The sequence below is a fragment of the Ylistrum balloti genome, unplaced genomic scaffold (genome assembly GCF_031769215.1).
Source record: "Ylistrum balloti isolate Yb309-2 unplaced genomic scaffold, AGI_CSIRO_Ybal_v1 Utg371066, whole genome shotgun sequence".
Lineage (NCBI taxonomy): Eukaryota > Metazoa > Mollusca > Bivalvia > Pectinida > Pectinidae > Ylistrum > Ylistrum balloti.
The window spans coordinates 62,979-135,067 of NW_026782589.1; the positions used below are offsets into that span (position 1 = coordinate 62,979).

Genomic DNA, 72,089 nt, shown 5'->3' on the forward strand with positions numbered 1-72,089 from the left:
ACGAGTAATAGATGTTGTAGATCGTTCGTTACACGGCGATGAGACGAGTAATAGATGTTGTAGATCGTTCGTTACACGGCGATGAGACGAGTAAAAGATGTTGTAGATCGTTCGTTACACGGCGATGATACGAGTAAAAGATGTTGTAGATCGTTCGTTACACGGCGATGAGACGAGTAATAGATGTCTGTACACGGCGATGAGACGAGTAATAGATGTTGTAGATCGTTCGTTACACGGCGATGAGACGAGTAATAGATGTTGTAGATCGTTCTGTACACGGCGATGAGACGAGTAATAGATGTTGTAGATCGTTCGTTACACGGCGATGAGACGAGTAATAGATGTTGTAGATCGTTCGTTACACGGCGATGAGACGAGTAATAGATGTTGTAGATCGTTCGTTACACGGCGATGAGACGAGTAATAGAGGCTGTAGATCGTTCGTTACACGGCGATGAGACGAGTAATAGAGGTTGTAGATCGTTCGTTACACGGCGATGAGACGAGTAATAGATGTTGTAGATCGTTCGTTACACGGCGATGAGACGAGTAATAGATGTTGTAGATCGTTCGTTACACGGCGATGAGACGAGTAATAGATGTTGTAGATCGTTCGTTACACGGCGATGAGACGAGTAATAGATGTTGTAGATCGTTTGTTACACGGCGATGAGACGAGTAATAGATGTTGTAGATCGTTCGTTACACGGCGATGAGACGAGTAATAGATGTTGTAGATCGTTCGTTACACGGCGATGAGACGAGTAATAGATGTTGTAGATCGTTCGTTACACGGCGATGAGACGAGTAATAGATGTTGTAGATCGTTCGTTACACGGCGATGAGACGAGTAATAGATGTTGTAGATCGTTCGTTACACGGCGATGAGACGAGTAATAGAGGCTGTAGATCGTTCGTTACACGGCGATGAGACGAGTAATAGATGTTGTAGATCGTTCGTTACACGGCGATGAGACGAGTAATAGATGTTGTAGATCGTTCGTTACACGGCGATGAGACGAGTAATAGATGTTGTAGATCGTTCGTTACACGGCGATGAGACGAGTAATAGATGTTGTAGATCGTTCGTTACACGGCGATGAGACGAGTAATAGATCGTTCGTTACACGGCGATGTAGATTGTTCGTTACACGGCGATGATACGAGTAATAGAGGTTGTAGATCGTTCGTTACACGGCGATGAGACGAGTAATAGATGTTGTAGATCGTTCGTTACACGGCGATGAGACGAGTAATAGATGTTGTAGATCGTTCGTTACACGGCGATGAGACGAGTAATAGATGCTGTAGATCGTTCGTTACACGGCGATGAGACGAGTAATAGATGTTGTAGATCGTTCGTTACACGGCGATGAGACGAGTAATAGATGTTGTAGATTGTTCGTTACACGGCGATGAGACGAGTAATAGATGTTGTAGATCGTTCGTTACACGGCGATGAGACGAGTAATTACACGGCGATGAGACGAGTAATAGATGTTGTAGATCGTTCGTTACACGGCGATGAGACGAGTAATAGAGGCTATAGATCGTTCGTTACACGGCGATGAGACGAGTAATAGAGGTTGTAGATCGTTCGTTACACGGCGATGAGACGAGTAATAGATGCTGTAGATCGTTCGTTACACGGCGATGAGACGAGTAATAGATGTTGTAGATCGTTCGTTACACGGCGATGAGACGAGTAATAGATGTTGTAGATCGTTCGTTACACGGCGATGAGACGAGTAATAGATGTTGTAGATCGTTCGTTACACGGCGATGAGACGAGTAATAGATGTTGTAGATCGTTCGTTACACGGCGATGAGACGAGTAATAGATGTTGTAGATCGTTCGTTACACGGCGATGAGACGAGTAATAGATGTTGTAGATCGTTCGTTACACGGCGATAAGACGAGTAATAGATGTTGTAGATTGTTCGTTACACGGCGATGAGACGAGTAATAGATGTTGTAGATCGTTCGTTACACGGCGATGAGACGAGTAATAGATGTTGTAGATCGTTCGTTACACGGCGATGAGACGAGTAATAGATGTTGTAGATCGTTCGTTACACGGCGATGAGACGAGTAATAGATGTTGTAGATCGTTCGTTACACGGCGATGAGACGAGTAATAGATGTTGTAGATCGTTCGTTACACGGCGATGAGACGAGTAATAGAGGCTATAGATCGTTCGTTACACGGCGATGAGACGAGTAATAGATGTTGTAGATCGTTCGTTACACGGCGATGAGACGAGTAATAGATGTTGTAGATCGTTCGTTACACGGCGTTGAGACGAGTAATAGATGTTGTAGATCGTTCGTTACACGGCGTTGAGACGAGTAATAGATGTTGTAGATCGTTCGTTACACGGCGATGAGACGAGTAATAGATGTTGTAGATCGTTCGTTACACGGCGATGAGACGAGTAATAGATGTTGTAGATCGTTCGTTACACGGCGATGAGACGAGTAATAGATGTTGTAGATCGTTCGTTACACGGCGATGAGACGAGTAATAGATGTTGTAGATCGTTCGTTACACGGCGATGAGACGAGTAATAGATGTTGTAGATCGTTCGTTACACGGCGATGAGACGAGTAATAGATGTTGTAGATCGTTCGTTACACGGCGATGAGACGAGTAATAGAGGTTGTAGATCGTTCGTTACACGGCGATGAGACGAGTAATAGATGTTGTAGATCGTTCTGTACACGGCGATGAGACGAGTAATAGATGCTGTAGATCGTTCGTTACACGGCGATGAGAGTAATAGATGTTGTAGATCGTTCGTTACACGGCGATGAGACGAGTAATAGATGTTGTAGATCGTTCGTTACACGGCGATGAGACGAGTAATAGAGGCTGTAGATCGTTCGTTACACGGCGATGAGACGAGTAATAGAGGCTATAGATCGTTCGTTACACGGCGATGAGACGAGTAATAGATGTTGTAGATCGTTCGTTACACGGCGATGAGACGAGTAATAGATGTTGTAGATCGTTCGTTACACGGCGATGAGACGAGTAATAGATGTTGTAGATCGTTTGTTACACGGCGATCGTTTGTTACACGGCGATGAGACGAGTAATAGAGGCTGTAGATCGTTCGTTACACGGCGATGAGACGAGTAATAGATGTTGTAGATCGTTCGTTACACGGCGATGAGACGAGTAATAGATGTTGTAGATCGTTCGTTACACGGCGATGAGACGAGTAATAGATGTTGTAGATCGTTCGTTACACGGCGATGAGACGAGTAATAGATGTTGTAGATCGTTCGTTACACGGCGATGAGACGAGTAATAGATGTTGTAGATCGTTCTGTGCACGGCGATGAGACGAGTAATAGATGTTGTAGATCGTTCGTTACACGGCGATGAGACGAGTAATGTTGTAGATGTTGTAGATCGTTCGTTACACGGCGATGAGACGAGTAATAGATGTTGTAGATCGTTCGTTACACGGCGATGAGACGAGTAATAGATGTTGTAGATCGTTCGTTACACGGCGATGAGACGAGTAATAGATGTTGTAGATCGTTCTGTTACACGGCGATGAGACGAGTAATAGATGTTGTAGTTACATCGTTTCGTTACACGGCGATGAGACGAGTAATAGATGTTGTAGATCGTTCGTTACACGGCGATGAGACGAGTAATAGATGTTGTAGATCGTTCGGTTCACGGCGATGAGACGAGTAATAGAGGTTGTAGATCGTTCGTTACACGGCGATGAGACGAGTAATAGATGTTGTAGATCGTTCGTTACACGGCGATGAGACGAGTAATAGATGTTGTAGATCGTTCGTTACACGGCGATGAGACGAGTAATAGATGTTGTAGATCGTTCGTTACACGGCGATGAGACGAGTAATAGATGTTGTAGATCGTTCGTTACACGGCGATGAGACGAGTAATAGATGTTGTAGATCGTTCGTTACACGGCGATGAGACGAGTAATAGATGTTGTAGATCGTTCGTTACACGGCGATGAGACGAGTAATAGATGTTGTAGATCGTTCGTTACACGGCGATGAGACGAGTAATAGATGTTGTAGATCGTTCGTTACACGGCGATGAGACGAGTAATAGATGTTGTAGATCGTTCGTTACACGGCGATGAGACGAGTAATAGATGTTGTAGATCGTTCGTTACACGGCGATGAGACGAGTAATAGATGTTGTAGATCGTTTGTTACACGGCGATGAGACGAGTAATAGATGTTGTAGATCGTTCGTTACACGGCGATGATGTTTCGTTCGTATAACACGGCTGGTATGATAATGTATATGGTAATAGATGTTGTAGATCGTTGTGTTACACGGCGATGAGACGAGTAATAGAGCTGATGTAGATCATTCGTACTGTATGTTACTACGATAATAGATGTTGTAGATTGTTCGTTACACGGCGAAACTGTAGATATGTATAGTTTGTTACACGGCGATGAGACGAGTAATTTTTATGTACATGTAATACCAGTGTAATGTTCGTTACACGTGAGACGAGTAATGAATGTAGATGTTGTTACAAACATTGAGTAATAGATTTGTAGAATTTCTTTATCCTGTTACTACATGTAGATATAAAACGATGAGGATGTAGATCATACGTACACGGCGATGTAATGTCAAACATGGTAGATTGTTTGTACACGGCGATGATATACACATGTCAATGACATGGGATTGTTATAGATCGTTTACACATGTAATGTCAATGACATGGGATTGTGTAGATGAAACACATGTGTAATCGTTGACATGGGATACACAAATGAAGAGTACACGTTCATGTACACATGTAATGTCAATGACATGGGATTGTGTAGTGATCACTGTACACATGTAATGTCAATGACATGGGATTGTGTAGAGATCACTGTACACATGTAATGTCAATGACATGGGATTGTGTAGAGATCACTGTACACATGAGATACTGTCAATACATGTAGATCGTTGTCAATGATATGGGATTGTGTAGAGATCACTGTACACATGTAATGTCAATGACATGGGATTGTGTAGAGATCACTGTACACATGTAATGTCAATGATATGGGATTGTGTAGAGATCAATGTACCCATGTAATGTCAATGACATGGGATTGTGTAGTGATCACTGTACCCATGTAATGTCAATGACATGGGATTGTGTAGAGATCACTGTACCAGTGTAATGTCAATGACATGGGATTGTGTAGAGATCAATGTACACATGTAATGTCAATGACATGGGATTGTGTAGAAATCAATGTACACATGTAATATCAATGACATGGGATTGTGTAGAGATACCTTCACTGTACCCATGTAATGTCAATGACATGGGATTGTGTAGAGATCACTGTACACATGTAATGTCAATGACATGGGATTGTGTAGAGATCACTGTACACATGTAATGTCAATGACATGGGATTGTGTAGAGATCACTGTACACATGTAATGTCAATGACATGGGATTGTGTAGAGATGATCACTGTACCCATGTAATGTCAATGACATGGGATTGTAGAGATCACTGTACACATGTAATGTCAATGACATGGGATTGTGTAGAGATCACTGTACACATGTAATGTCAATGACATGGTTGATTGTGTAGTGATCATGTACACATGTAATGTCAATGACATGGGATTGTGTAGAGATCCCTTCACTGTACCCATGTAATGTCAATGACATGGGATTGTGTAGTGATCACTGTACACATGTAATGTCAATGACATGGGATTGTGTAGAGATCACTGTACACATGTAATGTCAATGACATGGGATTGTGTAGAGATCACTGTACACATGTAATGTCAATGACATGGGATTGTGTAGTGATCACTGTACCCATGTAATGTCAATGACATGGGATTGTGTAGTGATTACTGTACACATGTAATGTCAATGACATGGGATTGTGTAGTGATCACTGTACACATGTAATGTCAATGACATGGGATTGTGTAGAGATCACTGTACCCATGTAATGTCAATGACATGGGATTGTGTAGAGATCACTGTACCAGTGTAATGTCAATGACATGGGATTGTGTAGAGATCACTCTACCAGTGTAATGTCAATGACATGGGATTGTGTAGAGATCAATGTACACATGTAATGTCAATGACATGGGATTGTGTAGAGATCAATGTACACATGTAATGTCAATGACATGGGATTGTGTAGTGATCACTGTACCCATGTAATGTCAATGACATGGGATTGTGTAGAGATCAATGTACACATGTAATGTCAATGACATGGGATTGTGTAGAGATCACTCTACCAGTGTAATGTCAATGACATGGGATTGTGTAGAGATCAATGTACACATGTAATGTCAATGACATGGGATTGTGTAGGAATACATTCACTGTACCATGTAATGTCAATGACATGGGATTGTGTAGGAATACATTCACTGTACCATGTAATGTCAATGACATGGGATTGTGTAGTGATCACTGTACACATGTAACGTCAATGACATGGGGTTGTGTAGAGATCACTGTACCCGTGTAATGTCAATGACATGGGATTGTGTAGAGATCAATGTACCCATGTAATGTCAATGACATGGGATTGTGTAGAGATCACTGTACACATGTAATGTCAATGACATGGGATTGTGTAGAGATCACTGTACACATGTAATGTCAATGACATGGGATTGTGTAGAGATCACTGTACACATGTAATGTCAATGACATGGGATTGTGTAGATCAATGTACACATGTAATGTCAATGACATGGGATTGTGTAGAGATCACTGTACCATGAAATGTCAATGACATGGGATTGTGTAGAGATCACTGTACCATGTAATGTCAATGACATGGGATTGTGTAGGAATACATTCACTGTACCCATGTAATGTCAATGACATGGGATTGTGTAGTGATCACTGTACACATGTAATGTCAATGACATGGGATTGTGTAGAGATCACTGTACCCATGTAATGTCAATGACATGGGATTGTGTAGAGATCACTGTACACATGTAATGTCAATGACATGGGATTGTGTAGAGATCACTGTACACATGTAACGTCAATGACATGGGGTTGTGTAGAGATCACTGTACCCGTGTAATGTCAATGACATGGGATTGTGTAGAGATTACTGTACACATGTAATGTCAATGACATGGGATTGTGTAGAGATCACTGTACACATGTAACGTCAATGACATGGGATTGTGTAGAGATCAATGTACACATGTAATGTCAATGACATGGGATTGTGTAGAGATTACTATACCAGTGTAATGTCAATGACATGAGATTGTTTAGAGATCACTGTACCCATGTAATGTCAATGACATGGGATTATGTAGTGATCACTGTACAGATGTAATGTCAATGACATGGGATTGAGTAGAGATCAATGTACACATGTAATGTCAATGACATGGGATTGTGTAGAGATCACTGTACCCATGTAATGTCAATGACATGGGATTGTGTAGTGATCACTGTACACATGTAACGTCAATGACATGGGATTGTGTAGTGATCACTGTACCCATGTAATGTCAATGACATGGGATTGTGTAGTAATCACTGTACACATGTAATGTCAATGACATGGGATTGTGTAGTGATCACTGTACACATGTAATGTCAATGACATGGGATTGTGTAGAGATCACTGTACCCATGTAATGTCAATGACATGGGATTGTGTAGAGATCACTGTACCCATGTAATGTCAATGACATGGGATTGTGTAGAGATCACTGTACACATGTAATGTCAATGACATGGGATTGTGTAGAGATCACTGTACACATGTAATGTCAATGACATGGGATTGTGTAGTGATCACTGTACCCATGTAATGTCAATGACATGGGATTGTGTAGAGATCACTGTACCCATGTAATGTCAATGACATGGGATTGTGTAGAGATCACTGTACCCATGTAATGTCAATGACATGGGATTGTGTAGAGATCACTGTACACATGTAATGTCAATGACATAGGATTGTGTAGTAATCACTGTACCATGTAATGTCAATGACATGGGATTGTGTAGTGATCACTGTACCATGTAATGTCAATGACATGGGATTGTGTAGGAATACATTCACTGTACCCATGTAATGTCAATGACATGGGATTGTGTAGAGATCACTGTACACATGTAATGTCAATGACATGGGATTGTGTAGAGATCACTGTACCCATGTAATGTCAATGACATGGGATTGTGTAGAGATCACTGTACACATGTAACGTCAATGACATGGGATTGTGTAGAGATCACTGTACACATGTAATGTCAATGACATGGGATTGTGTAGAGATCACTGTACACATGTAATGTCAATGACATGAGATTGTGTAGAGATCACTGTACCCATGTAATGTCAATGACATGGGATTGTGTAGAGATCACTGTACAAATGTAATGTCAATGACATGGGATTGTGTAGTGATCACTGTACACATGTAATGTCAATGACATGGGATTGTGTAGTGATCACTGTACCCATGTAATGTCAATGACATGGGATTGTGTAGGAATACATTCACTGTACCCATGTAATGTCAATGACATGGGATTGTGTAGTGATCACTGTACCCATGTAATGTCAATGACATGAGATTGTGTAGAGATCACTGTACACATGTAACGTCAATGACATGGGATTGTGTAGTGATCACTGTACCCATGTAATGTCAATGACATGGGATTGTGTAGAGATCACTGTACACATGTAATGTCAATGACATGGGATTGTGTAGAGATCACTGTACACATGTAATGTCAATGACATGGGATTGTGTAGAGATCACTGTACCATGTAATGTCAATGACATGGGATTGTGTAGAGATCACTGTACACATGTAACGTCAATGACATGGGATTGTGTAGAGATCACTGTACACATGTAACGTCAATGACATGGGATTGTGTAGAGATCACTGTACACATGTAATGTCAATGACATGGGATTGTGTAGAGATCACTGTACACATGTAATGTCAATGACATGGGATTGTGTAGAGATCACTGTACCAGTGTAATGTCAATGACATGGGATTGTGTAGAGATCACTGTACACATGTAATGTCAATGACATGGGATTGTGTAGAGATCACTGTACACATGTAATGTCAATGACATGGGATTGTGTAGAGATCACTGTACACATGTAATGTCAATGACATGGGATTGTGTAGAGATTACTGTACACATGTAATGTCAATGACATTGGATTGTGTAGAGATTACTGTACCCATGTAATGTCAATGACATGTTATTGTGTAGAGATCACTGTACACATGTAACGTCAATGACATGGGATTATGTAGAGATCACTGTACACATGTAACGTCAATGACATGGGATTATGTAGAGATCACTGTACACATGTAACGTCAATGACATGTTATTGTGTAGAGATTACTGTACACATGTAACGTCAATGACATGGGATTGTGTAGAGATCACTGTACACATGTAACGTCAATGACATGGGATTATGTAGAGATCACTGTACCCATGTAATGTCAATTGTTTTCTCTCTTTGACTGAACAGTTAACAAAATTTAGGTCACAAGATCTGCTGACTAACAGAAAGCACCATTGATGAAATCTCAATGTCTGATACCAGCTAACAGAAAACACCCTTGATGAACTCTCAATGTCTGATACCAGCTGACTAACAGAAAGCACATTTGATGAACTCTCAATGTCTGATACCAGCTGACTGACTAACAGAAAACACCCTTGATGAACTCTCAATGTCTGATACCAGCTGACTGACTAACAGAAAACACCCTTGATGAACACTCAATGTCTGATACCAGCTGACTGACTAACAGAAAACACCCTTGATGAACTCTCCATGTCTGATACCAGCTGACTGACTAACAGAAAACACCCTTGATGAACTCTCCATGTCTGATACCAGCTGACTGACTAACAGAAAACACCCTTGATGAACTCTCCATGTCTGATACCAGCTGACTGACTAACAGAAAACACCCTTGATGAACTCTCAATGTCTGATACCAGCTGACTGACTAACAGAAAACACCCTTGATGAACTCTCAATGTCTGATACCAGCTGACTGACTAACAGAAAACACCCTTGATGAACTCTCAATGTCTGATACCAGCTGACTGACTAACAGAAAACACCCTTGATGAACTCTCAATGTCTGATACCAGCTGACTGACTAACAGAAAATACCCTTGATGAACTCTCAATGTCTAATACCAGCTGACTGACTAACAGAAAACACCCTTGATGAACTCTCAATGTCTGATACCAGCTGACTGACTAACAGAAAACACCCTTGATGAACTCTCAATGTCTGATACCAGCTGACTGACTAACAGAAAACACCCTTGATGAACACTCATTGTCTGATACCAGCTGACTGACTAACAGAAAACACCCTTGATGAACTCTCCATGTCTGATACCAGCTGACTGACTAACAGAAAACACCCTTGATGAACTCTCCATGTCTGATACCAGCTGACTGACTAACAGAAAACACCCTTGATGAACTCTCAATGTCTGATACCAGCTGACTGACTAACAGAAAACACCCTTGATGAACTCTCCATGTCTGATACCAGCTGACTGACTAACAGAAAACACCCTTGATGAACTCTCAATGTCTGATACCAGCTGACTGACTAACAGAAAACACCCTTGATGAACTCTCAATGTCTGATACCAGCTGACTGACTAACAGAAAACACCCTTGATGAACTCTCAATGTCTGATACCAGCTGACTGACTAACAGAAAACACCCTTGATGAACTCTCAATGTCTGATACCAGCTGACTGACTAACAGAAAACACCCTTGATGAACTCTCAATGTCTGATACCAGCTGACTGACTAACAGAAAACACCCTTGATGAACTCTCAATGTCTGATACCAGCTGACTGACTAACAGAAAATACCCTTGATGAACTCTCAATATCTAACCAAATGGGCAAGTTCCGGAAAAAGATATGAAAAATGAAATGAAATACATCAACATTAAACTGAATTCAGAAAATTTTTCAATGCAACATAATATGCCTCCCTTTTTAAACAGGTGAATCGCATCCTCCCTTAACTTACATATTGTTAGATATAGCTTCTAGATCATTGATTTTAGCCAAACACTACACGTTATTGCATGCATTTTCTTGTAATGTAGAAGAATATTACTGCAGGTGTGAATAAGTGATATGATCAGACAGCAATACTGTTTCTATATTTCAAAAAAGGATTTATAGCAATAGGCCTAATTTGGACTTATCTTACACTTCAACAGAAAAACTTTTTCACCACCATGATGGAGCCAACCATAAAACAGAAAGAAATATGAGTGATTCTACGTGAAGCCAAAGATTATGACAAAGAAGATACCAGGACACAACATGTAAAACTAACAAAACATGTAAAGAATTAAAAAAGAAATTCACGTCTTTAAATATAATGCTCCAAATCTTCGGGAGGATTTAAAAAAAGAAACCCCGATGCATTGTTCATTGTGTGATCGCGTACACAATATGCTGCCTGACCTCTAGCAAACACTTCATCATATCTCTACTCACACATGTACACCACTTACATCACTTAAGTATTTCCATTAACAACCCTGACCCCTCTGTCCTTGGTCTAGCTCCAGTTTCCGTCCCCTCTTCCAGTCTCCTATTTTAAGTAAAAGTCTCCACATACATATGTGTAAGGAAAAGCAAACTAGATTAACATATATTCTTCCGAATATACAAAGAATGGCTGGGATATCACTAAATCTCCTAAAGTCCTCGCTAGAATTTTATTCGTTGTCCCGAAATTTCTTGCCAAGAAAGATCAATCACTGAACCATCACACATACCCACAATATCCCCCAGCTTTAACTTGTTTCATACAACGTCTCTAAATCTCCCAGTCGAGTTAGACTACACATATCTCTGTAATAATCACATCCCTGCCAAAGTATCAACAGAAGTCTGTTAGTCCAGCTATATATTTACTGTGTCTCCTAGCCCGCTAGTTGTATTCCTATTACTGTCCTGTTATAGTCCAGCTATATATTTACTGTATCTCCTAGCCCGCTAGTTGTATCCCTATTACTGTCCTGTTATAGTCCAGCTATATATTTACTGTATCTCTAGCCCGCTAGTTGTATCCCTATTACTGTCCTGTTATAGTCCAGCTATATATTTACTGTATCTCTAGCCCGCTAGTTGTATCCCTATTACTGTCCTGTTATAGTCCAGCTATATATTTACTGTATCTCTAGCCCGCTAGTTGTATCCCTATTACTGTCCTGTTATAGTCCAGCTATATATTTACTGTATCTCTAGCCCACTAGTTGTATCCCTATTACTGTCCTGTTATAGTCCAGCTATATATTTACTGTATCTCCTAGCCCGCTAGTTGTATCCCTATTACTGTCCTGTTATAGTCCAGCTATATATTTACTGTATCTCCTAGCCCGCTAGTTGTATCCCTATTACTGTCCTGTTATAGTCCAGCTATATATTTACTGTATCTCCTAGCCCACTAGTTGTATCCCTATTACTGTCCTGTTAGTCCAGCTATATATTTACTGTATCTCCTAGCCTGCTAGTTGTATCCCTATTACTGTCCTGTTATAGTCCAGCTATATATTTACTGTATCTCCTAGCCCACTAGTTGTATCCCTATCACTGTCCTGTTAGTCCAGCTAAATATATATTGTATCTCCTAGCCCGCTAGTTGTATCCCTATCACTGTCCTGTTAGTCCAGCTATATATTTACTGTATCTCTAGCCCGCTAGTTGTATCCCTATTACTGTACAATAATGTACCTTGTACAGACGCTTCTATTAATACCTTAAGTATACATCGACTATCTTTGACAACTTTTGACACTTCATAAACCAATTTAAAACAGAATTACATTTGATGTAAATATAATAAACAATGACAATAACAATGAGAGTTATTTATTCCTTAACATCGATACATAACTGTGAAATATTTTTGTAGCTGTTCATACTGTTGAACCTAGATAAAAAGCAGCATGTGTAAGCCCTGATGAATACTGTCACTACTTCCTTGTTTTAATATGCTCATATATACACAGCCATGATAAAGTACATTATATATAGCTAGATCTCAACAATTAAGTTATATACATCTGTAATGTGTACTTATGTGTACTTACATCTGTAATGTGTACTAACATCTGTAATGTGTACTTATGTGTACTTACATCTGTAATGTGTACTAACATCTGTAATGTGTACTCTGTAATGTGTAATAACATCTGTAATGTGTACTAACATCTGTAATGTGTAATCTGTAATGTGTACTAACATCTGTAATGTGTACTAACATCTGTAATGTGTACTCTGTAATGTGTACTAACATCTGTAATGTGTACTAACATCTGTAATGTGTACTAACATCTGTAATGTGTACTAACATCTGTAATGTGTACTCTGTAATGTGTACTAACATCTGTAATGTGTACTAACATCTGTAATGTGTACTAACATCTGTAATGTGTACTAACATCTGTAATGTGTACTAACATCTGTAATGTGTACTCTGTAATGTGTACTAACATCTGTAATGTGTACTAACATCTGTAATGTGTACTTATGTGTACTTACATCTGTAATGTGTACTGACATCTGTAATGTGTACTTACATCTGTAATGTGTGCTCTGTAATGTGTACTAACATCTGTAATGTGTACTTACATCTGTAATGTGTACTTACATCTGTAATGTGTACTAACATCTGTAATGTGTACTAACATTTGTAATGTGTACTAACATCTGTAATGTGTACTCTGTAATGTGTACTAACATCTGTAATGTGTACTTACATCTGTAATGTGTACTATAATGTGTACTAACATCTGTAATGTGTACTCTGTAATGTGTACTAACATCTGTAATGTGTACTAACATCTGTAATGCGTACTTACATCTGTAATGTGTACTAACATCTGTAATGTGTACTAACATCTGTAATGTGTACTAACATCTGTAATGTGTACTCTGTAATGTGTACTAACATCTGTAATGTGTACTTACATCTGTAATGTGTACTTACATCTGTAATGTGTACTAACATCTGTAATGCGTACTAACATTTGTAATGTGTACTAACATCTGTAATGTGTACTCTGTAATGTGTACTTACATCTGTAATGTGTACTTACATCTGTAATGTGTACTAACATCTGTAATGTGTACTGTAATGTGTACTAACATCTGTAATGTGTACTTACATCTGTAATGTGTACTAACATCTGTAATGTGTACTAACATCTGTAATGTGTACTTATGTGTACTTACATCTGTAATGTGTACTAACATCTGTAATGTGTACTAACATCTGTAATGTGTACTTACATCTGAAATGTGTACTAACATCTGTAATGTGTACTAACATCTGTAATGTGTACTTACATCTGAAATGTGTACTTACATCTGAAATGTGTACTAACATCTGTAATGTGTACTTACATCTGTAATGTGTACTTATGTGTACTTACATCTGTAATGTGTACTAACATCTGTAATGTGTACTTACATCTGTAATGTGTACTAACATCTGTAATGTGTACTAACATCTGTAATGTGTACTTATGTGTACTAACATCTGTAATGTGTACTAACATCTGTAATGTGTACTTACATCTGTAATGTATAGTCAGATATATAATATGTACCCATAGTCACAGGACATTATAGTTAAGATTGTAATACGTAACCATAGCTACATAACACTATAGTCAGATAGGTAATACCTAACTACAGTCACATAATGCTACATAGAAGATGGAGCATCAACATTTGTGGTATTATCATAACGTTTTATTAAAGTTTACATGTTGCGTCTAGCTATACTAGCCATCATCAGAACATCAACAAAACAGTATAGTTAAGATATTAATACCTAACTATAGTAACAGGACGCTATAGTTAAAATGTGTAACACTTCTCTATAGTCACAAATCATTATATATTGTAATATCTAACCATGATAAAACATAGTAGTTAGTGTTGTTATACCTAACTTTAACCACCAAACCTAACCATAACATCCAAACATTGTACCATCGTACTTAATGATTATACACCTAGCCAGAGGACATAGGTAAATTGGTAATGTCTTGTGTAACATCGGGTTATAGTAACATATGTCATACTATAACCACAGAACATTAGATGTAGATCAGTTCTCATGTTATAGTCACATATGTCATACCTAACTATAACCACAGAACATTAGATGTAGATCAGTTCTCAGGTTATAGTAACATATGTCATACCTAACTATAACCACAGAACATTAGATGTAGATCAGTTCTCAGGTTATAGTAACATATGTCATACCTAACTATAACCACAGAACATTAGATGTAGATCAGTTCTCAGGTTATAGTCACATATGTCATACCTAACTATAACCACAGAACATTACATAATGTAGATCAGTTCTCAGGTTATAGTAACATATGTAATACCTAACTATAACCACAGAACATTAGATGTAGATCAGTTCTCAGGTTATAGTAACATATGTCATACCTAACTATAACCACAGAACATTACATAATGTAGATCAGTTCTCAGGTTATAGTAACATATGTAATACCTAACTATAACCACAGAACATTACATAATGTAGATCAGTTCTCAGGTTATAGTAACATATGTCATACCTAACTATAACCACAGAACATTAGATGTAGATCAGTTCTCAGGTTATAGTAACATATGTAATACCTAACTATAACCACAGAACATTACATAATGTAGATCAGTTCTCAGGTTATAGTAACATATGTCATACCTAACTATAACCACAGAACATTAGATGTAGATCAGTTCTCAAGTTATAGTCACATATGTCATACCTAACTATAACCACAGAACATTACATAATGTAGATCAGTTCTCAGGTTATAGTAACATATGTCATACCTAACTATAACCACAGAACATTACATAATGTAGATCAGTTCTCAGGTTATAGTAACATATGTAATACCTGACTATAACCACAGAACATTACATAATGTAGATCAGTTCTCAGGTTATAGTAACATATGTCATACCTGACTATAACCACAGAACATTACATAATGTAGATCAGTTCTCAGGTTATAGTAACATATGTCATACCTGACTATAACCACAGAACATTACATAATGTAGATCAGTTCTCAGGTTATAGTTAAACTTGTAATAACCAACAACAATAACTAGACATTAAAATGTCTTTGATATCCAAAGTCAAATCTTAATTTATTTTGCAGCAATATCTTTGTCGCTCTTCTGGAAATAAACCTTTACATCAGAATAACTGGGTAAGTTAAAGATATAAAAACGACATGACCAAAGACATTTATAGAATAAATTAAAATTAATGTAAATGAAGCAAGTTATCTCCCCTTTGCCATTAACATATTAGCTGCAGACCAAGGCACATGGAACAATTCCATGAAGCAAGTTATCTTCCCTTTTACATAAACGTTTTAGCTGCTGACCAAGGCACATGGAATAGGTAATCCAAATATCAAGTAAGCAAACACAAAAGCAAACAGCTCATTGTAGTTGTAACAATTCATAAACAACAGATTCCAGTTAAAACAATGAAATACAAATACATGTAAAAGTGATAAAAAAATCCTGCTCCAGTTATATATTGTGTATGTAAAGTATAACACTGACACAAATAAAAATTCAAATGAAAGGCATTCTGCCTTATCATTATGCGGAATGAACAAAAAGAATCACAGGCCGCTTCATTGGTCCATTATCTCACACATCCATATGTCATATCAAATTCTTCCTTGTACAAACATACATTTATTTCTTCCCTTTTCATACCTTCTGTATCTGGGTTACCTTAACTTGACCTTTCATCCATTTTTCCCTTTCAAAACCTTCCTTCAACAAAGTGATATTTACAATATAAAAATTCTCTTTAACTCACACTCATTATAATATTATGACGACTCATTAAATTCCTCTTCAATGAGTTCATTAAAGTTAACGTTCAAATATTTCAAATGTTAAATAATCACAAAACAATACCATTACATCTCAAGAGATTGTGAAACCTTTCTTACCTCTAAAAGATATTTCTTCATATTTGAGGTAAAAGTGACAACTATTAATTCCAGTCAAACTTTGTATATATCAAGGGGAGACTACTGCATATATTTCCGAGAATTTTCCATCAATTAAATAATTATCATACAAATGATCTATCATAGCTTTGATGATCTAAGAATAATTAAACTGTATAATCTAACAAAGCTGTCATTAGAGAGACAATCATGCAATAATTTAAGAATGGTAAGTACCATAAGGTGTCATCAGACAGACTACCATCTCTCAGACCTGATGGTAAACAGTGATACATTTAAATGTGGTTACACTGCAGATGTAAATTCTAACAAACTGTCATCAGAAAGACTATCGTCAGCGTGTCCACTCTCGTAAAAGCTGCTGCTAGCATCGGAATCTATAGGATGTACACCAAGTGAAAACGAGGCTGTTCGCTCATCAGAAGAGGAGCAGCTGTGTGGTAACACATTTACAGGGTCCTTTGTGTCGGTTGAATTCTTTGTTGTTGAGAACAAATGTCTTCGAGCTGACGATCCTAAAGAGGATTCACAGGCATAATCATTCATGTCACATTTCACAGATGGATCTTCATCTTCACTAAGTGGTGCTTGTGGAATAGTTGTATGTAAGTTAGAGACAGTGGTGTTTGGGCTGGGAGATCTCCTGTTTGTATGATCCTCACTCTCCTCTTCACTAAGTGGTGCTTGTGGAATAGTTGTATGTAAGTTAGAGACAGTGGTGTTTGGGCTGGGAGATCTGTTTGTATGATCCTCACTCTCCTCTCCACAGACAGAGGCTGAGGTCATCATCTCCCGAGGAAGAGACAGTGTTATAGTGCAGGAACTGACAAAGGATGGAGAACGGTTCACTTTCTGAAGGTAGGTGGCAGAGTCAGCGTCATTTATGGCATCATTACTAACCTGTTCTGATGATTCATTTGTGTTACAATTTGGCAAGTTTGTATCATTTTCTGATGGAATGGGTTTTGTGACAAAATCATTGGCAGGCTTTTTACAATGCGGTTCCTCCGGTGTTGAGCTTCTACTGTCACTGTTTGTAGCACCAAATGACATTTCAATATCTGACTTACTCTCCTCTTTACACACTGATGTAAGCTTAGGGCAGCTACCATTCACTGAATCAGAAGCTACAAGATCAGGTGTTTCACCTTTTAAATCCTGGGTCACTTGTGAGCTATCAACTGCATGATTGTGATTGGTTGATGATTTATCATGTATTGTTTCATTCTTTACTTTGGAATCACACATATTTCTAGACGCGGTAGACTTTTGCGAGTCCGCAAAAACTTCATGTTTCAAAGAACAACATTTAGCACAGCTATCCCCATTTGTTTGAGATTTCCATATTTTTTCACACTTTTGACAAGAATTAGTAGGTTTATCATCACCTCCCTTAACTGGATTCTGCTGTTGGTCTTGACACTTTGAACATATGTCTGTTTGGTCCACACTCTTAACACAATTGTCAGTTTTATTCGGAGTCTTCATGTGTGGTACTTGGTCTACAGTCTTTTCATTGATGATGTGGAGACTTGACCGCCGGCTACGTGGTTTGGTAGAATCTGGACAAGAGGACGTTTGTTTGTCTAGTTTCTTTGGGTGTAGTGTGTCTTTGAGAGAGAAGTAAAACTGTACTGGATCACCCTTGAGATCTGCAGGTAGAGCTCCTTGATGTTCCAGGTGGAATGACAGACTATCAAACCACATGGTCACCATCTCAAAACTTGGTCTGAAATCATACGTACATCATTAGCAAGACTAGATCCAGAAGCAAAGAAAACTGCTGAAATGAGCTGATCTTCATGAGTTTTGAACATGAACACAAAAATATTTCATAACTGTTCTGTTAGCTAAACATTACACCATCATCATCATCATCATCATCATCATCATCATCATCATCATCATCATCATCATCATCATCATCATCATCAACTTTATCATCATCATCATCATCATCATCATCATCATCATTGTCTTTATCAGCATCGTCCTTATCACTTACCTGTTATCCGGGGTCATTTGACAACACATGACGGCCACCTTGAAGAATGCTGCAGGACAACTTGTATCTGTACAGAACTTCTCGTAGAAAGCTTCAGCATTCAGACCGAAGTCTAGAGTTCTGGGCAAGTAATCTGGATCAGCAAACACTCGACCAATCACCTGTAACACCACCAAAACACAAAGTCTAGAGTTCTGGGCAAGTAATCTGGATCAGCAAACACTCGACCAATCACCTGTAACACCACCAAACACAAAGTCTAGAGTTCTGGGCAAGTAATCTGGATCAGCAAACACTCAACCAATCACCTGTAACACCACAACACACAAAGTCTAGAGTTCTGGGCAAGTAATATGGATCAGCAAACACTCGACCAATCACCTGTAACACCACCAAACACACAAAGTCTAGAGTTCTGGGCAAGTAATCTGGATCAGCAAACACTCGACCAATCACCTGTAACACCACAACACACAAAGTCTAGAGTTCTGGGCAAGTAATATGGATCAGCAAACACTCGACCAATCACCTGTAACACCACAACACACAAAGTCTAGAGTTCTGGGCAAGTAATATGGATCAGCAAACACTCGACCAATCACCTGTAACACCACAACACAAAAAGTCTAGAGTTCTGGGCAAGTAATATGGATCAGCAAACACTCGACCAATCACCTGTAACACCACAACACACAAAGTCTAGAGTTCTGGACAAGTAATATGGATCAGCAAACACTCGACCAATCACCTGTAACACCACAACACAAAAAGTCTAGAGTTCTGGGCAAGTAATCTGGATCAGAAAACACTCAACCAATCACCTGTAACACCACCAAACACAAAGTCTAGAGTTCTGGGCAAGTAATATGGATCAGCAAACACTCGACCAATCACCTGTAACACCACCAAACACAAAGTCTAGAGTTCTGGGCAAGTAATATGGATCAGCAAACACTGACCAATCACCTGCAAACACAAAGTCTAGAGTTCCAATCAAACACTCAACCAATCACCTGTAACACCACAACACACAAAGTCTAGAGTTCTGGGCAAGTAATCTGGATCAGCAAACACTCGACCAATCACCTGTAACACCACCAACACACAAAGTCTAGAGTTCTGGGCAAGTAATATGGAAGTCGACCAATCACCTGTAACACGACCAATCACCTGTAACACCACAACACACAATGAGTTCTGGGCAAGTAATCTGGATCAGAAAACACTCAACCAATCACCTGTAACACCACCAAACACAAAGTCTAGAGTTCTGGGCAAGTAATCTGGATCAGCAAACACTCGACCAATCACCTGTAACACCACAACACACAAAGTCTAGAGTTCTGGGCAAGTAATCTGGATCAGCAAACACTCGACCAATCACCTGTAACACCACAACACACAAAGTCTAGAGTTCTGGGCAAGTAATATGGATCAGCAAACACTCGACCAATCACCTGTAACACCACCAAATACACAAAGTCTAGAGTTCTGGACAAGTAATATGGATCAGCAAACACTCGACCAATCACCTGTAACACCATCAAACACAAAGTCTAGAGTTCTGGGCAAGTAATATGGATCAGCAAACACTCAACCAATCACCTGTAACACCACCAAACACACAAAGTCTAGAGTTCTCGACAAGTAATATGGATCAGCAAACACTCAACCAATCACCTGTAACACCACCAAACACACAAAGTCTAGAGTTCTGGACAAGTAATATGGATCAGCAAACACTCAACCAATCACCTGTAACACCACCAAACACACAAAGTCTAGAGTTCTGGACAAGTAATATGGATCAGCAAACACTCGACCAATCACCTGTAACACCACCAAACACAAAGTCTAGAGTTCTGGGCAAGTAATCTGGATCAGCAAACACTCAACCAATCACCTGTAACACCACCAAACACAAAGTCTAGAGTTCTGGACAAGTAATATGGATCAGCAAACACTCGACCAATCACCTGTAACACCACCAAACACACAAAGTCTAGAACAAGTAATATGGATCAGCAAACACTCAACCAATCACCTGTAACACCACCAAACACAAAGTCTAGAGTTCTGGACAAGTAATATGGATCAGCAAACACTCGACCAATCACCTGTAACACCACCAAACACACAAAGTCTAGAGTTCTGGACAAGTAATCTGGATCAGCAAACACTCGACCAATCACCTGTAACACCACCAAACACAAAGTCTAGAGTTCTGGGCAAGTAATCTGGATCAGCAAACACTCAACCAATCACCTGTAACACCACAACACACAAAGTCTAGAGTTCTGGACAAGTAATATGGATCAGCAAACACTCAACCAATCACCTGTAACACCACCAAACACAAAGTCTAGAGTTCTGGACAAGTAATATGGATCAGCAAACACTCGACCAATCACCTGTAACACCACCAAACACAAAGTCTAGAGTTCTGGACAAGTAATATGGATCAGCAAACACTCAACCAATCACCTGTAACACCACCAAACACAAAGTCTAGAGTTCTGGACAAGTAATATGGATCAGCAAACACTCGACCAATCACCTGTAACACCACCAAATACACAAAGTCTAGAGTTCTGGACAAGTAATATGGATCAGCAAACACTCGACCAATCACCTGTAACACCACCAAACACAAAGTCTAGAGTTCTGGACAAGTAATATGGATCAGCAAACACTCGACCAATCACCTGTAACACCACCAAACACACAAAGTCTAGAGTTCTGGGCAAGTAATATGGATCAGCAAACACTCGACCAATCACCTGTAACACCACCAAACACACAAAGTCTAGAGTTCTGGACAAGTAATATGGATCAGCAAACACTCGACCAATCACCTGTAACACCACCAAACACAAAGTCTAGAGTTCTGGGCAAGTAATATGGATCAGCAAACACTCGACCAATCACCTGTAACACCACCAAACACAAAGTCTAGAGTTCTGGACAAGTAATATGGATCAGCAAACACTCGACCAATCACCTGTAACACCACCAAACACACAAAGTCTAGAGTTCTGGACAAGTAATATGGATCAGCAAACACTCGACCAATCACCTGTAACACCACCAAACACAAAGTCTAGAGTTCTGGACAAGTAATATGGATCAGCAAACACTCGACCAATCACCTGTAACACCACCAAACACAAAGTCTAGAGTTCTGGGCAAGTAATATGGATCAGCAAACACTCGACCAATCACCTGTAACACCACAACACACAAAGTCTAGAGTTCTCGACAAGTAATCTGGATCAGCAAACACTCGACCAATCACCTGTAACACCACCAAACACACAAAGTCTAGAGTTCTCGACAAGTAATCTGGATCAGCAAACACTCGACCAATCACCTGTAACACCACAACACACAAAGTCTAGAGTTCTGGGCAAGTAATCTGGATCAGCAAACACTCGACCAATCACCTGTAACACCACCAAACACACAAAGTCTAGAGTTCTGGGCAAGTAATCTGGATCAGCAAACACTCGACCAGTCACCTGTAACACCACAACACACAAAGTCTAGAGTTCTGGGCAAGTAATCTGGATCAGCAAACACTCGACCAATCACCTGTAACACCACCAAACACACAAAGTCTAGAGTTCTGGGCAAGTAATCTGGATCAGCAAACACTCGACCAATCACCTGTAACACCACCAAACACAAAGTCTAGAGTTCTGGGCAAGTAATATGGATCAGCAAACACTCGACCAATCACCTGTAACACCACAACACACAAAGTCTAGAGTTCTCGACAAGTAATCTGGATCAGCAAACACTCGACCAATCACCTGTAACACCACCAAACACACAAAGTCTAGAGTTCTGGGCAAGTAATCTGGATCAGCAAACACTCGACCAATCACCTGTAACACCACCAAACACAAAGTCTAGAGTTCTGGGCAAGTAATATGGATCAGCAAACACTCGACCAATCACCTGTAACACCACAACACACAAAGTCTAGAGTTCTGGGCAAGTAATCTGGATCAGCAAACACTAGACCAATCACCTGTAACACCACCAAACACAAAGTCTAGAGTTCTGGGCAAGTAATATGGATCAGCAAACACTCGACCAATCACCTGTAACACCACAACACACAAAGTCTAGAGTTCTCGACAAGTAATATGGATCAGCAAACACTCGACCAATCACCTGTAACACCACCAAACACAAAGTCTAGAGTTCTGGGCAAGTAATCTGGATCAGCAAACACTCAACCAATCACCTGTAACCCCAACTGTAACCTGAAATTTCATTGCTTACTCTGTCTGTAACATGTTACTTCATTGCTTGCTCTGTCTGTAACATGAAATTTAATGGATGACTTTGTCTATAACATGAAACTTCATTGGTCACGCTGTCTGTAACATGAAACTTCATTGGTTACTCTGTCTGCAACATGAAACTTCATTGGTTACTCTGTCTATACATGTAACTTCACTGGTTACTCTGTCTGTGATTGAATGACTTAATAGTAAAACTTTATTGGCATCCCTGATACACACAATACAATCTTTCTTTGTTTTTGTTCTATAAAACGTAATAATTATCTTCACCTCACACATGACGATCCCAAAAGAAAATAAGTCGACTTTCTCATCATAGGACTTGCCCGTCATCATTTCTGGAGCCATCCAGTATGGGCTTCCCACTACCGTGTACCTCTTCTTCCTCTGAAATCTTCTCTTGGCCACACTTCGAGTAGGTTTGGTGGCACTTGTATCTGGCCGTCGGTACCTCTCATCTGGAATAACTCTTGCCAGTCCAAAATCAGCCACTACTATCGTCAAGTCCTGGGAATGAAGAGAAAATGTTTATGATATACCAATAAGTCATTAAGGCTGCCTCTATCACTACATTATTTTGATAATGGAGTGAAAGTATCGGGTCATAAAAATAACGGTTAAAAAAATGTTAAAAGAACGAGAAAGTAGGTCACAATCACATAAGTTATTATCTTCTTTCACATCTAATAGTTTTGAAAGTGACCTTAAGATATCTTCACAACAATGACTACCATCAGAATGATTATATATACTTAGCATAATGCTGATCCAACATGATACAGAGGGATAAGTCACAGTAACCCAATCAGGTCACCTAGTGCATTTTCAATTTTAATAATAAATTTTTGGGGAGACCACTTGTTTGATTTAAATCAAATATGGTAGAAATTATTCCAGGTATGTGGGGATTAATAACAGATATTCCATAAACTGCCAAGTCCAATGCCTTCACTGAGGGAGAGGAGAACATTACAGAGGGTCTGAGGGGTCAGCCAGCACTTGAGTGTATATTCTACTCTTAATCTGCCTGGGACATCAACACTTTCCACCATCAGACAGAGTACTCTTAATCTGCCTGGGACATCAACACTTTCCACCATCACACTGAGTACTCTTAATCTGCCCAGGACATCAACACTTTCCACCATCAGACTGAGTACTCTTAATCTGCCTGGGACATCAACACTTTCCACCATCACACTGAGTACTCTTAATCTGCCGGGGACATCAACACTTTCCACCATCAGACTGAGTACTCTTAATCTGCCGGGGACATCAACACTTTCCACCATCACACTGAGTACTCTTAATCTGCCTGGGACATCAACACTTTCCACCATCACACTGAGTACTCTTAATCTGCCTGGGACATCAACACTTTCCACCATCACACTGAGTACTCTTAATCTGCCGGGGACATCAACACTTTCCACCATCAGACTGAGTACTCTTAATCTGCCTGGGACATCAACACTTTCCACCATCAGACAGAGTACTCTTAATCTGCCCAGGACATCAACACTTTCCACCATCAGACTGAGTACTCTTAATCTGCCTGGGACATCAACACTTTCCACCATCAGACTGAGTACTCTTAATCTGCCTGGGACATCAACACTTTCCACCATCAGACTGAGTACTCTTAATCTGCCCAGGACATCAACACTTTCCACCATCAGACTGAGTACTCTTAATCTGCCTGGGACATCAACACTTTCCACCATCAGACTGAGTACTCTTAATCTGCCTGGGACATCAACACTTTCCACCATCACACTGAGTACTCTTAATCTGCCTGGGACATCAACACTTTCCACCATCAGACTGAGTACTCTTAATCTGCCTGGGACATCAACACTTTCCACCATCACACTGAGTACTCTTAATCTGCCTGGGACATCAACACTTTCCACCATCACACTGAGTACTCTTAATCTGCCTGGGACATCAACACTTTCCACCATCAGACTGAGTACTCTTAATCTGCCTGGGACATCAACACTTTCCACCATCACACTGAGTACTCTTAATCTGCCTGGGACATCAACACTTTCCACCATCAGACAGAGTACTCTTAATCTGCCTGGGACATCAACACTTTCCACCATCAGACTGAGTACTCTTAATCTGCCTGGGACATCAACACTTTCCACCATCAGACTGAGTACTCTTAATCTGCCTGGGACATCAACACTTTCCACCATCAGATTGAGTAATCTTAATCTGCCTGGGACATCAACACTTTCCACCATCAGACTGAGTAAATGTACGCTATGCTGTTACTTGTACATTAATGCTTGGTCTTGATATGACATATCTTACCTGCTTGACAAAACAATTGTTGGAGTTGAGGTCTCTGTGAATGATATCCATCTTGTGAAGGTAGGCCTGTAGGAATACAATTCCAGCTAAGTTATAAAATTCAAAATTATACCAAACTTTTAACGGACAAAAGGTTTGTTTTAGATCAAGTAATATTTTACAAAGCATCCATGCTTCCATGTAACAGAGACTGATACTTAACATCTCCAGAATATTTCTAAATTTTCACTAATATATTAAGATTCAAACTTTTTCCCTTTAATTTTACTTCTGATTCAAACCACATGTTTCCACATATATATTAGTCTGTGTTTATAAAGGATCCTGTTGATTTTACCATGCCATTAGAGATGTCTTTAGTGATGTTAATGCGTCTGGTCCAGGACAAGGGCTTTGTCATATCATGTAGCAATTCCTTTAAAGTTCCACCAGCCATAAACTCTGTAGATAACATTATATATAAACAACAAATGATATATCCTAAATAACACAGAGGCATATATAGTATATATATCTATTGTTAGTACATAATTTAGTGATTATCTTGGCACATTTTGGTCTGGAAGTATTTCATAAATTGCAGTTTGTGTATGCTGTTTATAATGCAATAATTGTGTTTACATAAATCACTGCATCAGTTTGTCAGAAAGAGATAATGCCCCAGAATTGGATTGAACCAAATAAAGTTTTAGTTTACAGTACCTCAATGTTTGTTTATAGAACAACAATCCTTGATATATAAATAAGGTTGTAAATATCACACATATCAACAGTGTATATTTGAATGATGCATGTTTCAATGAAGTACTGTAAATAATCCAATGATGAAGTTATACATTCAACATAGATACTGTAAAAACCACATACAGAAACAGCTGTTTGTGCATTCATATCTTAGCACAAAAGTTGAGTATGAAAAACACAAAGAAAGATAACCTCTAAAATATTTATGTTTATTATATACACAAACTATCAATTAATGTATAAACTTGGATCTTATTCTAGGGCTGATTGCTAATGGAATAAATGAAAATTAACGTCCTACATTAAAAAAAAAACATTCAAAGCTATCAAATGTTTCTATGTCCATCCGTGAAGTAATCAAACAATGTACATATTATACATAAACAATGTCATAAACAATGTACACACATAAACAATGTATATATACCAACAATATATACATATATCAACAATGTACACACATAAACAATGTATATATACCAACAATATATACATATATCAACAATGTACACACATAAACAATGTATATATACCAACAATATATACATATATCAACAGTGTACACACATAAACAATGTATATATACCAACAATGTATATATACCAACAATGTATATATACCAACAATGTATACATATATCAACAATGTACACACATAAACAATGTATATATACCAACAATGTATACATATATCAACAATGTACACACATAAACAATGTATATATACCAACAATGTATACATATATCAACAATGTACACACATAAACAATGTATATATACCAACAATATATACATATATCAACAGTGTACACACATAAACAATGTATATATACCAACAATGTATACATATATCAACAGTGTACACACATAAACAATGTATATATACAAACAATGTATACATATATTAACAATGTACACACATAAACAATGTATATATACCAACAATGTATACATATAACAACAGTGTACACACATAAACAATGTATATATACCAACAATGTATACATATATCAACAATGTACACACATAAACAATGTATATATACCAACAATGTATACATATATCAACAATGTACACACATAAACAATGTATATATACCAACAATAGTATACATATATCAACAGTGTACACACATAAACAATGTATATATACCAACAATATATACATATATCAACAGTGTACACACATAAACAATGTATATATACCAACAATGTATACAATCAACAATGTACACACATAAACAATGTATATATACCAACAATGTATACATATATCAACAATGTACACACATAAACAATGTATATATACCAACAATGTATACATATATCAACAGTGTACACACATAAACAATGTATATATACCAACAATGTATACATATATCAACAATGTACACACATAAACAATGCATATATACCAACAATGTATACATATATCAACAATGTACACACATAAACAATGTATATATACAAACAATAGTATACATATATCAACAGTGTACACACATAAACAATGTATATATACCAACAATATATACATATATCAACAGTGTACACACATAAACAATGTATATATACCAACAATGTATACATATATCAACAATGTACACACATAAACAATGTATATATACCAACAATGTATACATATATCAACAATGTACACACATAAACAATGTATATATACCAACAATGTATACATATATCATCAGTGTACACACATAAACAATGTATATATACCAACAATGTATACATATATCAACAATGTACACACATAAACAATGTATATATACCAACAATGTATACATATATCAACAGTGTACACACATAAACAATGTATATATACCAACAATGTATACATATATCAACAATGTACACACATAAACAATGTATATATAAACAATCAATGTACACACATAAACAATGTATATATACCAACAATGTATACATATATCAACAATGTACACACATAAACAATGTATATATACCAACAATGTATACATATATCAACAATGTACACACATAAACAATGTATATATACCAACAATGTATACATATATCAACAATGTACACACATAAACAATGTATATATACCAACAATGTATACATATATCAACAATGTACACACATAAACAATGTATATATACCAACAATGTATACATATATCAACAATGTACACACATAAACAATGTATATATACCAACAATGTATACATATATCAACAATGTACACACATAAACAATGTATATATACCAACAATGTATACATATATCAACAATGTACACACACAATGTATATATACCAACAATGTATACATAATCAACAATGTACACACATAAACAATGTATATATACCAACAATGTATACATATATCAACAGTGTACACACATAAACAATGTATATATACCAACAATGTATACATATATCAACAGTGTACACACATAAACAATGTACACACATAAACAATGTATATATATGTATACACATAAACAATGTACACACATAAACAATGTATATATACCAACAATGTATACATATATTAACAATGTACACACATAAACAATGTATATATACCAACAATGTATACATATATAAACAATGTACACACATAAACAATGTATATATACCAACAATGTATACATATATCAACAGTGTACACACATAAACAATGTATATATACCAACAATATATACATATATCAACAGTGTACACACATAAACAATGTATATATACAACAATGTATACATATATCAACAGTGTACACACATAAACAATGTATATATACCAACAATGTACACACATAAACAATCTACACACATAAACAATGTATATATACCAACAATGTATACATATATCAACAATGTACACACATAAACAATGTATATATACCAACAATGTATACATATATCAACAATGTACACGTTTACACTGTACATGACAATAAATGTATAAATATTGCTATGTTTATACCTGTTACTAGGTTAAGTTTTTTATCTTTGTACAGCACCCCTAGGAACTGGAGAACATTAGGATGGTCTAGACTTCTTAGCACCGATACCTGATACAAATGTAAAAATGTGTTACTGAAGAAGCTACATAAATAGATACAAAATGAACAGGGACTCATAGAGACAAACATCCCACTCCTAATCCTGCACTCAAGAGAGTAAAAAACATTGAAGAACAGTGTTAAGGATATTTCTCTTGTTTAAATGTTTAAATGAACTTGTTTTCAACAGAAATGAGATGCTCCAAGATTTCAGAAGTCATGTGATTCTGTTCCTAAAGTCTTTTATTTAGATTTCAGACGTTATTTATACTTGTACTAATCTTTACATGTAATATCTTACCTCTTTTAGGAAAGACTTCTGTGTCGCCTCGTCAAAGCGACACATCTCCTTTAGCACCATTATCTCCCCTGTGACCCTGTGTGTGACCTTTACTGCCTGACCAAAAAAGCCCTTGCCAAGCACCTCACCATGAATCAGGTCAGATGCTCGGAATACACGGTGGGTTTGAGGCTGTTGTCGTAGAGAGCTAGCACGTGACAAGTCAACACTTTTTTGTCGACTTGGAGGTATAGGGGAGGGTGACTTACTGCGACGGCGAGAGGGACTTAAACTGTAACAGAAATGAGAAATCCTTACAGCAAGACGTAATAAATTATTACCTTTATCCTAAAGGTTTTCACAAAGCGTCTAACTTGACATTGTTATCTTAGGCAGCAGAATGGACTTGAACTACAATACAAATCAGCCATCATCATAATAAAATGATTAATGAGTTATCTCCCTTTAGTCATATTCTAAAACTGTCACTTACACAACTCCACCTAGTTAATCAATTGAATGAAGAAAAAGTGGTAAGTAAAGCTTTCTTCAGAAATAAACTTTAGACCTTTCATTTAACCCAAAGTTTTGTATTATTAATTTCTGCTTGCATTTTTGAAGTTTTTCATCCTAAATCAGAAGATTAAGTTCTAAAATATTATTTGTTTAAATTCAGTACAGCAAAATCTGACAAATATTTTTTACAATCTAGATATATGTTTGAAAATATAATTTTGATGTTCCTATAACACTTACTGTTTGGCACTAAGACGTGACTTTGGGCGTCGTTGAACATTGACCCCATTTACGTTGATGAACTGTGGGGTGGTAGGTGATGTTGGGGAGGGGGAGGAACTCTCGGAGAGAGAACATGTGGAGTTGTCAGGAGGATGACACCTGAGAGGTGAAGGATCTCTTTCTACGGTCAGGTGGAGAACGTCTTTAGTGTGCTTCAGAACCGAGTCAATCTGTTTGGGGAAAAATACACAGGTTTAAGATGGTTTACAGCGGAGAACATCTTTAGTGAAATAATGCCAGAAACATTTAGTGAAACACTAACTATATGTATGTACTTAGCGAACATTTAACACATGCAAAACCAAGGCAATCTGTTTGGGGAAAAATACACAGGTTTAAGATGGTTTACAGCGGAGAACATCTTTAGTGTGCTGCAGAACCAAGGCAATCTGTTTGGGGAAAAATACACAGGTTTAAGATGGTTTACAGCGGAGAACATCTTTAGTGTGCTTCAGAACCAAGTCAATCTGTTTGGGGAAAAACACAGGTTTAAGATGGTTTACAGCGGAGAACATCTTTAGTGAAATAATGCCAGAAACATTTAGTGAAAACAAAATTACTGTAAATTCCTTTTTTTTCATATTTTCTATCTGGGATTTTCAGCATGACAATCATTATTTCTTTTTATCCATTCTTACTAGCTAGAGATGTAATATTTTAAAAGCTTTCCTTCTACTATGTACTGTAACGAACACCGAAAGCATCATCTACTACCTACTTAGATATAGGACACTTACGACCTCCAGAGAACTGTCACGGACACTAAGAGTGTTAGCTACTACCTAGCTAGATATAGGACACTTACGACCTCCAGAGAACTGTCACGGACACTAAGAGTGTTATCTACTAGCTAGATATAGGACATTTACCTCCCCCAGAGAACTGTCACGGACACTGAGAGTGTTAGCTACTACCTGGTAAGATATAGGACACTTACCTCCTCAAGAAAACTGTCACGGACACTGAGAGTGTTATCTACTCTCTAGATATAGGACACTTACGACCTCCAGAGAACTGTCACGGACACTGAGAGTGTTATCTACTAGCTAGATATAGGACACTTACCTCCTCCAGAGAACTGTCACGGACACTGAGAGTGCTATCTACTACCTAGCTAGATATAGGACACTTACCTCCTCCAGAGAACTGTCACGGACACTGAGAGTGTTAGCTACTACCTAGCTAGATATAGGACACTTACCTCCTCAAGAGAACTGTCACAGACACTGAGAGTGTTAGCTACTAGCTAGATATAGGACACTTACGACCTCCAGAGAACTGTCACGGACACTGAGAGTGTTAGCTACTACCTGGTTAGATATAGGACACTTACCTCCTCAAGAGAACTGTCACGGACACTGAGCGTGTTATCTACTACCTAGCTAGATATAGGACACTTACGACCTCCAGAGAACTGTCACGGACACTGAGAGTGTTATCTACTAGCTAGATATAGGACACTTACCTCCTCCAGAGAACTGTCACGGACACTGAGAGTGTTATCTACTCTCTAGATATAGGACACTTACCTCCTCCAGAGAACTGTCACGGACACTGAGCGTGTTATCTACTCTCTAGATATAGGACACTTACCTCCTCCAGAGAACTGTCACGGACACTGAGAGTGTTATCTACTCTCTAGATATAGGACACTTACCTCCTCCAGAGAACTGTCACGGACACTGAGAGTGTTATCTACTCTCTAGATATAGGACACTTACCTCCTCCAGAGAACTGTCACGGACACTGACAGTGTAATCTACTACCTAGCTAGATATAGGACACTTACCTCCCCCAGAGAACTGTCACGGACACTGACAGTGTAATCTACTACCTAGCTAGATATAGGACACTTACCTCCACCCAGAGAACTGTCACAGACACTGACAGTGTAATCTACTACCTAGCTAGATATAGGACACTTACCTCCCCCAGAGAACTGTCACGGACACTGACAGTGTAATCTACTACCTAGCTAGATATAGGACACTTACCTCCCCCAGAGAACTGTCACGGACACTGACAGTGTAATCTACTACCTAGCTAGATATAGGACACTTACCTCCCCCAGAGAACTGTCACGGACACTGACAGTGTAATCTACTACCTAGCTAGATATAGGACACTTACCTCCCCCAGAGAACTGTCACAGACACTGACAGTGTAATCTACTACCTAGCTAGATATAGGACACTTACCTCCCCCAGAGAACTGTCACGGACACTGACAGTGTAATCTACTACCTAGCTAGATATAGGACACTTACCTCCCCCAGAGAACTGTCACGGACACTGAGAGTGTTATCTACTCTCTAGATATAGGACACTTACCTCCTCCAGAGAACTGTCACGGACACTGAGAGTGTTATCTACTCTCTAGATATAGGACACTTACCTCCCCCAGAGAACTGTCACGGACACTGACAGTGTAATCTACTACCTAGCTAGATATAGGGCACTTACCTCCTCCAGAGAACTGTCACGGACACTAAGACCATTTACTTCTAAAATCCGATCCCCTATTTGAAGTGACTCCAACTCTGGGCTCTGGTCTAAGCTGGTAAGATGAAAAGTCAGTGAGAATAGAATGAACTTTCAAGCTTTCTATATGTAACAATGTATAAAAAGTATAGATACCACACACACATTATTTAAAACAATGTAAAGTTTAGAGAGATAGTCTCCGATTTTATAGTCTCAGCTCCAGGAATTATGAATAACAAAATGATATTATGAGAAACTACCCTAGATTTGTGTCTTTAGTCATATGTGATGCAAACAGCTTCTCTTGGAGACGAATCAACTACCATGTTACTGTCAACATATACAGTACAAACAGACTGCCTGACCACCAATCAAGCTGAGAATAGATTGCTTTCATTGGTCTTTGACTTGTCTCTTACTGGTTGGAAGGTAACCAAGAAATCCTAGACAGATGCCACCATTGTTTGATCTTCATTTTCCCTTTTTTCTCTATGCTTTTAATCTTATACAAGATGCCTATATGAACTGTATCACTCATCTGGTTTACTTTGCTAATATTGCTGCATAAGAATAATAGGAAAAGTATTTAAAAGACTTAAATCTATCTACCCTAGTAGACTTCAGGTTGGGTAAGATGCACAGTTTATACTAAAGTAAAATTCATTTCATCTAAAAATCCTTAGGATTTGGTAATAATTCATTTATTCATTTGGTCAAGACCAACTTTCTATACAAATGTATTCCCTTTCACCTCAGGATGCTTCAGACCAAATTTGGGCAATATCTATTAATTCCTACAAGAAGAATCAAATTTTTCAAAACTTTAAAAAAAAAATTCCCTTTATAGGCTCTGCCACTCAGGCCCCATGGGGTTGATACCAACATTTAAACAAAATCTGTTCTCCTTCTCCCAAGTATGCTTTTCACCATATTTGGCCAGATGAAAGACAACGAACGAGGAGAACGGACACATTGATATGGTGATATAACTTACCATTCCTTCATACCAGGTAAGCAAAAAATTGGAATTTTTTCACCTGATCAGTCTCAAAATCAAACGGGCATAACTTGGAAATAGGCAGAACCTCAGTATGAAATTGGGAAAGAATGTATAATGATGACAAATTCTCATAGTCAAAATCCAAAATGGCTGCCAAGTCTAAAAACTAAAAGGGCACAACTAGGGACTATGAGGAACCTACACATCAAACAAGAATTATTTGCTGACTGACCACAGCATATATCCATTTGAATAGCCCATCATTGTCAGATCAAAAAGTCATCAAGACATGGAGAGAAAATAAGGAGTATAACTTTGTATTTAACTTCATTAACGATTTTACAGACTCAGTAGGGGAAGGCACAGGGACCTTTTCATCAAACGTAACGAAGACAAACTTCTTGGTCTGAAGACTGAAGAAGCATGGTGACTTATTCAATAATTACTGTGACAGAGACGGACTCTTCCCTGCCCCAGGGACTGGGGATGACAGAGTGACATAGGATCAGAGATATTTATCATTGGTGATTCTGACAGACTCTCACTGGCCCAGGGGCTGAGGATGGAGGACTGGCCCAAGGGCTAAGGATGGAGGACTGGCTCAGGGGCTAAGGATGGAGGACTGTCTCAGTGATTTTGATCATTGGTGATACAGACAGACACTCACTGGCCCAGCGGCTGAGGATGGAGGACTGGCCCAGGGGCTGACGATGGAGGACTGGCCCAAGGACTGAGGATGGAGGACTGTCTCAGTGATTTTGATCATTAGTGATACAGACAGACTCTCACTGGCCCAGGGGCTGAGGATGGAGGACTGTCTCAGTGATTTTGATCATTGGTGATACAGACAGACTCTCACTGGCCCAGGGGCTGAGGATGGAGGACTGGCCCAGGGGCTAAGGATGGAGGACTGTCTCAGTGATTTTGATCATTGGTGATACAGACAGACTCTCACTGGCCCAGCGGCTGAGGATGGAGGACTGGCCCAGGGGCTGATGATGGAGGACTGGCCCAAGGACTGAGGATGGAGGACTGTCTCAGTGATTTTGATCATTAGTGATACAGACAGACTCTCACTGGCCCAGGGGCTGAGGATGGAGGACTGAGGATGGAGGACTGGCCCAGGGGCTGAGGATGGAGGACTGGCCCAGGGACTGAGGATGGAGGACTGTCTCAGTGATTTTGATCATTGGTGATACAGACAGACTCTCACTGGCCCAGGGGCTGAGGATGGAGGACTGTCTCAGTGATTCTGATCATTGGTGATACAGACAGACTCTCACTGGCCCAGCGGCTGAGGATGGAGGACCGGCCCAGGGGCTGACGATGGAGGACTGGCCCAAGGACTGAGGATGGAGGACTGTCTCAGTGATTTTGATCATTAGTGATACAGACAGACTCTCACTGGCCCAGGGGCTGAGGATGGAGGACTGGCCCAGGGGCTAAGGATGGAGGACTGTCTCAGTGATTCTGATCATTAATGATACAGACAGACTCTCTCTGGCAAGGGAACTGATTGTGAAGAACGCACTCAGTGATTTTTATCATTGGAGATACAGACAGACTCTCTCTCGCCCGGGGCACTGATTGTGAAGAACTTACTCTGTAATTTTTATCATTGGTGATACAGACAGACTCTCTCTCGCCCGGGGACTCAGACTTGACATGCGGTTCTCCACTGAATATTGTAGACCATGATTTTCTGCCTCTGGAGTGGGAGGAAGCTCTACCAACTGTATACAGTGAGTCTTCCTTCTTCCTGGACTGTCCCCTAGGGGTGACATCACTGCTTTGTAGCATTTCCCACTGAAAATCAAAGTATTATTTCATCATAGATTTAAAATAATAGCTACATATGTATTCAAATACATTGCTCACCTCACTAATTTAGCTATTCAGCCATTCAATTAAGAATTTCAAATACGACAAACAATTTCTGAGATAATTTCCCTATTTGGTCCCACCCATGTAGTCAAACTGAGGTCAGATTCACTATTCATAAAAATTGCTTCTGATAACACAATATCCTTGCATGGAATATAACTTTCATTTCCACAATTGGGCCCACCCCTCCCTCCCTAGGGGGCCTGGATGCATCTTTTATACAGAACCTAGTCCCCTTCACTCAAGATACTTCAGACCAAATTTGGGCAATATCTGGATATAATTTCCCTATTGGGTCCCAACTTTATGGTCAAACAGAGGTCAGATTAACTATTCCTAAAAATGGCTTCCGACTTCAGATGTTCCGTTTATACAGAACATAGTCCCCTTCAACCAAGAATACTTCAGACCAAATTTGGGCAATATCCATTTATTCTTATAGGAGTAAGGCTTTAAAGACCTTACAAAATCTCAGTATTGGGCCCTGACCCTAAGGCCCCTGGGAAATGAGAACCAATCCTTACACAAACTTGGTTTCCCTTCACCCAAGAATACTTCTAACCAAATTAGAGTGATATCAGATCATTCCTAAAGGAGAAGTAGGATTTTAAGAAATTTGTTCTATTTCCTTAATTGGGTCCTGCCCCTCCCACTCAAGGTTGATTCTGTTACACCCAAGAATACTTCAGACTAAATTTTGGAAATGTTCATTCATTCCTACAAGAGATATAGGAATCTAAATAATTTACTCTATTTCCCCTATTGGGCCCCTCCCCTCCAACTCCAAGGGACTGAGACCTACCATTTAAACAAAATTGATTCCCCTTTACCCAATAATACTTCAGACCAAATTTGGGCAAAATTCAATCGTTCCTACAGGAAGAATGGGATTTCAAACAAAAATTCTAAATCTTCACACTCCTTATCCTGTTGCTGATGTGTATGAAAGCACCCTTGTTCTTAATGCGGTGATGTATAGTATGTAAGAATCCTAATGCTTTTGTGTATGGAAGCATCCTAAATTCCCTTGCTTCAGTGTAAATATACAAATCCTAAATTCTTATGTTACATCAGATATGGTTTAAATAAAAATACTACATCTTAATGCAGTGGTATATAACTTATCCTAAATCTATCCTAAATCCTTATCCTTTAGTGAAGTTAAGTATCCTTTATTGCGATAATGTAGTTTCCACACTAAGCTATATCTTAAGCAAAATATAATACATGTACAGCATGCAGCATATATACTGGGGTCTAAATGTGTGGAAATTTACAAGAGATAAGATATTGATCACGACATACCAGAACAACTTGGATCGTTCTACCAGTGCATAAGTCTCGCCATCTCCTATAAAATTATTGCAGTTAAAACAGACAAAACATTCTGGGTGGTACTTGTGCTCGCCTGCCACCTGTACAAAAATAGAAGACAAATTACCATATGGGCATAGGCAATAGGTAAAACAACGACTGCATTGAACTAAGAATTAAAATCATTGTGTTTCTATATAAAACTCTGACATTTAAAATGTTCACAGAAAAAAAAAAAACATGCTGAAGACCTTTACAGATCTTTATAAAGTTCTTTTCAAGGGTAATTCTTATGAAGAATATATCCACATTATGTGAAATTTATCATCCCATTAGTGATATATTCAGATATTCATCACTTTAAAATTTCATTTATTGGTAAATGTTTTTGAGAAGAAGCTAATTTTGTGATTCAAATTCATTAAGAAGAATTAATACACAACAAGTTTTTCTCCCACAAAATTTGTGAAAAGAAACCTTTTCAATAAGATTAAGATTGTGATAGAGACCTTTACAAAAAATTACATTATGTATTAAGACATAGAAGTGCCCGGAAAGGAGTCACATTCAGATTTCCCTTTAATAAACTAATCAGATTAGGATTATAAGCTAGAATTTGTCAGAGTTGTGTTCTTCAAAGCATTCATCTGGTGGTTAGCCCTTTCCTATCAATTATACAGTACGTCAAAGTGTACCAAATGGCTGAGTCCATGGGAAGCTCTCTTATCTTTAATTATTGGATAATCTATTGGATAATACATATGTAGTGTGTGATGATTTCTAACCAATCACTATCAGATTTTATAATTAGGTATATATAATATCTTTTTATTAGGTATACATAATAGCTTTATAATCATGTATACATAATATCTTTATAATTATGTAAACATAATATATCTTTATAATCAGGTATACATAATAGCTTTATAATCATGTATACATAATATCTTTATAATTATGTAAACATAATATCTTTATCATTATGTATACATAATATATCTTTATAATCATGTATACATAATATCTTTATAATCATGTATGCATAATATCTTTTTAATTATGTATACATAATATCTTTATAATCATGTATACATAATATCGTTATAATAATGTATGCATAATATCTTTACAATTATGTATACATAATATCTTTATAATTATGTATACATAATATATCTTTATAATTAGGTATACATAATAGCTTTATAATCATTTATACATAATATCTTTATAATTATGTATAATAGAGTAATGATCTGTCCTTTAATCAGGACAGAAACTTTTTGTACAACATTATATCAACAGAACTATGATAAGGAAACACATCTCCAACATGTGGAATACATTTAACTAGACAAACAGTGACAAACTATTATACTGTAATTATAGGTGTTGTTGGATGTTATCTATGATGGGACATCTTTTCCTGTTAAATAACATTTTACAAACATTACCATTATGATTATGAACTTGTATGGATATATATATTTACAATATTAGCACTAGTACTTCTCAAAGAAAACTTTAGACAGGAAATCAGACTGAGGTATTGTAACAAAGCATGGCAATATATACTTAATGTTACTTACCATAACTGGACCTGTAATTGTCTCAGTACACTTGTTGCAGGCATCTCCAAATAGAGTCCAGTAATCTTGTTTACAGTAAAGTCGGCCATTCCTCTCAAAGTACCAGTTAGAGAGGCACTTTTCACACTTTGAACACCTGTAAAATAAATGTATATGATATCATATGCTGCAGTACTTGTCTGCAGGGATCATTCAGATACATTGGTTACAGAACCTGTCTTCAAGGACCAGTCAAATACACTGGTTACAGAACCTGTCAACAGGGACCAGTCAAATACATTGGTTACAGAACCTGTCTACATGGATCAGAGGGCACAAAAGTTTTGAAAATACAATTTTAAAGAACATCTCCCCACCAAAACAAAAACCTCTGATTAAATACAATTTTTAGGATTCTGGTAATTGTCCAATTAAGATGTAAATTTTGTTTGTATTTTGGTATCAATACCAATAATAAGATCTGATATGTAAGAAAATAAATAATGACTTCATGGGTTCTGTTTGTTAGTGGCAAAGTGAACTGGTATTAAATTCACATACAAGAAATACATGTCAAAAATGGGAAACATGTTTTTCCTGTAGAATATATTGGGCTCTATGCATTGTTACAAACAGGAAGGCTGATACCTGTCAATTACAATAGACACTCCTTGAGTCTGCATGCATGTAGCACAGTAAGTTATCCAGTCCATTGGATTCTGTCACAAATACTGCTGTTTGCTCTATATTCAGTACAATGTGAGACTTGTGTACACCCACTGATGAATACAGATTTAATATATACCTGATCAAACTTGACTCTGTCTCTGAACAATGATTATGAGTTGTAAATATTTGGCCTATTACTGCTGCCTGTATTACACACATAACAGGACAATAAGTAAGAATGACAATAGATGATTACTCACTAACACTAATTATATCTTCTCCAGATTTAACACAAATAATCAGATCAGGTCAGCCCTTTTTTACCTGTAATACTGACCCAGATTTAAGTAGCTAATCTGAAAGGTAGGACAACAGGTATTTATTTACCTCACTGTTCAACTCTACCTAAAACACTCCCTGTTTACCTGTCCACACCTGCCATTTTCTGATGCCTATATTATACCTTTTCATCAACAAAAACAAAACAGACAAATAACCGACAGATTTCATTGATAATATCAGCATTCCAGATTACAAAGATAAGATCGCTTACGACACCTGACACCCAAACCTTCTGTCTATCTATAACTATAAACAGACACAGCTGCCAATACACCTTCTGGCACATAACACTCAAGAATTTCATTCAGAACTTAATTTAGACACATATATACCTGACCTGATAAAACTGTCAAGTAATTATATAATAACAAGGAAGTACTGCTGAAGTATGATAATTACAGATGGAACAAAAAGCTGGTATTTAATCTGACTAAACGACCAATCAGTGATCAATATAGCTGATCATACACAGGAATGTATAAAGTTTAAAATTGTATCTTTCACTCAACAGGTATAACTCAGGCTGATCGAACATGATTTTTAACTAGTACTGTTAAACAGTATACAAATGTATTGTAAAAGGAGATGGGGTAATTTCAGAGCGCCTTTATTGAATATTTAGTTGAAATCTTTAAGTCATCTATCATCAACAAAAACGAAAATTCAGCTATAGTTACAACTAATTACAATTCAGAGCTAGTCTGTACATTCAGCTATAGTTACAACTAATTATAATTCAGAGCTAGTCTGTACATTCAGCTATAGTTACAACTAATTATAATTCAGAGCTAGTCTGTACATTCAGCTATAGTTACAACTAATTATAATTCAGAGCTAGTCTGTACATTTAGCTGTAGTTACAACTAATTACAATTCAGAGCTAGTCTGTACATTCAGCTATAGTTACAACTAATTATAATTCAGAGCTAGTCTGTACATTTAGCTGTAGTTACAACTAATTACAATTCAGAGCTAGTCTGTACATTCAGCTATAGTTACAACTAATTATAATTCAGAGCTAGTCTGTACATTTAGCTATAGTTACAACTAATTATAATTCAGAGCTAGTCTGTACATTTAGCTGTAGTTACAACTAATTATAATTCAGAGCTAGTCTGTACATTCAGCTATAGTTACAACTAATTACAATTCAGAGCTAGTCTGTACATTCAGCTATAGTTACAACTAATTATAATTCAGAGCTAGTCTGTACATTTAGCTGTAGTTACAACTAATTACAATTCAGAGCTAGTCTGTACATTCAGCTATAGTTACAACTAATTATAATTCAGAGCTAGTCTGTACATTCAGCTATAGTTACAACTAATTATAATTCAGAGCTAGTCTGTACATTCAGCTATAGTTACAACTAATTATAATTCAGAGCTAGTCTGTACATTCAGCTATAGTTACAACTAATTATAATTCAGAGCTAGTCTGTACATTTAGCTGTAGTTACAACTAATTACAATTCAGAGCTAGTCTGTACATTCAGCTATAGTTACAACTAATTATAATTCAGAGCTAGTCTGTACATTCAGCTATAGTTACAACTAATTATAATTCAGAGCTAGTCTGTACATTCAGCTATAGTTACAACTAATTATAATTCAGAGCTAGTCTGTACATTCAGCTATAGTTACAACTAATTATAATTCAGAGCTAGTCTGTACATTCAGCTATAGTTACAACTAATTATAATTCACAGCCAGTCTGTACATTCAGCTATAGTTACAACTAATTATAATTCAGAGCTAGTCTGTACATTCAGCTATAGTTTTGACTTTATCTATGTTAGCGTATGTTTAGTCCACATTAGCTCTATATTGACTTTAGTATATTGGTCTGACGGTGAACAACCTTCTTCAACGATAATCAACAGAACATCAGAATATTACATTCAGGCTACTGTACATATTTCTATGGTTAAAACTGATCTAAACATAAGAGCTCAGTGTTCATTCTGCTTAAATGATTAGATGTTAAATGTACAGACATTGGACACACCAATATGTACCCTGTACATAGGCAAATTATGGACCTACAATCAATCACTATTATAATGATAAACACTACAGGGGTGACCCTATCATATATATAGCCCTACACATCCTTAAGCTAGGAGACTTGACCACAATTATTACATACTGTATATAGATAATAGTGTACATAACTCATAAATCTATGATAAACAAGCAGGCAAGACAGAATCAATAACAACGCTATAAAATGATACACAAACAGACTTCTCCAAATGGCACAGATTATAGAACATGTTTAAGTATTACAATCCAGCCAGTCCAACAAGCACTGATTATAGAACATGTTTAAGTATTACAATCCAGCCAGTCCAACAAGCACTGATTATAGAACATGTTTAAGTATTACAATCCAGCCAGTCCAACAAGCACTGATTATAGAACATGTTTAAGTATTACAATCCAGCCAGTCCAACAAGCACTGATTATAGAACATGTTTAAGTATTACAATCCAGCCAGTCCAACAAGCACTGATTATAGAACATGTTTAAGTATTACAATCCAGCCAGTCCAACAAGCACTGATTATAGAACATGTTTAAGTATTACAATCCAGCCAGTCCAACAAGCACTGATTATAGAACATGTTTAAGTATTACAATCCAGCCAGTCCAACATCCACAAGTATATGCTCCAGATACAGAATTTAGTAAAGGGCAACAACTACAATTAATGGGATGCAGGCCCTAACATTGTTACACTGCACATCACTTTAGTATGACCAATGTATACACCAGGCTTCATGATCTTTGCTTAGCTATGGATAAAGTTACGCATCAGACAAAAATGGAATGACAGAAAAATGGACAGACACTATATGATCTGCTGAGTATAAACAGTTTTCATTAACTGTGTAGAAACATCAACCTATATCAAGCTCTTATAGGAAGATAATTAAAATGTACAGTGACATGTACAGAGACATGTACAGAGACATGTACAGTGACATGTACAGTGACATGTACAATGACATGTACGGTGACATGTACGGTGACATGTACAGTGACATGTACAGAGACATGTACAGTGACATGTACAGTGACATGTACAATGACATGTACGGTGACATGTACAGTGACATGTACAGAGACATGTACAGTGACATGTACAATGACATGTATGGTGACACGTACGGTGACACGTACAGAGACATGTACGGTGATATGTACAGAGACATGAACAGTGACATGTACAGTGACATGTACGGTGACATGTACAGTGACATGTACAATGACATATACAGTGACATGTACAGTGACATGTACAGAGACATGTACAGTGACATGTACAATGACATGTATGGTGACATGTACAGTGACATGTACAGAGACATGTACAGAGACATGTACAGTGACATGTACAGTGACATGTACAGAGACATGTACAGTGACATGTACGATGACATATACAGTGACATGTACAGTGACATGTACAGTGACATGTACAGAGACATGTACAGTGACATGTACAATGACATGTATGGTGACATGTACAGTGACATGTACAGAGACATGTACAGTGAAATGTACAGTGACATGTACAGTGACATGTACGGTAACATGTACAGTGAAATGTACAGTGACATGTACATTGACACGTACGGTGACACGTACGGTAACACGTACGGTGACATGTACGGTGACATGTACAGAGACATGTACAGAGACATTTACAGTGACATGTACAGTGACATGAACAGTGACATGTACGGTGACATATACAGTGACATGTACAGAGACATGTACAGTAACATGAACAGTGACATGTACGATGACATATACAGTGACATGTACAGTGACATGTACAGAGACATGTACAGTGACATGTACAGTGACATGTACAGTGACATGCACAGTAACATGTACAGACATATACAGAGACATGTACGGTGACATGTACGGTGACATGTACAGTGACATGTACAGTGACATGAACAGTGACATGTACAGTGACATGTACAGTGACATGTACAGTGACATTTACAGTGACATGTACAGTGACATGTACAGTGACATGCACAGTAATATGTACAGAGACATGCACAGTAATATGTACAGACATATACAGAGACATGTACAGTGACATGTACGGTGACATGTACAGAGACATGTACAGTGACATGCACAGTAACATGTACAGACATATACAAAGACATGTACAGTGACATGTACAGTGAAATGTACGGTGACATGTACAGAGACATGTACAGAGACATGTACAGTGACATATACAGTGACATGAACAGTGACATGTACAGTGACATGTACAGAGACATGTACAGTGACATATACAGAGACATGTACAGTGACATATACAGTGACATGAACAGTGACATGTACAGTGACATGTACAGAGACATGTACAGTGACATGTACAGTGACATGTACGGTGACATGTACAGTGACATGCACGGTAACATGTACAGTGACATACACGGTAACATGTACAGAGACATGTACGGTGACATGTACAGTGACATACACGGTAACATGTACAGAGACATGTACGGTGACATGTACAGAGACATGTACGGTGACATGTACAGTGACATGTACAGAGACATGTACAGTGACATGTACAGTGACATGTACAGTAACATGTACAGTAACATGTACAGACATATACAGAGACATGTACAGTGACATGTAGGGTGACATGTACTGTGACATGTACAGAGACATGTATAGTGACATATACAGTGAGATGTACAGTGACATGTACAGAGACATGTACAGTGACATGTACAGTGACATGTACAGAGACATGTACGGTGACATATACAGTGACATGTACAGTGACATGTACAGTGACATGTAGGGTGACATGTATAGTGACACATCAGGTAATCAACACTATATATTTAACTGACACGAGATAGTTGAGTATTATCACACTAAAAGAGGATGTACATGTATTTGTAAAACATTTTGAAATATATTCTATATTAAGTATGTCTATCATTATTACCTATACTATATAATGCAAATCAAATATACCAGCAATTTTTTTCAAAGTTTTTATTTTTGTATAATATAAAAAACAAACCCAAAGAGCTAGACAGAGATACAAGACTATAGCTGGTGACTTATCATATAAAGCTGGTGACTTATTATATAAAGCTGGTGACTTAAGTGTGTTTTTTTCATCATATTAAAGACCCTTCATATAAAATCTCAGGTAACTGTATGTTAATGATATTTTGACGAGTAAAAACTTACCACAGTGTTGTCCTCTGCTTCATGGTGTAAAGTATCAATGAGCAATATAACCTACACAAGGATGAATAACCCAAAACTACTCAACCGCAAAATTTCAATCTGCCTGTGTCAACCCACGTCCAAAATCCACATTTATACAGAGGTATTTCAATTATTCAAAGCATTTACTAAATATACTGGTCTGCTGCTACACTTCCAGGAACTGGTATTTTAGGTTATCCTAATAAAACACTCAATAAAATTGAACTTAAACAGCATCAGTATTGTGATGATGTATCTGTATCAACACGAGTCTAAAGTCATGTTACAGGATGTTATTATCTTACTACAATGGTAAACACTACAAGATAATCATTATCTTATAACAGTAGAACAGACCACGTAGTAACGTAAAGCCAAGGTAGTACAACATACAGCCTAAATAAACACGGATCACCTGTGCGTCAGACATCAGGTACGTATATCACCGACAACAACAAAGAGATCAATTTCTAGATTTGTTATTGACGTATTGACTGCCCTAATGATTGAGCTATGAATGGTCACCCATAACTGTCACTGGTCATAGAGGTGACCTTGATGTGTTGACCGTAAATACTAAAATAACAAAAGGCTCTTGTTAACATAATATGTAACAAAACAACCATTGTACCACACAGAATTCTGACAAGATAGATTCAAAATAGAATATAAATTGGCAAATTACAAGTTTATTTATTCTATAGAATGTAGGTATAGATGTTTTCAGAGTGAAATCTTCATTGCCTTATAAAGGATGGTGTAAGTCACTAAGAGATCCCAGAAAGACCTAAAGTTGACACCTAACATCAGATGATCTTCCTATTTATGAATACATTTTTGTAAAAAAAAACACTTCAATTTTCTATTCACTAATTTTTTTCTCTTCATTATCCATCACACTGATAGGACAGAGTACCAATTAAAATGTCTGACTGGGGCTCAACTAAACAATATTTAGCAGGGCTCCAATGTAAATCAAAAACCATGATAAAAACTGAAGTATATCATTGTCCCAAAACTAACTTAAAACCATGGTCAGATTACATGTGGAATCCACTGAAAAAACTCAATATTCTTATCATTTCCTTTATTAGTAACCAATATATTTCAGCTGCACTAGTTGTAAAAAGGTAAAATCTTGTTTAAAACAGTTTAACTATATTAGACTTACAGTATTGAACACAAAATTTATCTAAAATGAATTCAATATGCAAAGTAATTACAGTAGGCCCTACACAGAAATTCTAGTCTGCACAATACAGCTGTGTAACTAACATGCACAATAACATGAACAGTCTAAGTTTGCTGTAAATGTGGTGACCCAGAAGATAGCTGGTCTAAATATATATATGTGTGTACAGATATAACCACACCCTGATAACCACTAGAATGGTAGGCCATTGAATTCATCTAGTGATCTGAAGATAAACCTGTATATACTGATTGCCATCAGCATTATCAACATTTAACAAGATGTAACAAACACATAACAGCTCAATAATACAATAAATATTAATAATTAATTAAATGTGACAAAAACCTGACCAGAAAGTATTAACGAGATGTGAAAGTTAAATATTTACATTTAATGAGATGTGACAAATACCTGACGGGCAAATATCAACATTTAATGAGATGTGACAAACGCCTTACCAGAAAGTATTAACACTTAACGCGATGTGAAAGGTAAATATTTACATTTAATGAGATGTGACAAACACCTTACCAGAAAGTATTAACACTTAGCGAGATGTGAAAGGTAAATATTTACATTTAACGAAATGTGACAAACACCTGACTGGCAAATATCAACATTTAATGAGATGTGACAAACACCTGACAGGCAAATATCAACATTTAATGAGATGTGAACAAACACCGGACAGGTAAATGTCATCATTTAAGAATGTGACAACTGATACATAATGTGCAACAATAAACATTAAACATAACACCACATGACAAGAATTTACTACTATTATCCAAATAGAAGAAGACTGAGTAATTTTCTAATCAGTGTTAGAAATCTTGCTATTTCCTAATGAATCATTCAGGAAACAGATACCAATGTATACACTACAAGACAAGGCCAAAGTCTGTTGTAACTTTTAGCTTGTGTCCCAAGTTAATAGTTTTGTAAATAAACACATAAATGAATAATATATTCCAGACCTGCAATTATCGTAACATTTAACCATCCCCTATCGTGTTTAACTAGTGAACTAATTAAAGTAATATCTTTTTAAAGTCAAATCTATCCAGAGATACAAATATTTTGGTAACATCCTTCTCAAGATTTTGGTCATATCTGTAATAAGTTCTTGTATAAACCAAACATTTTCACATCTCACACCATCCACATCTTTTTCCAGGCACAAAAAAGCCATTATACATCTACTGCTAGTAGTCCTACACTTTGTTAAGTTCAAAAGTTTCATTATCAGAAACTATTTTCAAATTACTACATATATACTGAAAAGTTAAAAAAACAATTTTTTGGAGGTATTGAAAATGGGCAAAAAATCATACTTTTTAGATACATCTTATTCCTGCTGAATCTGAGTGAGTGTACCATCTACTGATTCAACTCAGGGATTTCCTCTTTGGATGATTGATTGAGCATAAGTCAGCAGCCCCTGGTTCGATCCCTTGCATTGAATTAAATGATTACTTCTGTTATAGACCTTTGCGTAAAAAAATTGGTAGAATTTATTTATTTGCTCATGGGAAGTTAGATTTTTTTTCCCGTCTTTTCTCTTCTCTGTTTTTGCTATTAATGATAAAAAAATCAACATTCTATTGCAGAAATAGTGATGATAATCTTTAAATGTCAAATCCAAGATGGTCGCCTGGAAGCCATTTTGTTTTCTGATCAGTCCCAAAATCAAACACTCAACTAGAGACCAAGGAGAACCTACGTATGAAATTTGAGAAAAAACTATGCAGTAAGGTAGCAGTACACAGTTTCTCTGTGTGGCCATGGGTGATTCTTTGTGCATTCGATTACCCCATTATAAAGGTTTTAATAAAAATTGAAAAAATAAATCCTTGCTAAAATTGGTCTTGTCATATTAAAGTAGACAATGTGGGGTTTCATTTTTTTCAGAATGATATTTTAACTTTGTGTTGGAGATTGCTATTTGGGCAGTCTAAAATCTGTGTCTACGCACCAAAAACTAGCTTTACAGGAAGTGAAATTTTCATAGTGTTTACATGTGGTCATGTTATGAAGGATTTCCGAGTTGGAATTTGCTGAAATGTAAGTACTTTGTTACCACGACAGTGTTTTTGATTTTAAGATATGTGTTCAGAATCGAATTTCTCCTAGAAAGTTGTAGTGTGAGGTTGGAATTAGCAGTATTTTAGCATTTTTACGGTAGGTAACCATGACAATCAAATGTCAGAAATCAGAGTAAATTTTTTTTCACACAAATTTCATCTCTCTACTATTAATGTAATTGTTATGTAGTTTATAAATATATATACATGTAATGATGTATTTTTCATAACCAATATGCTATACCTGTATATCTCAAACATGACCAATAATTTCAGGAAAAATGCAAATTAACTGTTTCCTGCTCCCTTATCCTCTACAAAAAGCAATAACAAAATTTAAAGTGAAAATCCAAGAGGTCGCCCGTCAGCCATTTTGACTAATGATTACACGGACATAACTAGGGAAAAGGGAAAGTTACATATGAAATTGGTGAGAGATCCATTGAGTACTCTCAAGAAATGACAATAACAAACTTTACTTCGGAAATCCAAGATCACCACCTGTCAGCTATTTTGTTTTTCTGATCAGACCCAACATCAAATGGGCACAACTACCGATCAAGGGACTAATAAAAAAAGAAAATTTATGAAAATGCTTGGTTTGTCTTGAAGTTGGCCCGAGATGTTTGAGCATAATGGCAATTTTTGATCTGTATACTTTGTAAAATATTACCATCCTTGATCTACAAGGCTACGCCATTTCAGCCGTGTTGCCTACGCTGAAGGTGTTACGATAGGGATTGACAACGAAACAGGATCCCTCCACTGGATCATCTCAACCTTGTCTATATCTTTTTTCAAGTAAGAGTCCCATACTGCACTGGCATATTCTAGCTGATAGGCTTTTTCTTTGATGTTAGCAGATGAAATTTTCAAGTATCGCCTTAGAAAGCCTAGAGAGGTGTTTTTTGTGATATCATCTATAGGGGTATCCCATTTCAAATCAGACTTGAGGATAATACTGACTCTTTTACATGTTTTAATTGTTGGCCATGAAACATTTACCCAAGACAAATAGAATGTTTGTTATTGGTGATCCGTAGGACTGGACATTTCCTGGTGTGGGAAGCGGTTTTTTTCCCCGAAGTGCTAATCTATCGAAATCTAAATGTAATTGCAGGGAGTTGGCATCTTGCAGAGAATTTATGGCAATGTAAATGATATCATCATCTACAAATAGTCTGATAGTGAAATTCATATCATCAGCAATGTCATTGATGTTGTAAAATAAGAGGACCGAGCCTGGGGGGTGGGGGGACCCCGAATCTTACTAGGGCAGGATCGGAGTAAGATCTACTTTACCAGTACGTATATACAATAAATTGAAAGTCAATTTTGTGATACGCGACTATTAGGAAAGAACAGGTTTGTGTGTGTGATATGTTTCGTCGCCGTCGGCTAAATAGTGTTGTACAGGTGGGGCTTACCTGAAACATTGAGGATGCCAGTCATAACTCAAAGCCTCCACATAAGATTCCTCCTCAATATTTAGCGAACATCCGGCACAAGTGTGATCTCTTTCTGTAACAGAGAATTAATTCATTTTCAAAAGCTCTTCCCGAAAAAGTTCACAACACCAATAATGCTATAAAATGAAAGTAAACACAAAAACATTCACCAGGAGAGACATCTTCAGACATTTCCCGACTTTTAGTCAACTTCTTCCTACCTCTATGCCGAAGAGAGCTCCATAAGCATGAAGTTAGGAAGAGTTACGCCCCTTCATTCCTCTGCTTCTACGAAGAAAAACAGATACTAGTGTGCGGAATTTCCCATGCTGTGTCGTTAACTACTTATAGTTAAGTACACTTCTAACAGCTTTAATGTATTCATATTTTAAGCTTTTCATTTCTCAAAAGTCATTATTTATTTATTTACAAAATCGACAATTTTAGGTGACCATTCTCGTCCTTTCATTGATGAATATTGACATATGTTTAGTTTTCGGTCACACTTTCTCATCCATCATTTAATAAATAAGCAAAATTCTTTTCCGAATTACACGTATTTTTTTTACATTCAGTATTAAAATTGATAGACAATATAATCACAATCCCATTATGAAATTTCAGTTTATCTGATTAATCATCCCATCATATATCAAAGGACTATTTTTTGGCGCGTGCTAAATGATTTCACAGCCACGAAATAAAAATGAAAGACTGGTGATCTACTTTTACAACTTTTTACTAGGGTTATCTCCCTTGACAGGTATAAACAATAGATAATTATCACTTTATATATTCTGATTTTGTACTTCCTTTAACATTATACAAGAGAGACATGATAAAGCAAGTGTACTTTCACAGAAAATGTTTAAAATCTGATTTGAGTTGCTTGGTTGGCAGTTAATGAGATTTTTCTGGTACGTTGTCTATATCCCCTTCACAAGACTCCTATGATATATGTTATGACATTGCAATTAAGTATCAATAGTCTGTGTTTTACCGGTGTTTATCTTATCCAATTTAGACGTGATTAAGTATTGTACTTTTGTAAATGAATTCTTTCTTTTCTTTCTTTCCGAATGACGTAACACTCTACATAATCTTTAGAATTTATTTTTGATAACGAGCAACAGTTTTCTACCGAGCTTCATTTCATTATCCTATTGTTATCGTTTAAGATGATGATGATGATGATGATGATGATGATGATGATGACGATGAGACAATGAAAAGCAAATGAATGTGGGACATAACGAAATGGATATTAAATTTCCTAAATGTACCATATACATGTAAATCTATACAGGTTATTGATGTATTTAAACGACATTTTGTCCTAATTATAGATACACTGTGCGTCTACCTGTATGATTATCTGTAACATATATAATCATTCTCACGGTAGATCCTATTAATTTTTGTAGAAATAGTGTAGGGTCTTCAAAATTAATGTACACTGAAGTTAATTAAGACATTCACAAGAAAGGACATACTAAAACATATATACCAAAACAAACAGCCCTAATTAGATCAAATGAAAGAAACTGCTGCACGTTATAACTAAATCTCTCGACACGATTCTATATTAAGATGTCCACGATTGGGGTAATGATTAGAAACAAAACGAATTTAGTTATATTAGAAAGATTAGAAAAACGAAGCTTCCTTCTATTTCACAATAAACCTAATTTCCGTGTGAAATAACGCTTTTATTTTAATACTCACACGCTTAATGACGACGTAGTAGTGAGTTACATTCACCATATATACATGTACAGTGTACTTACCAAGAATAGCCGAGAAAACATATTGATTTTTCAGCTTTCAATCTACTTTCTAAAATCATCATCACCAGAAAATAGAGTACAGCTTTAGAAGGTGTTATCCATCTGTGTGTCTTTGTTTGATAGAGTACAGCTTTAGAAGGTGTTATCCATCTGTGTGTCTTTGTTTGATAGAGTACAGCTTTAGAAGGTGTTATCCATCTGTGTGTCTTTGTTTAATAGAGTACAGCTTTAGAAGGTGTTATCCATGTGTGTGTCTTTGTTTAATAGAGTACAGCTTTAGAAGGTGTTATCCATCTGTGTGTCTTTGTTTAATAGAGTACAGCTTTAGAAGGTGTTATCCATCTGTGTGTCTTTGTTTAATAGAGTACAGCTTTAGAAGGTGTTATCCATTTGTGTGTCTTTGTTTGATAGAGTACAGCTTTAGAAGGTGTTATCCATCTGTGTGTCTTTGTTTAATAGAGTACAGCTTTAGAAGGTGTTATCCATCTGTGTGTCTTTGTTTAATAGAGTACAGCTTTAGAAGGTGTTATCCATTTGTGTGTCTTTGGTAAATCTTATCCTGCAACAGACATTTTATTGTCACTTCACAGGGAATGCTACAAAAGTCTTCCACAAATCTATCAGTAAATCCAACCCTCAGACATCCTTGTAAGATATATACGTAGGAAAACTAGAATAGTGGACAACCAGCTAAATGGTGACAAATGTAAATAAAATATAAACGATCTTTGGATTTTCAATGTAAAACATCATTTTCAAACGTATTCAAAACAGCTTGCGAAAAATTGGAAATCTGGAAATCAGCATGTACGGTACACAGAAGAAATATCTATTACACACCGATGAATAATATATACAGGATTTAAAACCTGTGTAGCATAAGAAAGGCTCGAAAGAATAAAAATCTTCCCCTGTATCTTAATAGGTAAACGTATCATATGAAATAATAATAATAAAAAAGAAATTGCCATCTAGATCTATGTCCTGACCTCGGTGTCTTATCTCATTATATAAGCACAGTAGTTCATTGAACGTGGTCTGACGATGTCACAAACTAAGCACGCTATTATTGTCTGGTCGTCAACCTGTCCTAAGACGTGTCCTAAGACGATCAAAGTCCCCAAGAATACAACAGAGCGCGTGATTTGGACATCACGTGATCAGTAACAGGTGACGCAATAAGCTACACTCTTTATGTTGATCATCAATTGTCCATTTGTCATATTTCCAGAGACTGACAATACAGTTTAACTGGAGTTAGAAAAGTGCATGTAGAATTCATTCTTCGTTTGCTTTTTGTAAATTGTAAGCGGAAGAGATCATTGGAATTCTGGGATACTTTTCACGGTACTAGATTACTTATTGTATGGCATTGATGAAATAATGTAAGCCTGGTTGTATTATCTAAGACACATTTACATGTGGCCTTCTCCAATCTTATATTTCTCGCTTTTGTATTTTAGAATAAAGCCCAGACTTTCTTTCTTTAGGATTATATGTTATCGAACATTGCCGAACATTGCCGAAGATCGTCGGGACGAATAAGATAACTAAGTTATGTCCTATGGTTGTTTTAGTGATTGTATCTGGTAACATGCTATAGTGAAGACATAATAATTTTAAATCTCCAGTAAGATCTCGTACTTACCAACATATTGTGCTTTTCGTTGAACCCATAATCAAGTATTTGCTTCCATTATCACAGTGCTTTCTATCGACCAACATTGATATTCCCCAGTCGCCTCTCGGGTTTCAAAATTTAGGCCCTAAACATCACTGATGAAGAACGAAACAGCTGTAAGACGCTGTTCTATTCATTATTTGTCTCTACTATAATTAATTCTAAATTTGTATGGAATTAGTAAGTCGAAATTTCGAGTTGTTATCTCGAAATTTCGGGTTCGACTTACTAACTCAAAATTTCGGATTACTAAGTCGAAATTTCGAGTTGCTATCTCGAAATTTCGAGATAAAATAAAACACAACGTGGCCGGAAATGCCTCCGTAGAAATGTGTAATTGACTAGTGCATTGCTACAATCTTCGGCACTGCTGGAGGTTGACACCATAGCAGAGGACACTAGTCGCTCCTGGTCTTTTCTCCTTGTACTTTTTCAAGAGTCTCCTTGTAAACCTTCTTTTTGTTCATATGTTGCCTTTTGTTTCCCCTAAAGCTATAAATATATTTATACATTATTCTTATCTGAGTTATCCGGAATCAGAATGTTACTACATCTATATCTATTCGGTACACGTGCGGCATCAACAGAAAAAACCAACAGGTCAACGTATTCATAATCCTAACTCAAATTCAATAAAACTAGGGAAACTATGAACAAAAGAAAGATACACACGGATACTTCTATAGCGTACAATTAGAACAAGAGCGAGTGTTCCAGAAGAGCGAGCGTCTCCTGCTTCATCGACGATACACGTAATGTAGACCTTGGTCAATCCAAGTATGTAATGCGACATCAGAACCACCAGGCAAACTAAAAACTAAATATATTTGTCAAGGAAAATGAATTCACGTTTGAAAAGTTTCTTCTATATGTACAGGTATGAAGACAACAGTTCAGTGGCCTGACAGTGTTGTGTATGGATATGTTAAATATTGTAACAGTTTGCTTGTCACACACACAGCGCATTGTTTTAAAATCTCGTTGTTAAGTAAGGTTTCCAAAACTTGGAAATTTGTTACGATGATTACCCCGTAAGACTGTAATAAAAAAAAACTGAAATATTTTCAACTCATTGTTGTCCACTTTTTGTTGCCCAGTCCTTGAGACAAATAACAAACAGACACCAATCAGCCTATCAGTCTAGCATATGTACCTCCTTTATTATATGTTAAAGTATCATTTGTACCTTAGATTATGCATACATCCGAAGTGTTTGTGTATTCTCTATTGTGTTTACTCTCTATTTTGTTTACTTTCTATTGTGTTTACTCTCTATTGTGTTTACTCTCTATCGTGTTTACTCTCTATTGTGTGTACTCTCTATTGTGTTTACTCTCTATTTTCTTTACTCTCTATTGTGTTTACTCTCTATTGTGTTTACTCTCTATTGTGTTTACTCTTATTTTGTTTACTCTCTATTGTGTTTACTCTCTGTGTTTACTCTCTGTTTTGTTTATACTCTCTATTGTGTTTACTCTCTATTTTGTTTACTCTCTATTGTGTTTACTCTCTATTTTGTTTACTTTCTATTGTGTTTACTCTCTATTGTGTTTACTCTCTATTGTGTTTACTCTCTATTGTGTTTACTCTCTATTTTGTTTACTCTCTTTTTTGTTTACTCTCTATTGTGTTTACTCTCTGTTTCGTTCACTCTCTATTGTGTCTACTCTCTATTTTGTTTACTCTCTTTTTTGTTTACTCTCTATTGTATTTACTCTCTATTTTGTTTACTCTCTATTGTGTTTACTCTCTATTATGTTTACGTTATCTTTTGTTTACTCTCTATTTTGTTTACTTTCTATTGTGTTTACTCTCTATTTTGTTTACTCTCTATTGTGTTTACTCTCTATTATGTTTACGTTATGTTTTGTTTACTCTCTATTGTGTTTACTCTCTATTGTGTTTACTCTCTATTATGTTTACGTTATGTTTTGTTTACTCTCTATTGTGTTTACTCTCTATTGTGTTAACTTTCTGCTTTGTTTACTCTCTATTGTGTTTACTCTCTCTCTATTTTGTTTACTCTCTTTTTTGTTTACTCTCTTTGTGTTTACTCTCTCACTCTCTTTGTTTACTCTCTATTTTGTTTACTCTCTTTTTTGTTTACTCTCTATTGTATTTACTCTCTATTTTGTTTACTCTCTATTGTATTGTGTTTACTCTCTATTGTGTTTACTCTCTCTATTGTGTTTACTCTTACTCTCTGTTGTGTTTACTCTCTATTGTGTTTACTTCTGTTTTGTTTACTCTCTATTGTTGTTTACTCTCTATTGTGTTTACTCTCTATTGTGTTTACTCTCTATTTTGTTTACTCTCTATTGTGTTTACTCTCTATTGTGTTTACTCTCTGTTTACTCTCTATTGTGTTTACTTCTATTTTGTTTACTCTCTATTGTGTTTACTCTCTATTGTGTTTACTCTCTATTTTGTTTACTCTCTTTTTTGTTTACTCTCTATTGTGTTTACTCTCTGTTTTGTTCACTCTCTATTGTGTTACTCTCTATTGTGTTTACTCTCTTTTTTGTTTACTCTCTATTGTGTTTACTCTCTATTTTGTTTACTCTCTATTGTGTTTACTCTCTATTTTGTTTACTATCTATTGTGTTTACTCTCTATTGTGTTTACTCTCTATTTTGTTTACTCTCTATTTTGTTTACTCTCTTTTTTGTTTACTCTCTATTGTATTTACTCTCTATTTTGTTTACTCTCTATTGTGTTTAAACTCTCTATTGTGTTTACTTACTGTTTTGTTTACTCTCTATTGTGTTTACTCTCTATTTTGTTTACTCTCTAATTTATTATTTTGTTTTTCTACTCTCTATTGTGTTTACTCTCTAACTCTCTATTGTGTTTAAATATACTCTCTATTGTGTTTACTTCACTCTCTATTGTGTTTACTCTCTATTGTGAATTTTGTTTACTCTCTATTGTGTTTACTCTCTATTGTGTTTACTCTCTATTTTGTTTACTCTCTATTGTGTTTACTCTCTATTGTGTTTACTCTCTATTGTGTTTACTCTCTATTTTGTTTACTCTCTATTGTGTTTACTCTCTATTTTGTTTACTCTCTTTTTTGTTTACTCTCTATTGTGTTTACTGCCAATTTTGTAAATTATAAAGTCATCAATTATTATTTCTCTTCAATTTAACTCAAATATATTCGCTTCATATAAGAATACCTTATGTTGTTCTCGTTATAAGATTCCTACAACACAGTAACCGTGTGTAATGTAATATTAGACCATTTGTAGCCTACTAATAAAGTTTCCAAATGTGTTTCATGTTTCAGGTGAGCTCAAGGCCGATTTCCTTTAATCATTACATTAATTTGATTCAATTATAAATGGGATAGTTACTTTGTATCGTATAATTTTCTTATAACATAATGCAATATAACGGGAAAACCTGTACTTTCTATGTTTACTTTGCATTAAATGTGTTGTGTGTGTGTGTGTGTGTGTGTGTGTGTGTGTGTGTGTGTGTGTGTGTGTGTGTGTGTGTGTGTGTGTGTGTGTGTGTGTGTGTGTGTGTGTGTGTGTGTGTGTGTGTGTGTGTGTGTGTGTGTGTGTGTGTGTGTGTGTGTGTGTGTGTGTGTGTGTGTGTGTGTGTGTGTGTGTGTGTGTGTGTGTTGTTGTTGTTGTTAGTGGTGGTGGTGGTACATGAGGAAAGGAGAAGGTAGAATCAATGTTTCTGTTTAAATGACGACAGATATTTTATTACAAGTAAACCTAAGATAAGATAAGATAAGATAAGTTTATTTCCGGTTCAGGACATGCTTGAGTCCTCTATACCAGACTCAATAATACCTGTTAGAGTTTCAAGATACTATAATAAATAAATTAAATTAATATGTGCCTCTCATTAGCAATGTTTCTTATACAATTAATTCAATAATATAAATAATAAACTAACATTATTGTTTCTTTACTTTAGATATTTTATGTATTTGTTATAATGGTAAACATTTAAGTTAGATTTCTTTTTATACTTAATCGTTTATCATTACGATCATTTATCAATCGTACTGAACAGATGTCATCATAATCTAAACATTACCCTTACTTTATTGTCTCTGAAAACACGATAATTGATATATACACTACAACCATACTGACAGTATACTACCAATTTTTCCTAACGTTAACTAATATTATTTTAATGTTAAAATTCAATATTAATTCACGTTTTATATTAACGTTGAAATGACGTTCTCTACTGTTGAAATAACGTTACTGGAATATTGGCTGTATAGATATATAGAGAATACCAAATATCTCGTATACTTCTCAGATTACTTTGATTCTTGTTTCTCTTCTAAAATAAACGACTCGCGAAAAAAGGTGTTTTTTACATAACGTCGGTCAACATAGAAAAATAAAAAGATCTATCATATTCAGGGGACACTGATTTAATCAGAAAATGAAACACATAATGTTTTACACAGTATTATACAAAATACAATATTTAGAGTACAGTACACTAACAAAAATTTGAATACAATATTTAGATAACAGTACACTAACAGAACTATAAATACAATACAGTACAGAGAAAACATGTCGATAGAATGTATGATACAAAATACAGCGAACAAGTACTAATTGTAATGGGGACCATTACAAATGTCCCCCAAATGACCCCTTCAGCAGTAAATGATCACAATAATCAGACCTACAGTCATGCCAAACATGGACAACGCCATTTTGCTCCTATAGTGCCACCTAATACATATATACCAATTTTCACGAAAATAAGACAATATCTAAAATTTGGCCAAATTTTGACCACAGCTGACCGCTCAGATGACCGATCGATGGCCGAATGAAAAATGGACTACGCCATTTTGATCCTAGTGCCACCTTATACATTTATACCAATTTTCACGAAAATCGGATAATATCTAAAATTTGGCCAAATTTAGACCACAGCTGACCGCTCAGATGACCGATTGGAAAAATTCAAGTGGCCTGCACTCCGCCTCGGATGTATGAATATGTGTGTGAAGTTTTGTTGAATTCCATTCAACAGTTTTTGAGAAACGTGTCGGAAACCTCGCCGGCGGAAGAAAGAAGAAGAAGAAGAAACGGAGCAAACACTATATGTCCCCCACTTTGTAAATATGTGCACAGAGGAAAATACACTGCATAATAAAATTATACAATAGATTAGGAAAAGTGAAAATGATAAAGTACTTGGCCTAAAATATTGCATACAAGTACACCATACACATCACGAAATATTGATATGATACAGTACACATCACGAAATATCGATATGATACAGTACACATCACGAAATATCGATATGATACAGTACACATCACGAAATATCGATATGATACAGTACACATCACGAAATATCGATATGACACGGTACACATCACGAAATATCGATATGATACAGTACACATCACGAAATATCGATATGATACGGTACACATCACGAAATATCGATATGATACGGTACACATCACGAAATATCGATATGATACGGTACACATCACGAAATATCGATATGACACGGTACACATCACGAAATATCGATATGATACAGTACACATCACGTATGGTTAATATGATACTGTACAAATCACAAAAGTTTAATATAATACTTAACACAACACGACACAAATGTATGATATAGTACACAAACATAATGTTAATACGTTTCCAAAAACGTTTTATTTTCAGGTGCGTGTGAAAGAGAACATCTAAACTGTTGGCAGGGTAACAATGTGTTGATAAGGTGTATTGAAGGTATGCGACAACCCTACTATATAACAGATAGTGATATTTCTTTTATGATCTGCATAATTCGTCTGCATAGCAACAGAGAGGAAGAGCTGTCTAGACAGTATATAATTAGACTGCACACACTGGACTCTATACAGGTAACCACTGCTTTGATGGCTTGACTGACAAAAGTATCTTTGTCTGATAAAACATTTATAAAACCATTTCTCTTAAGATATCGCTTAGTCTTGAATACATCTTAACTTTGGCTTACAATAGCACCTAACCAAAGTTATAACCGTTCCGCCTAGGACACGCCTTAATCCTAACCTAATCCTAACCCTTTGGCTTACAGTAGCACCTTACCAAGGCTATATAACCGTTCCGCCCAGGACACGCCTTAATCCTAACCTAATCCTAACCCTTTGACTAACAGTTACACCTTACCAAGGCTATATAACCGTTCCGCCCAGGACACGCCTTAATCCTAACCTAATCCTAACCCTTTGACTAACAGTTACACCTTACCAAGGCTATATAACCGTTCCGCCCAGGACACGCCTTAATCCTAACCTAATCCTAAGCCTTTGATTGACAGTTACACCATACCAAGGCTATTTAACCGTTCCGCCCAGGACACGCCTTAATCCTAACCTAATCCTAACCCTTTGACTAACAGTTACACCTTACCAAGGCTATATAACCGTTCCGCCTAGGACACGCCTTAATCCTAACCTAATCCTAACCCTTTGATTGACAGTTGCACCTTACCAAGGCTATATAACCGTTCCGCCCAGGACACGCCTTAATCCTAACCTAATCCTAACCCTTTGACTAACAGTTACACCTTACCAAGGCTATTTAACCGTTCCGCCCAGGACACGCCTTAATCCTAACCTAATCCTAAGCCTTTGACTAACAGTTACACCATACCAAGGCTATATAACCGTTCCGCCCAGGACACATTGTAATTCCTCCCCTAAATTATTCGGTTCTGATAGAAGAGGTGCCGAAATGACCGAGTGGTGCACTGGTAACGCATTCCCCTTTCACTTTGCCGTCCGGGGTTCGACTCCCGGGAGGGACGAGAAAAGGTAAGGGAACATCTGCTCGACCACGTGGGTTTTCCCCGGGCACTTCAGTTACCATCTACAATAAGACCCTTGCCCGCTTACAACCGGACCAACAAGGGTGATAAGTATAAGCTGAAATAACTTGTTTTACAATTGTTGTAAAATTAATAAATGTTATATCGTTAAGGAACGGTGCAGTGTTGTGTGCACAGGAGAAACATTACCACACCAGGTGTGTTACAGTTCTCAGACTACAATCTGACGGGAGTAAAGTCATACATGTACTGTTATACAGAGTAAATATTGTTTATAAACATATATAAATATTAATTGTCTATAAATAGACAGGTTTACAAACAAATAAATTACATTACTTAAATAAATGTTGGTTAAAATAAATAATCTTATTTTATACTGATTGAAATGAATATATTACAAATGAATTTCAACACATTAGTAAATAATCAATTAATACAAAAAAACAAACATCTATAGTGAATGATTCAACCGGAAACATTTAAGTAAATATAATAGTTAAAACCAAAATAAAAAGCTATAATAAACACATAAATACGTCGATTTTTTTTTCTTTTTAGTTATACCTGTACGACCGCCCTCGGAATTATTATCACAAAAGAAAATATTTATCACAGCATACATCACCCGTTTCACCGAAGTCCTCTACAAGGAATGTCTTTAACAACAATCCGTTCAAACCTAAACATCCGAGGGCTTCCGACTGTTAACAATCAGTTAACATCTGCACTAATTACCCATCATATAAGTACATTATAATTCGTACATTGCACGTCGTACTTAGAAGGACCTAATATTGTAGGTAAGTGGTTGAGGAAGTACAGTGTTGAAATTCACAATCATCTTGTCAGCGCTAATGCTAGTACCCGTAAAATGATTCATCTGAATATTTTACACAATATGTTTAATGTAGAATTACATATTGAATGACAATTTTCCTCACGTGAAAATATTTCTTAACAAATCTGAAATTGAAATGAAAGAAAAATACAAACTCCCTCTCTCACACACTCATCCTCACCCTCACACACAAGAAAACACTGTCTTCTATAACATTATGATAAAGTTTGAATGATAGAGAATTAGAAGAAGAATTATACTATTTAAAGAATCACCAAGTAATTTATAATTAATTTATTTTTCCGCGATGATCAGTCTCTTTCAATACAAATCTAAAATCAGTTAAATTGAAGCGTTTTGTAAATATTGAAACCCATGAGGCGACAGAGGGATATCAATAGTGATCAAAATAATACAAAAATTTTGACGGGACGGAGCACTTCTGCCATAACTCAATAAATTTCGCAATTTACACATATCTGGTAATTTAAAATGGACGTCAGTTACATATATATTAATTAAAACATGACACAGAGGTTACGGCAAACCTCGGGGATTATCTCCCCTGGGAGTCTGTACCACCTGCGACCTTTAAGATTTTACTAAAGACACATGAGTGAATAACACCAATTTACATGAATTTAGGTAAAGAAACAGTTATTTTTTAGCTAGAATAACTGTTTCCTCTTCAGAGGCAGGACCTTATTCCGTCCTTGTTATAATGTTTCCTTTGTAAGGCACAGCACTGATGATTTCGTTATGAAGCAGGTTTTCTGAAGTACAGATAATCACACTTCATGTACAGTAAACATCAGTTTCTTAATCAAATGACGTATATTACATATGAAATGAGATAAATTTTGAATGAAGGAATTGTCAAAACCATGAGAATTTTCTTCAATACATGTAGTACTGTATAAAATGTATGAATCGTCAATGGAAAGTTTATATACATATATTCTCCAATAGAATAAAGCATCTCCATACTACTGCCAAATGTGTATTAGCATGCACACGCCCATTAAATGACTGCACGTGTACACACGTGCATAGTTTGTCATGCGCCCATCGTCTGGCGGGGCGTTCATTCTGTACCTGAATACACATCAAACGAAGCACAGTCCTGACGGAGTAGTCACTAATGATGAAGGCAGGGTTACCACAGCGTTGTGTTGCTCCGCCTGACTTCCTAAAACAATAAATGCAGTCTATAAATGATAATTTTAAGACATTACGACACAGACCATTAGTTAAACATCACTCTACATAGAAAAGGCTTTACAGAGTTATGGATTTAATTACTAGATTGGTTAAAATCTGTAATCTGAAGTAAAGACTTTGCTGACGGTATGTATACTGACATAGACAATGATGAATGGATTTATTAAAATAGCTGAACGCATTATTCTGATATCAGTTCAATAAAATAAACCTAATACCCTTGCATGAATATTACTTATTAACATAAATAGATGTAAATTATTTAAATTAAATATTACATTCGATAATGTTGAAATATACTAAATTATTATAAACATTTTCCTTAACCGTGAAAAGGGAGATTAAAGTTGTAACACAAGAAATATTAAATACATCATTCCGGAACATACAAGTCATGGACGGCTATTCAATATTTCTAATTGATTAGCATTTTAAAACTGTTACAGAATAACGGATTAGAATTCCAACACTGAAAATTTGTCTTCAGTCACAAATTTATCTCGGGGAGACGGGAGAGGGAGGAGGGTACAACATATTTGTATGAGCTGTGTACTCACAATTTGGATCTGTTATGATTTCATAAATCAATTTCTTGATAGAACGAGATATAGAAGTACGTTGATAAGTGCGAGTTTTTCAGTGTATAGGTGAAGGAATTCCGTTAGACCTGGCATCTGTCCTACCTGCTCGGCATTACACCCTGATGACCTGTAGAAGTGCCAAATGAAGGTCAACAGCTTGACCACGGTCCAACACATTCTGCCTACACTGTCCACGTGGTACAGATATTCACGGAATGTGCTCCTCCTCAAGTATGTTTCCTCCATTTCGTCTCCTATAGCCCTGCAACACCTCCCGACCACTTGTGCGTCATGTAATTCCTCACCTTCCATTCTTTGTTTTATGTCACAGAATGTAAGTAAAGTATAATTCCAACTTATAGTGGACAAGTCTTCTAATCTATACAGATTTCCGCGGTCTTCAGAGAAAATTCGCCATCTTATTAAAAAATCCTCTTCAGAAATTAAATGCGACTGCAAAGTTCCCACATGCAGAAAGGATATAGAATGCGGTCAATTTGCGTTGTTGTTTGTTTTTCGGCGCTATTTATACCATTCGGTCACATGGAGAAATTATATACCAATAAATTACTATGCCTTCAAATATGCGAAAATAATTAGGTATCATTTTTCAAACAGAACAAATCAACATTTTCATTACTTTATGAATATAATTTTGATATTTTCCCTTAGCTTTCGCTATGACTTAATGAAATTTATTGAGGCAATCTGCCATATAGGTCAAATGAGATAATATGCAAATGTATGAAGTCACTCCATAAGGAAATGTTCTTTTTTCCCAATATATTGAAATTGTTGTCTTTTTCCAAATTACAAAAACTATATATCACAATTCTGTTATCATGATTGGAACACCTTTTATCTGAAATAAATATTGACATTTATTTAGTAATAGATAAAATATTATATAAAGTGTAGTAAAATCAGACAACACGATAACAGACGAATTGACACTGGACTTGGTGAAGGAGTTACCTCCCTTCCGCATATTTTGGCAGAGCACTGGGACAGTATGGCATGTGAGATACAGAGTTTGTATTCGTTTTGTGTTTGCTTGTCATCATGATCTACTTATCAGGAGTGTTGCCTCGTCATTGTATTGCAGAATTTCGTCAGGGCCATTCAATACTTACGTATAATTTATCACATTTCATATCCCGATTACAGCTGTGCTAATTCTGTGTACATTGGTAAATCGATAAAAATCTGTGTCAGAAGTATGATCTACATTCGTCTATGTGACGTGTGTGTGTAGTACATTAATGCTGTTGAATATATTTGTACTCGATCACATATTGAGTCAAAGGTTCGTTTTACATATAATAAAATTACAATGATCAATTAGTACTAGATACGATAAAGTAATTGCACAGACATATCAGTATGAAAATATCACAGTTTCAGCTTCAACAAAAAGGAGATTTCCGTCTGAAATGTTCAATGTTTCACGGAACAATGTGAATGGGCTTCCTTCATTGTTCCTTGAAACATTTAACATTTTAGATGGGAACGCCTTTTAGCTGAATCTGATACTGTGATATTTTGATATCAATATGTCAACTTCGGTCTTTCTAATAATCAGAAGATTGAGTAGACTAATTATAACAATTAACTTTAGATTTCTATAAAATCCTCAGAAAACAGATGTAAGGTTAAACATGTATGTATCACAAAATCAATATCACTTTAACATAAATGTTTTTGGTTTTATCAAGTTTGTTAATCTCGCCTGCTGGTTGTCGATCTGATAGCCTACATAGAATCCGCGGCATTACAAACACAAAGTCATCTCTGACTGACAGGAGCGATTTCCATTCCTGGTTTAAAATGTTTATCTTATTCTGAAAATCTCACCACTCCACTCCTTGACACAAAAGCGCAGAAGTACTCGTCACATTTTGTCGGCCATTCTTCGATTTGGACTTGCCGACGTCAGCATTTGATTAAGCGGGAAATTTAAACAAAGCATTTTTTGTTTTTGTTGTTTTATCTATTTATTTATTCATTTTTGTTTTTCTACAGATAACGAAAATTATATATGAATGTGAAGGTTAACATTGAAATGATGCAGGTGGTAGTGTGAAGTTGATATAAATACAATTTGTTTGACAGATAAGCAATTCTGTCATACCCTATTTCATTTATCTGTCACCCAAATTCCCCTGGTAAAAGTTCATTGCTTCAGTCTCCCAGATTGACAGAGTTATAACTTGTATGTAAGATACAACCATCACAAGAGCTTTATACAACAATCACACAAAATGTCTTTAATTGTACAGTAGTCAGCAAACGACCATACAATAATTCTTTCTTTCTTTCCTTTTTTTATATATATATTTTTTGCATTACATGCTACTGTATAGTTTCAGTTATCGCTTCTCCGGACATAATACCACCATGCCAATATAACTTTAAGGTTGAGTCATTATACCCCGTATAATACAAAGTATCCTTTAGGACAAGTCTGATTCTATAGCACTGGTCAGATAAAATACATTGTATAAAGGTGAAATTCAATTGTTGTTTAAATAGAGTAATTGTGTACATAAACATATATATGTCCGGCATGAGAGTACAAAAATCAGAAAAAAATTAGACGGTGAATATAACGTAAACTTATCATATACATAGACGGTAAATATTACGTAAACTTATCATATACATAGACGGTAAATATTACGTAAACTTATCAGATACATAGACGGTAAATATTACGTAAACTTATCAGATACATAGACGGTAAATATTACGTAAACTTATCATATACATAGACGGTAAATATTACGTAAACTTATCATATACATAGACGGTAAATATTACGTAAACTTATCAGATACATAGACGGTAAATATTACGTAAATTTATCATATACATAGACGGTAAATATTACGTAAACTTATCATATACATAGACGGTAAATATTACGTAAACTTATCATATACATAGACGGTAAATATTACATAAACTTATCATATACATAGATGGTAAATATTACTTATATAAACTAATATACATAAAAGGCCTATCTGTGATAGAAACAATGACCATTGTATTAATCCTAAGCTCTGTATGATGCCAGTATGATAATCTACCCTATAGGCGAGATAACAGTTGTTACCCTTTAAGATGTTAGTACAACAATATTACAATAAATATATACTTATATAAAAAACAGACGTATCAAGTGACGGTCTCCATACTGTTACGTAGTTAAGTGACTCTGTAAATATGTGATGTGGTTCTAGGATCATACTGTTTCCTAATCATATCGTAATAGTGAGATTTTGGTTAGATAAAGACATACAGCGTGTATCTCGAGAACTGTGAGAATTTTCACAACAAGATATTGAAGTGTTTTTCATACAATATGATAACAACCCTGGTATTATATCGTGTTACCCTCGGGTACACAAACAGATATTGCTGCATTTGGTAAAAAATACCTCAGGAAACACAGAGTGCGCATGACGATATAGTGATCACATCGAGAAATATTCTATTCCTTTGCGTGTTTGATGCTGGTTAGTTTGCCTGTTTGTTTCGATGCTGTATACATTGATATTACTTACTAGGATTGACCATGGTTCAGAAGGCGGTTTTCTTTGATGAAGTAGAAGACGCATGCTCTTCCGAAACACCTTGTACTTTTTCATTAACCCATGTGTAGATCTAGTTTTACTGAATTTAAGTTTCGATTATGATTTGACGAGGCTTTCATATTTCATGAATCAATATGGTTTAAAACCTATGGTTATATTTGGTTAGAATTGCGATGGTTTTCAGTACACAATACATGATACCTAAATGATTACCCGAGTGTGACATGCCAGACGTTACACTATGGGTAAGATATCTGTTTTGTATTTAATTCTGATTGGTAGACTATGAATGTTATTTGCGTTTCTACCACAGCGATGCCATATATAATTCGCACAGATTCGCTGTAATGGTGCCACCGACTTAGAAAACTCTGTGAGTTTCGACTTTATTCTGGCAATATGAGATTTTAGTCTGTCAGCGTTGTTTCTTCCGTGGTCATGAATGAAAATTTGTAGAGTTTCGTGTATGGCCCTATTCGACATGTAGCGACACAGATCTAGCATACAGCCGACGTCCGCCGTCTTGTCCGGCTGTGTCTTATGTGACGGTATTGCCAGTATGCTGACAAATAGGCTGTCAGTGAAGACATTGATGCAATATTTCCCATTTACTTTAATGTTTGGATTCGCGCCTTGTCTGAGGAAGACTTTCAGTACGTCTGAATCTACTCCGAGCTTGACGCTGGATTTTGCGTATTGGTGAAGAATCGAACCACTCAGCGTGCTCTTTTGATCTCCAAGGCGACCAACTTGGTGTATATCGGCATCAAACCGGAAGAGAACGTCAGAACATTCAGTGATGAACTTTACAGCCAGAGCCTTGGAATCAAAATAGGAGGCGTATATCTCTACTGTATCTAGTAAACAATGAAGAGCGCTAGAAAATGCTGGGCGCCCTACAACGGATTTGCTGCCTTTCTTTTGCATCACTCGTTCATGTCGGACTTCATCAAAGTTTGGGTTTGCATTTGCCTTCAGAAGAAGCTTGAGACATGCTAGATAATACTGTGTGTTGATGTAATCATGTGCACACAAAGAATTGCGTAGCAACGTATAAAGTGGATATGTGTTGCACGGAGATTTAGAGTTGACGTCATGCCGATATTTAATGAGAACACTTGTCACGTCTGGCAGTCGTCTATATCCTTCGCGACCAAAGCCTTTCACAGCACTGTTCGTATATAAAGAATGGTAGAGGTTAACACCCTTCATGACCTCCCGGGTATCTACACCTGTACCAAGCAGAGAGTCCAAGATTTCAGCTCTAGCGAAACGTATAGCCAATTCGACAGCACTAAGAATATCCGCTTTGTCATATTTTTGTGCTAACAAAAAGTTTACGGCCTTTAGTGAACCAGACACTGTAGCAAGAGACAGATAGCCACTTTTGGCGTGTTCGGGGTGCTCCTTGATTACACATTGGTTTAAAATAAGGTGGATACATTGCACGTGACCAGCGGAGGCAGCGACATCTAGTGGGGTGACCTATTTAATATAAGCAGAATAAATTAGCGCATTGTTAATATGACAGATACAATGTAATAATGTAATATGCCCCAACACCCACACCAAACACATACACAACAAACACATACACACCAAACACATACACACCAAACACATACACAACAAACACATACACGCCAAACACATGCACACCAAACACATACACACAAAACACAAACACACCAAACACATTCACAACAAACACATGCACACCAAACACATCCACAGCAAACACATACACACCAAACACATACACACCAAACACATACACAACAAACACATACACACCAAACACATACACAACAAACACATACACGCCAAACACATGCACACCAAACACATACACACAAAACACAAACACACCAAACACATCCACAACAAACACATGCACACCAAACACATCCACAGCAAACACATACACACCAAACACATACACACAAAACACAAACACACCAAACACATCCACAACAAACACATGCACACCAAACACATACACACCAAACACATACACCAAACACATACACAACAAACACATACACAACAAACACATACACCAAACACATGCACACCAAACACATACACACAAAACACAAACACACCAAACACATCCACAACAAACACATGCACACCAAACACATCCACAGCAAACACATACACACCAAACACATACACACCAAACACATACACACCAAACACATACACACCAAACACATACACAACAAACACATGCACACCAAACACATGCACACCAAACACATACACACAAAACACAAACACACCAAACACATCCACAACAAACACATGCACACCAAACACATCCACAGCAAACACATACACACCAAACACATACACACAAAACACAAACACACCAAACACATCCACAACAAACACATGCACACCAAACACATACACACCAAACACATACACCAAACACATACACACAAAACACATACACCAAACACATACACACAAAACACAAACACACCAAACACATCCACAACAAACACATGCACACCAAACACATCCACAGAAAACACATACACACCAAACACATACACACAAAACACAAACACACCAAACACATCCACACCAAACACATGCACACCAAACACATACACAACAAACACATACACGCCAAACACATGCACCAAACACATGCACACCAAACACATACACACAAAACACATACACACCAAACACAAACACACCAAACACATACACACCAAACACATACACCAAACACATACACGCCCAACACATACACAACAAACACATACACACCAAACACATGCACACCCAACACATACACACCAAACACATACACAACAAACACATACACCAAACACGTGCACACCAAACACATACACAACAAACACATACACACCCAACACATACTCACCAAACACATGCACCAAACACATGCACACCAAACACATACACCAAACACATACACGCCCAACACACACACCAAACATATACACGCCAAACACATACACCAAACACATACACCAAACACATACACACAAAACACAAACACACCAAACACAAACACACCAAACACACACACACACAAAACACAAACACACCAAACACAAACACACCAAACACATACACACCAAACACATACACACCAAACACATACACACCAACACATACACACAGCAGTAATTGAGTGATGAGTGACTTGCCCTTATCAAGCTGGGGTATCATGTATGAAAGATTGTACAAAGGAGTAAATCGTCGCTTTCAATTCGAATTTAGAATCAAATAGAGTAGAGCAGAACAATCATGTAAACTGCATCACACAATCGTGTCGTCCTTCTAGGACTCGTCATTGATGCTACATCACACAACCGTGTCGTCCTTCTAGGACTCGTCATTGATGCTACATCACACAATCGTGTCGTCCTTCTAGGACTTGTCAGTGATGCTACATCACACAACCGTGTCGTCCTTCTAGGATTCGTCAGTGATGCTACATCACACAACCGTGTCGTCCTTCTAGGACTCGTCAGTGATGCTACATCACACAACCGTGTCGTCCTTCTAGGACTCGTCATTGATGCTACATCACACAACCGTGTCGTCCTTCTTGGACTCGTCATTGATGCTAAGGCCTTGAATTTTGAAACCCAGGAGACGGCCGAGGAAGGTGTAGATGGGGAGGTACTCTAGCCTCATACTTATATAAATATCGTAACTCTACTTTACATATTCTGTCTATATTTACTGCCTCACATAACTATACCGCTAGGGGATTCTGACACATTCTTGTATCCACGTATACTCACACTATTGTAATGGACTTAACGTACTTAGTTGTTTATCGTGTACAAATGTTACATATTTACACAAGTCGGGTGATAGATTACCTCAGAAATCGGTCTTGATGAGTTTTGACTTTCCGGAAAAACAAGACTTTTGGTTGGCCTATTGTCGCCTGGACGGTGAGTAAGAAGGAGATTGATAATTGTTCTAAATCCTAAGTGTGCCGCCAAATGGAGATAAGGATTCACTTCCGGTTCAAAAGGTCGCACGAAATATCCATTCGTCAATAGATATTCTACTACTTCCGGATTGTTGTTGAGGATGGAATGATGTAAGACATCCATTTGCTTAGCGTCCTTCCATTGAATGAGCTGGTCTCGGTTACACATACCTAACAACATTTTCAATTTCTTGCATCCTTCATTTTTTTTCAAAGTCTCCAGACAGTCTCTTACAACAGAGTCAACGTTATCCATTTCCGTGTTTATCTTCTACGATGGTCACTGCCACAACGGAACTAGTCGTTACAGCTAAACCCTGTAAAATAGTAAATAATTTGATCCAGTGAGTCTCTGGGGCAAGCTCGGTTTCGGTTTGTTACAGCTACCTCATTCCAGAGACATTTTAGAAATAGGTAACATGTAAAACAATGATGTTGTAATATTGTTTCTTTGGCTTAGATGAACGGTGATAAAAGTTATACCAATGTGTTTGTTTTATATTTTATAATAATAATATAATTACTATCATATCACAATTATATATACAATATATGAAATTAAACGTAGGAGAATAGTTAAAGGAAGGTAAAATCTAAGGCTAACATTCACCATAGAATCTGACCACTTTGGTAGTTAGTTATAAATACACCAGTTATTCAATAGAAGAAAACATAGTCTTAACACACACCATATTTAAAGAGCCAAGCTTATGCTTCTGGGTTCATGCACTGGGATTTCGTTCATTTATAAGCATAAAAGCAGATACAAATTGGGTACATGATCTCGTATACTGGTATTCGTCCGGTATAGAGTTTATTCAAATAGACAAACCTCTGGTACGTATGTTTGTATACTGGTAAATTTCTGGTTACATATGTAGACAGCTCTCTGTCTCCTGATTCCAAATACATGCTGTACTTTTGTACCGTAAGTTCTATACAACCGAGGTTGGTTCTATAGACCCTAATGATATCTGTGGTCACAAAATGACCCGTTTAATTCTAATCCGCTTAGCAATACGTTACGTCCAATTCAATACAGGATATATTTTAATCATATTTGAAAATGATAGTGGCGAATTGGAGTTTTGAATAGACACATATCTCACTATGTCCACTGACACAGAAGAAAGAACTCTGAATGACCCCTCTTAGTTTCGCAGACTTGACCTGAAGCAAAACGTGGGCGGTGTCGCAATATTCATGCTTTCGAAAATTTTGCATGTTTTCACTTAAGGTGGTGTTCTGAAGGTATAAATGAATTTTATTCATCTAGAAGTATCCTATCGTCAAGAAAATTGTACAAAAGACACAGAAGTGAATATAACATTTAAATACAATTTAGAGGTATAGTAGGGTCAAACAATGAATTCAACTACATCATACAGCTGTTTCGTCCGTTTAGGACATTGTTGTATTTTTCTGAATTAAGTAAGGATAGTGATCCTGTTACCGTTAAATTTGCTAACACTTGTCAATCAATTGTGCACGATGAATTTGCAAGTTAATATAAGAATATTTATACTATAATATCTTGAAAATGGTTGAATTTGTTTTTTGTTGTTAATTGCAACTTATACATGAAATCGACCGCATAGAAAGTGACGTTAGAAGTATTTAATAAAAT

At 36.7% G+C, this 72,089-nt stretch overlaps 2 protein-coding genes across 2 annotated transcripts; both read right to left on the reverse strand.

Annotated features, from left to right (window-relative positions):
• Positions 1 to 16,162: 16,162 nt before the first annotated feature.
• Positions 16,163 to 49,995, reverse strand: LOC132560479 (LIM domain kinase 1-like; the record flags this gene model as incomplete). The annotated part of the gene is made up of 13 exons (XM_060225141.1): positions 16,163 to 18,876; positions 19,153 to 19,313; positions 23,736 to 23,972; positions 25,788 to 25,853; positions 26,125 to 26,228; positions 29,494 to 29,581; positions 29,874 to 30,144; positions 30,609 to 30,820; positions 33,113 to 33,206; positions 35,736 to 35,939; positions 37,323 to 37,432; positions 38,924 to 39,059; positions 49,898 to 49,995. Coding segments are annotated over 13 exons (3,225 nt in total), but the record flags the coding sequence as incomplete, so codon positions are not given.
• A 16,707-nt stretch (positions 49,996 to 66,702) lies between these two features.
• Positions 66,703 to 70,718, reverse strand: LOC132560471 (uncharacterized). Its single transcript, XM_060225135.1, has 2 exons — positions 70,347 to 70,718; positions 66,703 to 67,953 (listed from the first exon to the last, which is right to left on the reverse strand). The coding sequence occupies exons 1-2, from the start codon at positions 70,716 to 70,718 to the stop codon at positions 66,703 to 66,705; spliced, it is 1,623 nt and encodes a 540-aa protein (XP_060081118.1).
• Between the last annotated feature and the right edge of the window lie 1,371 nt (positions 70,719 to 72,089).

What these genes read in the sequence shown, in the direction of transcription:
- LOC132560471 (XM_060225135.1), bottom strand. Translation starts at nt 70,718, where the DNA reads ATGGATAACGTTGACTCTGTTGTAAGAGACTGTCTGGAGACTTTGAAA. An exon ending in CATCAAGACCGATTTCTGAG is followed by an intron (nt 67,954 to 70,346) that starts GTAATCTATCAC and finishes TATATTAAATAG; the next exon opens with GTCACCCCACTAGATGTCGC.